General features: G+C 41.8%; 1 protein-coding gene across 1 annotated transcript; it reads left to right on the top strand.

Moving 5' to 3' along the window:
* Positions 1–25961: 25961 nt before the first annotated feature.
* On the top strand, positions 25962–51372 carry Gbp5 (guanylate binding protein 5). Its single transcript, NM_153564.2, has 11 exons — positions 25962–26023; positions 29581–29774; positions 30290–30417; positions 32044–32153; positions 32751–32950; positions 33280–33522; positions 34410–34690; positions 35733–35945; positions 36718–36820; positions 36943–37124; positions 50068–51372. The coding sequence occupies exons 2-11, from the start codon at positions 29585–29587 to the stop codon at positions 50188–50190; spliced, it is 1773 nt and encodes a 590-aa protein (NP_705792.2). The 5' UTR covers positions 25962–26023; positions 29581–29584; the 3' UTR covers positions 50191–51372.
* The last annotated feature ends 3349 nt before the right edge of the window (positions 51373–54721 follow it).

The following is a 54721-nucleotide window of genomic DNA, read 5'->3' on the forward strand; positions in this document are numbered from 1 at the left end:
CTGCTAAGACAGGCTACTAGGTCTGTCTCCCCAGTGTCTCTCAGTGATCACGGTGCCACCTCGCAGAACCTAAGGAGGAAATTCAGTACCATTTCTGAGTCATGATCGTCACCTGGGGCTTCATCAGAGCTCTGACGTGTAGTGTGACTGTACCCTAATAGCGTGTGTGCCACCTGGGAGTGGGGAACTCAGGGGAGGAGTCACAGCTTGACAGCTGAAGACATGGTCATGGAGAATGTCTCTCTGGTCACCCTTACAATAGCTCAAGGTAAGAGTTAGAAAAATTGGGTACTGCCTGGGAATGTTTGGACAGGCCTGTAATCCAGCACTCAGGAGGTTGGGACAGGGTGACCAGGAGTTCCAGGCTACATAGTAAGTCTGAGGCTGGCTCCAAGTCCTGTGTTAAAAGGAGCAAAGCGAAGCGAAGTGAAGCAAAACAAAACAAAACGAAAACAAACCAAAGACAGACTAAAACAAATAACAACAACAACAACAACAATTTCACAGTTTTTTGTTTTATTTGTTTTCTGGGAAGGCTTAAGATTTGGATGAAGATGAGCCAGACTTAAAGTGCTTTTCAAAAATATAATATTTCAATGTCCTAAGTCCATTCTCCAAGTTTCTTTCTCCTCCCAAGCCTATGGTTTCCACCCTTCTTTCCCTGTTAGTCTGGATCCTTGGCTCCCCTCTAACCAGCAGTATGGAGGGCTTTCTGGTGCATCTTGAGAACGTCATGTGTAGATTTCTACCCAGGACCAAGAGGCTGTGTTTTTGTCATGCACACTTGACTACACAGGGCAGGTGACTGTAGGCTCCGTCACACTGAACAGCCAATAAACGTCTCCCAGGCTCTAGTTCACAGGGGTATTTTCCCTAAGGCCAGCAATGGAGGTGGCTGTTTCCTCTTTAGTTTTTGAAAATCCAGAAAAATACCAGCTTTACTGTAAGCTGTAATCACTCCCCAGTGGCTACCCCCTTTGGTAGATCTCTTAATTTAAAAGCAAAAATGAAAATACATAGGTAAAATCATCATTGCGACCTTTAAAAGGGCAGTTGCCTCCTGATAAGACAAAGTATGGGGTCTTAGGCTCTGCATTGCCAAGGCCACTGTTCCTGGGAACAGTCTGACTCGGGACCACAGGACTTGAGGCTCCTGGTGAAAAAGTAAAGCCGAAAGGGACACAAGTTCAGCGAGTGTCACCAACCAGCACCTATGTGCTCAGCGAGTGTCACCAACCAGCACCTATGTGGCTTTTATACAACATGGAGAGAGTGTCTTGAAGATGTTTCATGAAGGAGAGGGTGTAACACACCTGTGAATAGGGTCTGTCACAGACAAGTGGGTGTGTAACTTCCTCTCACTAATGAGAGGATCTGAAGCATTAGGATAGGTGCCAGAGATGAGGGAAATGTGCTCATGTTTAGCAGAGACCATAAAAAGAGGTAGGAGAAAATACAGTAACTGTATAACCTGGTTGAAGTCTTTACCTTTGCTGTAAATCTGATTTTACTAAATTTGTGTTTTACAGACTCTGGAACTCCATAAACAGAAAGGATATAAAACGAGAGAAAGCTTGACACCCCATAATATTATTATTATTATTATTATTAATTATTACCACTTTTTGAGGTAGAGGCTCACACTCGGCTTATTCTGGAACTATATAGCTCTGGCTGGCTTTGAACTTATGGTAAATCTTTTTAACCTTAGCTCCCACCCAGGTAGGATGCTACATCCTTGCATAGCTTTCAGGGATTTGGCCTGACTGGGTGGGGAGAGGGAATAAAGACACATGCATTTTCTCTCTCTCTCTCTCTCTCTCTCTCTCTCTCTCTCACACACACACACACACACACACACACACACACACACACAGTGGGGTTGGGCGGTCTAGGGAAACCCTAGCCCCTTGGATTTCAACATGTTTATCATACAGAGTTGAATAGGGAGGTGGGTTATTGTATACAGCTGGACATGAAGGCAGGGTTATTGCATACATGTAAAACAAGGTAGCAGGGCTTAAGGCTATGGCTGGATCAAGGAGGTAGGTTTAGCTTCTCTCTTTAGGAGTAGTCTTTGTAGGCTCGAAGTCTTCAGGCTGTGCTGTGGAAGGAAGAGAGAAAGCTGTAGTGGATATTTTATGCACAAGCTATCAACATCTGCACATGGACCAAAGGAAGGCTCTGCCATCCCTCCAAGACTCATTCTGGGGTGGGGGAAGGCTTTGCCACTTCCCATGGGTCTGTGGCTAGGGTCATTGATGTAGTCCACACCAAACAATACACATTCACTCAGGACTTCATTAACACAGGGCTTCCTATAGTGGGATTTTAAGCGTGAGCCATCAGGCCTGGCTCTAAAGGCATCTTCTAATGACTGAAGTTTTTGGAAAATGAGTGAATGGTAGTGGGAAGTTAGAGAATGAATGAATGAATGAATGAGTGAGTGAGTGAATGAGTGAGTGAATGTTTGTATGAATGGATGGATGATTGAAATGTGACTAGATGGTCATCACTCATGACACAGTTTCCATACCTGGTCTGAATGGAACTCTATGTTCGGTACTTACAGAGCGGTAAGTCTTTATTTTCATCTCTCACTCACGTCTCGTGGGAAGGACTGGGATCTGTTTCTGGTTTTCACTTAGCATAGACCGATTGGCACTCGGTTGTGAACTTCTGTTTAGTTGCTGAACTGCACCTGCCAGTACAGCCCTTCTAGGAAGGAGCCTCCTGTGAATCAAAAGCAAAGGAGTATTTATTGCTCACAGGTCCTGAGCTCAGGGGCTGTCTTGCTTCTGCCTGGAGTACTTGTAATTAGTAACTCTTTGAGCAAGAAAAGTCATTAAGGATGGGTGTAGTCAGACGTTTAGATTCGGATCTTACTTTGTCACTTGCAAGCTCTGGACCTTGATTAGGTTCATCTGAGCCAGACTCCACGTCTAGAAAATTCATCTTTTCCGTGGTCTGAGCACCTGTGGTGGGGCAATGCTTAATACTCAGCAACAGACTGTGATCTAGGAACAAAGGCACTGCGGCTGGGGAGCTCCATAAACCTCCCACCAACAGCTCCGCCTTTCCGTATTTAGACAGCATCCTATGTGATCATGGTTATGAAGTTGAGCGGAGAACAAGGAGAAGATGGACTGGCAGTCAGGTATTCAATGGCTCTTGTTGTGTCTGGCTACAAAAGGAGCCCTTATCTTCTCCTCACACCTCTATAGCTCGGGGTTTATAGTTATGGAAATCCCCATGAGAAGTCACTTTTCAGTCTGGAAGAGTTTTGATTCTAGGGAAGGCAGAGGCGTCTATCTCGGAGATGGTAACTTTGAAGAACCCTTAATAGCTCTTAATGCACGGCGCGGTGATAATTAGTAACAGCATTGTCACAACAAACAAATGAACACACGTTCAGTGAGTTTTGAGTTACTCGTAAAAGTTTCCATAAACCCTCCATTGTAGGGAAAAAAAAAGAGTTTGAAAGTTAGTTTCCCGCTGTGGGTACTAAGATGTCTAGGCAGCGTTGTGACAACGTCTTTATGGAGTAGCACGCACTGGAACATGTTATTCCATAGGTGACTGCCACACGGAAGAATTCAAGTAGCCACAAAGAGGAAACCTGCACACACATTTGCACAGCTCGCGCCCTCTAGTGGTTTCTAGATGTAATAACATTGGCTCATAGGAAATGTAGTGAAATGCCTTTACTTACCTTCTGCAACTTCTGATATACCTCTTCAATTTTGTTTCCATGGCCTTTTGGCTCACTCCCTGTGTACTGGTCAGTTCATGTCAACTTGACACAAACTAGAGTCATCATAGAGGAGGGAGCCTCAGTTGAGAACATACCTGTAAGGCATTCTCTTAATTAGTGATTAAAAGGGAAGGAGCCAGCCCATTGTGGGTGGTGCCACCCCTGGGCTGTTGGTACTGCGTTTTTTGTTGTTGTTGTTGTTGTTGTTTTTTTATTACTTATTTTCCTCAATTACATTTCCAATGCTATCCCAAACGTCCCCCACACCCCCCCCCCCACTCCCCTACCCACCCATTCCCATTTTTTGGCCCTGGCATTCCCCTGTACTGGGGCATATAAAGTTTGCCTGTCCAATGGGCCTCTCTTTCCAGTGATGGCCGACTAGGCCATCTTTTGATACATTTGCAGCTAGAGTCAAGAGCTCCGGGGTACTGGTTAGTTCATAATGTTGTTCCACCGATAGGGTTGCAGATCTCTTTAGCTCCTTGGGTACTTTCTCTAGCTCCTCCATTGGGGGCCCTGTGATCCATCCAATAGCTGACTGTGAGCATCCACTTCTGTGTTTGCTAGGCCCCAGCCTAGTCTCACAAGAGACAGCTATTTTACGGTCCTTGCAACAAACGCTTGCTAGTGTATGCAATGGTGTCATCGTTTGGAGGCTAATTATGGGATGGATCCCTGGATATGGCAGTCTCTAGATGGGCCATCCTTTTGTCTCAGCTCCAAACTTTGTCTCTGTAACTCCTTCCATGGGTGATTGTTTCCAATTCTAAGAAGGGGCAAAGTGTCCACACTTTGGTCTTCGTTCTTCTTCAGTTTCATGTGTTTTGCAAATTGGTACTGCGTTTTATAAGCAGACTGAGCAAGTCACATGAGCAAGTCAGAAAGCAGCGCCTCTCCATGCTCTGTTTGAGTTCCTCTCCTGACTCCCTTCGATGGTGGGCTACTATGCAGAAGTGTAAGCTGAAATAACCCTTTCTTCTCTGATTCACTTTTGGTCACGGTGTTTCATCATAGCAATAGAAACCCTAACTAGGACAGGTTCAGAATTTTCATTCTTGCTCACTGAACAGGCATTCAAAACAAGAATGGACCTATGTATAGTATTGTTGTGTATAAATACATAAGTATTTTAATCTTGTCTTTAAAATGTGTTTTCTAGCTTTTATTATGTTAATCGTTCTTGAGGTCCAAAGTTGGCTTTTGCTGTAGAAAATTTCACTTTTTTTTGAAAAGATACTCAGTATTTGTTGATACATATATAAATTTTTAAACAGGTTCACATCTTTACTGGTTTGCACAGCTTCTTTCAGATGGAAGCCAGCTTTCTTTGGTTGTGTAGCGCCCTCTGCTGGACATCCACAAAACAGTTCTTTCAGTTTTGCAGGATGATTGTTTAATCAATTACCTCAATTAACAGACATCCACTCCACGCCAAGCACCAGGTTCTGACTGTCCCCGGTCTTGTGGACTGCTCTCTTATGGGGACAATTCCTTTTCTTTAAATAATTCCTAGTTATGTTTCAGGACTCACAGAAATAATAAGGACAAAGTCTTCCCTAAGCTGCCATCAGAGTTGCTCGGTTTCTTCCCAACTCTATCTGGAGTGTAGAGGACTTCAGTCTGAAGCTGAGGTTACACAGCAGCCCACCACAGAGGACGAATACCTGGAGAATGCCTGCCTTGAACCTGATTCTAGGTCCCCGAGCACTGTCTGGAAACAGTGAAAAGCACTTTGTATTTCTCATCATGTCTTGAAAAAACTCCACATTTGAGGGTAGAATGAAGTTCTTAGAAGTAGTTCCTGAGATTTAGATTATTAGACCTTCCTAAATCACACTAGGGCTAAGTCTACCTGGGAAGGGCATACCCTTAATGCACAGTTTCACGAACTTATACGCACTAGCCCTTAACTTTAGGCACCATTAAATCACAGGCATGAATATAGTTAGAAGAGGTTTTCAGGTGTTACCGAACCATTGTATAAAAAGAGAGAACTGTCAAATGGGGGTATTTCACTAGGAAAGAACCCGACCCCAGAACAGTGATTTGAGGAAAAAGAATGACTATTGGGTCAAACACACACATAAATACACACACACACACACACACACACACACACACACACACACACACAGGTGCAAATGCTAGCATATTTTTACAAGAAGATGCAGGGTGGCCATTGGTTTTATTAAACTTCAAGATGGAACTAAAGGAGCAGGCAGCAGTGGTCTGTCCTTGTGTTATTTAAGAGAGAAAGTAGGTGGGCTGTGGAAGTCCTGCTTCTGCCTATTCGATTATTCATTGATTGATTAATTCAAGGTTATTGATGTTATAGTGATCACGATCTATAGACACTTTTCAGAAACTTTTTACAGTATTAAAGGAAAGGATGTATGGAGAGTGCTTGCTGTCCGTTTATATTGCATTGCATGGAGCCAGAAAATAGAGTTAAAATGTGGTATAAGGAGTGTGTTCATCAGCTCTGAGGCCTGAGGTAAATGAAGGATGAGTGCAGGTTCAGTGCAGTTTCCACGGAGGGAGACGATGGGTCCGTGGGAGATGGTGGGTCCGTGGGAGACGATGGGCCCATGGGAGACGATGGGTCCGTGGGAGACGATGGAGAAGATGGATCCGTGGTGAGGTCAGATGTTTGAACAACACTCTCGGCAGCACAAGAACAAGGTCCTCGGGTAGTTAGGAGAGGTTCCTTACGGCAAAAGGAAGTAAACCTGAGTCACAAGATTTTCTCTGTCCAATTACATTAGGGCAGCAGGAGGCCTGTGATTGGAAAGGGAAAAGGGAGGCAGAATAAGAGTTGCAGAGACAGCGGGAAACTAACTTTCAAACTCTTTTTCCCACATTGGAGGGTTTATGGAAAGTATTACAAGTAACTCAAAACTCACTGAAACGTGTTCATTTGCTGTGACAATGCTGTTACCACCATGCCGTGCATTAAGAGCTATTAAGAGTTCTTCAAAGTTACCATCTCCGAGGGAGACGCCTCTGCCTTCCCTAGAATCAAAACTCTTCCAGACTGAAAAGTGACTTCTCATGAAGATTTTCATAACAATAACCAGCCGCAGGTAGTTATGATACCATAAGGTTAGAATAATTGGACTAAAGCTTTTATCATTTTCAATTGGTTCTGAAATTATTGTACTGGCATTTTGTAAATTGATCATTTATTGATACATAAATCTCATTGGCTAATTATAAGCTTCAAGAGTTTTGATTCAACCGGGTAAATGGATATTGTGATGGCCTGTCAGGGGTGGATGGTTGTAGCATGGACCTGGTCACAGAGATCCACCAAGAGAGCTCTGGCACAGAGAGATGGCCAAGTTGAGATCACCTGGCTGGAGCCATGTGGTCCACTGGTTGCTGGCGGTAGCACGGGAGGCCTGCCAGTTCTTTTTAAAATATTTCCTGCAATGAACCTGGACCTCCAGAGGTCACGCAGAAACAGGGTAGATGTGTTTGCAAATATAAACAAGTCTGGTGTGGCTAGAATTGAAGGAATCGGGAAAGCAGGAGATAAGATTGGTGAGACATGAGGATCTGGTGGGTACAAAACCAGTTTTCCCAGTGGAAAAGGAGCTGGGAGGGTTTGAGCAGAGGAGAGATGTAGTTTGTACTTTATACTTTAGAGGGTTCACTGTGCTGTCTTCCAAGTAACAGTGAAAGAGAAAATATTATACTGCAATAATGTATAAGAAAGGCAGTGGAAATGTTACTGTGTTCAATGGTGGAAGATCTTGATTCTGGGTATGTAGCAATAGGCTAGTCACACAGATTTGTCAAGAGTATAAGAGGAAAGGAGATGTTGAAATAAACTACCACTGTCATGTCCTGAGGAACAGGAAGAAATAAGTTAGCATTGAGATGTGAAGCGCTAGTGGAGGAGTACAGTGTGTGTGTGCCTTTGTGGTATGAATATTATAGTGTGTGTGTGTGTGTGTGTGTGTGTGTGTCTGTCTGTCTGTCTGTCTGTCTGTCTATAGGGACTGGAAAGAAAAGATCAGGGGCTCAGTTTGAGATAGCTGGGTGGAGTTGATTCTGTGCTGGATAGCCACAAATATAAAGTCATAAAGAATTAAATGTTTGCACCCCCAACACAATTTCTAAACATATTCAGCTTAATAATAAGTTGTTAAGATTTTGTATTGAATTTAACGTGGTGACAGAGAAAGAGGGAAAAGGTGACGGTGAAGATGGGGACAGTGTAGAGTTAGAAGGAATCCCTAGTCTTCCCTCTGTTTCTTCACTTTGACATTGCCACATTTCCCTTCAAAAGTTGTATATTTTGAATTATAAACTCAGTAAAGTAAGTAGGCAGGCATTGCAGTGAAAATGTAGAAGCAATTACATCAAGGGAGGGGTTTCTGGCCAGACAAACACATTATGTCATTGAGGGATCCCTCATATCACACATATCAGTTGCAGCTCGACCCCCAGGTATTCAGACACATCCAGCTTTACAAGTGAGATCTTAAACTCTGCCCAGAGATCCCAGCATACCAGGACCCCTCTGACCAGGGAAGCAGATTCCAGCCTAGCCAGAACCTGGGCATCTTCCGGCTTCCACCTGTGCCCACTCTGAGTAGAGACCTGATCCCACATAGCACAGTGGCAGCTGGACCCCACAGCTGGACTCCCCAGGATCACAGGATCACAGGAAAGGACAGGCCCCAGTCAGAGACAGGGAGGCCAGATAACACCAGAGATAACCAGATGGCAAGAGGCAAGCATAAGAACATAAGCAACAGAAACCAATTTGACTTGGCAACATCAGAACTCAGTTCTCCCACTACAGCACGTCCTGGATCCCCAAACACAACCTTAAAACAAGATTCAGAACTAAACTCTCATTTCATGAAGATGTTAGAGGACTTTAAGAAGGACATAAATAACTTCCTTAAAGAAAGGCAGAAGAACATAAATAAACAAGTAGAAGCCCTTAAAAAGGAAACACATAAATCCCTTAAAGAAGCACAGGAGAATACAATCAAACAGGTGAAGAAATTGAACAAAGCCCTCCAGGATCTAAAAATGGAAGTAGAAGCAATAAAGAAATCGCAAAGGGAGACGGTCCTGGAGATGGAAAGCCTAGGAAAGAGAACAGGAATCACAGATGTAAGCATCAGCAACAGAATACAAGAGATAGAAGAGAATCTCAGCGGCAGAAGATACAAGACATAGACACAACAGTCAAGGAAAATTCAAAAAGCAAAAAGCTCCTATCTCAAAACATTGAAGAAATCTAGGACACAATGAAAAGACCCAACCTGAGAATAATAGCTGTAGAAGAGAGTGAAGATTTCCAACTCAAAGGGCCAGCAAACATCTTCAACAAAATTATAGAAGAAAACTTTCCTAACGTAAAGAAAGAAATGCTCATAAACATACAAGAAGCCTACAGAACACCAAACAGATAGGACCAGAAAAGAAATTCCTCTCATCACATAATAATTAAAACACCAAAGGCACAAAGCAAAGAAAGAATATTGAAAGCAGTAAGGGAAGAAGGCCAAGTAACATATAAAGGCAGACTTGTCAGAATTACACAAGACTTCTCACCAGAGACTATAAAAGCCAGAAGAGCCTGAGCAGATGTCATACAGACCCTAAGAGATCAAAAATGCTAGCCCAGGCTACTATGCCCAAGAAGACTCACAATTATTATAGGTGGAGAAACCAAAGTTAAACAATATCTTTCTTCTAGTCCAGCCCTACAGAGGACAATAGAAGGAAAAGTCCAACACAAAGAGTGAAACAACACCCAAGAAAAAGCAAGAAATTAATCTTTTCACAACAAATGCAAAAGAAGAGAAACACACAAATGTAATTTCAGCTCTAACAACAGAAATAACAGGAAGCAACGATCATTGGTCCCTAATATCTCACAACATCAATGGACACAATTCCCCAATAAAAAGACATAGTCTAACTGACTGGATATGTAAACAGGATCTCACATTTTGTGGCATACAGGAAACACACCTCACAGTCAAAGATAGTCATTCCTTCAAAATAAAAGGATGGGAAAATTTTTTCCAAGAAAATGGTCCCAAGAAACAAGATGGAGTAGCTATCCTAATATCCAACAAAACAGATTTTCAACCAAAAATTATTAAAAAAAAATGGGAAAGGTTACTACATACTGATCAAAGGAAAAATCCACCAGGATGAGCTCTCAATTCTGCCCATCTATGCCCCAAATGCAAGGGCACCCACATATGTAAATGCTACTACAATTCAAAACACACATCGAACCTCACACAATAATAGTAGGAGATTTCAACACCCCACCCTCACAGATGGACAGATCATGGAAACAGAAACTAAACAGAGACACAGTGAAACTAAAAGAATTAATGAAACAAATGGATTTAACAGATATCTACAGAACCTTTCATCTTAGAATAAAAGAATATACCTTCTCTCAGCACCTCATGGTACCTTCTCAAAAATCAACCATATACTTGGACGCAAAGCAAACCTCAACAGATATGAGAACGTTGAATTAATCCCATGTATTCTATTGGACCACCACAGACTAAGGCTGGTGGTGTTCAATAGCAACAAAAACAAAGGGAGGCCCACATACATATGGAAACTGAATAACTATCTACTCAATGATAACTTGGTCAGGGAAAAAATAAATAAAGAAATTAAAGACTTTTTAGAATTCAATGAAAATGAAGGCACAACATATCCAAACTTATGGGACACAATGAAAGCAGTGCTAAGAGGAAAATGCATAGATCTGCCTGCCTCCAAAAAGAAACTGGATAGATCATCCACTAGCACTTAACAGCCCATATGAAAGCTCTAGAACAAAAAGAAACAAATACACCCAAGAGGAGTAGATGGCAGGAAATATCAAACTCAGGGCTGAAATCAACCAAGTAGAAACAAAAAGAACTATACAAAGACTCAACAAAACCAGGAGCTGGTTCTTTGAGAAAAATCAACAGGATAGACAAGTCCTTAGCCAGACTAACCACAGGGCACAGAGACAGTATCCAAATTAACAAAATCAGGAATGAAAAGGGAGACATAACAACAGAAACTGAGGAAATTAAAAAAAAAAACACATCAAATCCTACTACAAAAGTCTATATTCAACAAAACTAGAAAACCTGGGTGAAATGGATGATTTTTCTAGATACTAGGCACCAGAGTTAACTCAGGATCAGATAGATCATTTAAACAACTCCCATAACCCCAAAGGATACAGTCATTAAAATCTCCCTACCAAAAAGAGTCCAGGGCTAGATTTTTTTTTAAATTTAGACATTTTTTTTCTTTTTTGTTTTTAAACTTTTTATTATTTTCTTTATTTACATTTTAAATGTTATCCCCTTTCCTAGTTTCCCCTCTGAAAATCCCCTATTCCCTTCCCCTCCCCTCCCCCTGTTCCCCAACACACCCACTCACATTCCTGGCATTCCCCTATACTGGTGCATAGAGCCTTTACAAGACCAAGGGCCTCTCCTCCCACTGATGACCGACTAGGCCATCCTCTGCTACATATATAGCTAGAGCCACAAGTTCCATCATGAGTTTTCTTTGATTGGTGGTATAGTTCCAAGGAGCTCTGGGGGTACTCGTTAGTTCATATTGATGTTCCTCCTATGGGGCTTCAGACCCCTTCAGCTCCCTGGGTATTTCTCTAGCTCCTTCATTGGGGACCTTGTGCTCCATCCAATGGATGACTGTGAACATCCACTTCTGTATTTGCCAGGCACTGGCAAAGCCTCTCAGGAGACACCTATATCAGACTCCTGTCAGCAAGCTCTTGTTGACATCTGCCATAGTGCCTGGGTTTGGTGGTTGTTTATGGGATGGATCCCCAAGTGCGACAGTCTCTGGATGGTCCTTCATTCAGGCTCTGCTCTGAACTTTGTCTCTTTGAACTCCTTCCATGGGTATTTTGTTCCCCCTTCTAAGAAGGATTGTGAGCTTCTGGGCTAATATCCACTTACCAGTGAGTGCATATCATGTGTGTTCTTTTGTGATTAGGTTACCTCACTTAGGATGATATTCTCCAGATCCATCCATTTGTCTAAGAATTTCATAAATTCATTGTTTTTAACAGCTGCATAGTACTCTATTGTGTAAATGTGCCACATTTTCTGTATCCACTCCTCTGTTGAGGGACATCTGGGTTCTTTCCAGCTTCTGGTTATTATAAATAAGGCTGATATGAACATAATGGAACACGTGTCTTTATTAAAAGTTGGAGCATCTTCTGGGTATATGCCCAAGAGTCTGTGTATATGCCATTGCTGGATCTTCCAGTAGAACTATGTCCAATTTTCTGAGGAACTGCCAAACTGATTTCCAGAGTGGATATACCAGCATTCAGTCCCACCAGCAATGGAGGAATGTTCCTCTTTCTCTACATCCTCACCAGGATCTGCTGTCAACTGAGTTTTTTATCTTAGCCATTCTGACTGGTATAAGTTGGAATCTCAGGGTTGTTTTGATTTGCATTTCCCTGATGATTAAGGATGTTGAACATTTCTTTAGGTGCTTCTCAGCCATTCGGTATTCCTCAGTTGAGAATTCTTTGTTTAGTTCTATATCCCATTTTTTAATAGGGTTATTTGGTTTTCTGGAGTCCAACTTCTTGAGTTCTTTATATATACTGGATATTAGCCCCCTATTGGATTTAGGATTGAAAAAGATCTTTTCCCAATCTGTTGCTTGCAGTTTTGTCTTATTGACAGTTTCCTTTGCCTTACAGAAACTCAAACAAATCAGTGGCCTTTCTCTACACAAAGAATAAACAGTCTGAGAAAGAAATTAGTGAAACAACACCCTTCTCAATAGTCACAAATAATATAAAATACCTTGGCGTGACTCTTAACTAAGAAAGTGAAAGATCTGTATGATAAGAATTTCAAGTCTCTGAAGAAAGAAATCAAAGATCTCAGAAGATGGAAAGATCTCCCATGCTCATGGATTGGCAGGATTAATATAGTAAAAATGGCTATCCTGCCAAAAGCAATCTACAGATTCAATGCAATCCCCATCAAAATGTCAACTCAATTCTTCACAGAGTTAGAAAGGTCAATTTGCAAATACATCTGGAATAACAAAAAATCTAGGATAGCAAAAACTATTTTCAACAATAAAAGAACCTCTGGTGGAATTACCATGACTGACCTCGAGTTGTAATACAAAGCAATTGTGATAAAAAATAAAACTGCATGGTACTGGTACAGTGACAGACAGGTAGATCAATGAAATCGAATTGAAGACCAAGAAATGAACCCACACACCTATGGTCACTTGATCAAAGGAGCTAAAACCATCCAGTGGATAAAAGACAGCATTTTCAGCAAATGGTGCTGGATCAACTGGAGATTATCATGTAGAAGAATGCAAATTGATCCAGTTTTATCTCCTTGTCTAAGTGGATCAAGGAATTCCGCTTATGCTTTAAGATCAAGCATCGACAAATGGGACCTAATAAAACTGAAAAGCTTCTGTAAAGCTAGGGACACTATCAGTAGGGCAAAATGGCAACCCACAGATTGGGAAAAGATACTTACCAACCCTACATCTGATATAGGGCTAATGTCCAAAATTTACAAAGAACTCAAGAAGGCAGACTCCTGAGAACCAAATAACCCTATTACAAGTGTACAGAGGTAAATAGAGAATTCTCAACTGAGGATTCTCGAATGGCTGAGAAACACTTAAAGAACTGTTCAACATCCTTAGTCATCAGGAAAATGCAAATCAAAACAACCCTGAGATTTCACCTCATACCAGTCAGAATGGCTAAAATTGAAAACTCTGGAAATCAGTCTAGTGGTTCCTCAGAAAATTGGACATAGTATTACCTGAGGACCCAGCTATACCACTCCTGGGCATATACCCAAAAGATGCTCCAACCTATAACAAGAACACATACTCCACTATGTTAATAGCAGCCTTATTTATAATAGCCAGAAGCTAGAAAGAACCCAGGTGTCTCTCAACAGAAGAATGGATACAGTAAATGTGGTACATATACACAATGGAGCACTGTGCAGTAATTAAAAACAATGACTTCATGAAATTCACATGCAAATGGACACAACTAGAAAATATCATCCCGAGTGAGATAACCCAGACACAAAAGAACACACATGGTATGTACTCACTATTAAGTGGATACTAACCCAAAAGCTCACAATGGATATGATACAACCTGCAGACCATATGGAGTGTAGAAGGAAGGAAGATCAGTGAGTGGATGCTTCATTTCTGCATTGGAGGGTGGGGTGGGGGGACAGGACGATTGTGGGAAATGGAAGGAGAGGAGGACAATGGAGGCAGAAGGGAAGAATAGAAGGAAATAAGGGAGGCAGTATCAGAATCTGGAGCAGATGTGAGATACAGAGAGTCAGGAAATTGGATAAAAATAGGTAGCAGGAGGGATGAGGAACTGGGGGAAGTCACCGGAGTGTCCCAGACACCAGAGAAACGTGAGACTCCCAGGACACAATGGAAATGACTTTAGAGTAATGTGCAGAGCAGGGGAAGGTAGAACCAGTGGAGACCACCACCTGTAGATAGGCATGGCCCCTGGTCGAGGGGTGGAGCTACCCACCCATCTCAAAGGTTTTTGTTTTTTTTTTTTTCCCCCAGAAATGTTTCTGTCCAAAGGAAGAACGGGGAAAAAAATGCAACAGAGATTGAAGGAAGGGCCAACTGGGGAGCAGCCCCACCTGGGGATACATCATATCCGCAGATATCAATCCCAACACTGTTGCGGTGGTCAAGAGGTGCTTGTGGAGTGGAACCAAGTGTGGCAGTTCCTGGGAGGTCTGGCCAGCAACTGACCAATGCAGAGGCGGATGCTTGGAACCAACCATCAGGCTGAGCTCAGGGAACCTTGTGGGGGGGGGGTTGGGGGGGAGCTGGCAGAGGACTGGAGGAGCAGAGGGGGATTGCAACTCTGTTGGAAGAACACCATAGGCTGGCCTGACCACCCAGTTCTCCCAGAGACTAGACCACCAACCAAGGTGTGGACCTAAAGGGTTCCAGATACATATGTAGCAGAGGATGGCCTTGCTGGACAGCAATAAGAGAGGGACCCTTGGTGCCAGGGAGGTTTGATGCCCCAGAGTAGGGGGATGCTGGAGCAGTAGGGCAGGAGAGTATGGGTGAGTGGGGAGCAGTCTCATACAGGCAAAGCCGGGGGGCGGGTAGGGGAGGAGGGCAGATGTGAGATGGGTGGGTGGGTGGATGGCAGAGGGGTAACTAGGAAGTGGGATTTCATTTGAGATGTAAATGAATGGAATGATTAATAATAATAAAAGAAAATTAAAACAAAACCCGATATCTAGCCACAAATTCAGCCATATAGAAATTACTAGAAGAAAAACTCATCACAAGAAGGATAACTATACCCATGAAAACACAGGAAATAAATAATTTCATAGGAAAACCAAAAGAAAGGAACTAAGTGTTCATGTGTGCCTACTTGCACACCACACACACACACAGACATACACAGACACACAGACACACAGACACACACACACCACTACCACCACCACCACCACTTGGTCACCACTACCACCACCACCCACACCACTACTACTACCACCACCACCACCTCCACCAACACCAACAACAAAATCATAGGATCTAACAATCATTGGTCATTTTTGTCTCTCAACTCCACAATAAATGGACTCAACTCCACAATAGAAAGAAACAGGCTACCGGAATCCATATGAAAACAGGATCCATCTTTCTACTGCATACAGGAAATATACCTCAACATCAGTGATAGACATTATGTCAGAGTAAAGGGTTAGAAAAATATTTTCCAAGCAAATGGACACATGAAGCAAGCTAGTGTAGCCCAACCATATAGACTTCCAACCAAAATTAATCAAAAGAAATGGGAAAGGACACCTTATACTCTTCAAAGGAAAAATCCACCAAGATGAAGTCTCATTTCTTAACATCTGTGCCCCAAGTTCAAAGGAACTCAGAGTTGTGAAAGAAACACTACTACAATTTAAATAGCACATCAAATGCCAAAAATTAATGGTGGGAGACTTCAACACTCCACTCTCACCAATGGACAGGTCACTCACACAGACAAAAACTGAACTGAGAAATAATGGAGCTAACAGACATGATGAATCAAATAGTCCTAACAAATAGAACATTTTACCCAAACAAAATTAACCATATACTCATTCACAAACCAATTTCAACAGATATAAGACAATTGAAATAACATCTTGTATTCCATCAGACCAGTGCAGATTAAAACAATATCCACAGCAGGAAGCCTAAACACTCATGGAAACTGAACAACTCTCTACTTGATGGCTGTTTTGTCAAGAAAAAAATAAGAAAGAAATTAAAGACTTCCTAGACTTCAACAAAAATGAAAGCACAACATACCTAAACTTATAGGACACAATGAAAATGATGCTAAGAGGAAAGTTCATAGCACCAAGGGCCTTGATAAAGAAAATAGAAAGATCGCATACTAGGAAAGTAATAACATACCTGAAAGCTCTAGAACAAAAAGAAGCAAACACACTCAGGAGAAGTAGATGGCAGAAAGTAATCAAACTGGGGGCTGAAATCAATAAAATAGAAACAAAAAGAACACTATAAAGAGTCAATGAATGAAGAGTTTGTTCTTTGATAAAACCTTTACCCAAACTAACTAGCCAAATTAACAAAATCAGAAATGAAAAGTGAGACATAACCACAGACACTGAGGAAATTCAAGAAATCATTAGGTCTTATTTCAAAAGCCTGTCCTCCACAAAATTGGAAAATCTAAGTAAAATTGATGATTTTCTAAATAGATACCACTAACCAAAGTTAAACCAAGATCAGGTAAACTAAGTAGTTCTATAGCCCCTAAGGAAATAGAAACAGTCATTAAAAATATCCCCCACCCTCCCATCCCCATCCCAAAGCCCAGGGCCAGATGATTTAGCACAGAATTCTACCACACTTTCCAAGAAGAGCTAACACCAATATTAGATGTTAGCTAATTACTCCTCAAATTACTCCACAAAATAGAAACAGAAGGATCATTGGCATTGACAAATTCATTTTATAAGACCACAATCACCATGACACTCAAACCACACAAAGACTTAACAAAGAAATATAATTATAGAATATTTTTCCTTGTGAATATTGATGCAAATATACTCAGTAAAATATTTTCAAACCAAATCCAAGAACACATCAAAGAGATCCTCCCCCATGATCAAGTAACCTTTAACACAGATATGTAGGGATGCTTCAACACATGAAAATCTGTCAATGTAATCCATCACATAAACAAATCAAGATAAAGAAACCACATGAATATTTCATTAATTGCTGAAAAAGCCTTTGACAAAATTCAACATCCCTTCATGATAAAAGTCTTGGAGAAGTCAGGAATACAAAGGACATACCTAAAAATGATAGAGGCAATATGCAGCAAGCTGATAACCAAAATCAAATTAAATGGAGAGAAGTTCAAAACAATTTCATTAAAATCAGGGACAAGACAAGGCTGTCCACTCTCTCCATATCTATTAAATATAGTACTTGAAGTTTCAGCTAGAGTGATAAGATAACTTAAGGAAATCAAGGGAATATAAATTGGAAAGGAAAAAGCCAAAGTATCAATATTCCCAGATAATACGATATTACACATAAGTGACACCCAGACTTCTACCTTAGAACTCCTACAGCAGATAAGCACTTTCTCAAAGTAGATGGATACAAAATTAACTCAAAAAAAAATCAGTAGCCCTCCTTTATACAAACAATAAATGGGCCGAGAAAAAAAATCAGGAAACAATGCCCTTCACAATAGCCACAAAGAATGTAAAATATTTTGGTGTAACTTTAACCATGCAAGTGAAAAACCTATATGACAAGAATTTCACATCATTGAGGAGAGAAATTGGAGAATATATCAGAAGATGGAAAGATCTCCCATGCTCACAGACCAGTAGGATTGACAAAGTAAAATATGCCATCTTACCAGCAATCTACAATTGCTTTTCAATTCTTCAAGTTTTCACTGCAATTACCATTAAACGTCCAACACAATTCTTTACAAACCTTGAAAGAGCAATTATCAACTTCAAATGGAAAAACAAAAAGCTCAGGATAGTTAAAACAATCCTGTACAATAAAAGAAAGTCTGGAGGAATCACCATGCCTGATTTCAAGCTATACGATAGAGCAATAGTAATAAAAATTGCATGATGTTGATAATAAAAACAGATAGTGGAGCAGAGTAGAAGACCCAGAAATAAACCCACACACCATTTTGACAAAGAAGGCAAAACCATGTAATGGAAAAATGAAAGCATCAACAAACTGTGCTGGTATAACTGGATGTCTGCATGTAGAATAATGCAAATATCTATCTCCCTACACAAAACTGAACTCCAAGTGGATTAAAGACCTCAACATAAAACCAGATACACTAAAACTGACAGTCAAAGTGGGGAATTTCCTTGAACTCATTGGTACAGGAGCCAACTTCCTGAACAGAACATCAGTCACACAAGTACTAAGACTAATAATTAATAAATGGGACCTCATGGAACTGAAAAGCTTCTGTAAGGCAAAGGATATCATCAAAAGATCAAAAGGGCAGCCTACATACAGAATGGGAAAAGATCTTCACCAACCCCACATCTGACAGAGGGCTGATATCCAAAACATACAAAGAATTCAACAAACCAATAATCCAATTTAAAAATGAGGTATAGATCTAAAGAGAATTCTCAATAGAGACATCTCAAGTGGCTGAGAAGCATTTAGAGAAATGTTCAACATTCTTAGCCAGCAGGGAAATGCAAATCAAAATGTCTATGAGATTCTATCACCTGTCAGAACGACTAAGACCAAAACAGCAGTGCCAGCTCATGCTGACATGGATACAGAGCAAGGGGACACTTACCTCTCAAGTGAGTGTTAACTTGCATAGCCACATTGGAAATCAGTATTGTGCTTTCTCAGAAAATTGGGAATCAACCTACCTCAAGATCCAACTCCTGGGCATATATCCAAAAGACGTTCCATCTTACCACAAAGACACTTGCTCAACTATGTTTAAAGGAACATTATTTTTAATAGCCAGAAACTGGAAACAACTCATCTTACCACACAAAGACACTTGCTCAATATGTTTAAAGCAGCATTAATTGTAATAGCTAGAAACTGGAAACAACCTAGATGTTCATCAACCAAAGAATGGAGAAAGAAAATGTGATACATTGACACAATGGAGGATTACTCAGCTGTCAAAAAAAAAAATAACATCATAAAATTTGCAGGCAAATGGATGGAACTAGGGAAAAAAAGTTATCCTGAATGAGGTAACCCAGACCCAGAAAGACAAACATTATATATACTCACTTATAAGAGAGTATATTTTAAAGGATAATCCTGCTACAATACACAGACCCAGAGAGATTAAGTAAGAAGGAGGGTTAAGGGGAGGATGCATGACTCTCCCTGGGAAGGGGAAATAGAATAGATATTGTGGGAGGACTGGAGGCAGGTGGGGATGGAAACAGGAGAGATCAGGTCAGGGGAGAATGGAGGGAGAGACTAATGGGGGAGACATCTAAAATTGGGGGGGGGGGCAATTTGAGGGCAAGGTAGAAATCCACTACAATAGAAACTCCCAGGAATCTATTAGGGCTTACCCTAGCTAAGACTCCTAGTCATGGGGAGTACAGAGCCTGAACTGACCATCTCCTGTAACCAGGCAAGACTCACAGAGGAGGGATTGGGGCACAAACCCAGCCACAAAACCTTCAACCTACAATTTGTCCTCCCTGCAAGATGTGCTGGGGTAAAGGTGGCACAATACTTGTGGCAGTGGCCAACCAATGACTGGTTCAGCTTGAGACCCATGCCACTAGAGGGAGCCAATGCCTAACACTGCTTGGATAGCCAGTAACCAAAGACTAGATTGTCCAGGGACCCAAGATAGAAACCAACAGGACTGAGGAGGGAAAGAAGTCAATGAAATGATCCTTAATGATATTCCGCTATACTCATGGATGGAAGCCTAGCATAATCTTTATCAGAGAGGCTTCATCCAGCAACTGATAGAAACAGATGCAGAGACCCACAGCTAAAAACTAGGGCGCTTAGGACATCCTGTGAAAGAGAGGAAGGATTGAAGGAAGCCAAGGGTCAAAGAAAACCCACAGAATCAACTTGCCTAAGCTCATAAAGGCGTAGAGAGACTGAACCGACAGTCAAGGAGCCTCTCTGGGTTTAGCCTAGGTCCTTCTATGATTGTGTAGATTGGTCTTCCTGCTGGACTCCTAACAGTGGCAATGGGATCTGCCTTTGACTCTTTTTGACTGCTTTTGGGAACCTTCCACACTCTTACTGGGTCACCTCATCTAGCCTTGATAGGCTGGGGTCTTACTGCAACTTGGTATGCCATGTTTGGTTAATATCCATGGGAGGCCTGCCATTTTCTGAAGAGAAATGGAAAAGGAGTGGATTGGGAGGAGGGGAAACTGCACTTAGGATGTAATATATGAGAGAATAAATGAAGACAAATAATTAAATGAAAGGGGTTGGATGGCTTTGGTATCTGGTATTGGAGGGAGGTGACAGCAATGGGTAGAAAATAGTGTTTCTGGAAACTGAGTTTCCACTCGGTCACAGGAAAGCTTATAATGGGACTTGAGGTGGCATATCTGTGTCCCAGTTCAAAGGTCAGAGTGTAAGCAGATGTTCCTTAAACCTGACAGCAATGATATCTCAGATGTGCTCTGAATACCCCACCAGTGGGACACAGTGTCTGCTTTTGCCCCTAGTTATTTGCATGATGGCCATTTTCCCCCTACCTTTATAAAAACAGTTTTTTTTCTATAGAATACACAGAACTTATAAATACACTAGGAGTCAAGTGACTTGACCATATATAGATGGTGTAATACCTCTTTTGTGATGTTCAGCATCATTCTTTGTCATTTCTCCCCCCCCCACCCTGATCATTCCTCACCTTTGTTGCAAAATAACCCCCACTCTATTCTCTTAGCTGCGATCACAAACTTCATCTATAAAACGTCTTGAAGAAAATAATTTGTGTTTTGTGGTACATGCAATGTTTATTGCTCTGATCAACTCTGTTCTTGTGTCATAATATCAGCCATGGAGGCAGTTGTGTTTAAATAAAACTTTATTTACCAAACAGCCGACAGAGAAGTTTGGTTTACAAGTCAGAGTCTGTAGATTTCACGACAGTAGATCATGACTCACTTTCTACTTTAAACTGTCTAATTAAGTTTCCGTTTATTCTATCTCAAGTACCTAAGGACCTGCTATGCTGTCTGCTCCCTTAGTTCCATCGTGACCTTTTACTGCAGTTCCCATTGAGCATTTCAAACGGCTTGAAAATACTACCTGATCTGGGCATATCCTCCCTCCCCTTTTTTTGGTTGAGAAGACAAAATAAACAATTAATAATAATAATGAAAAAAAACACAAGAAAGAAAATTAGGAATGAAAAAAGGAAAAGAAACCATAGAGGAATTTTAATCCAGTCACATCGGTGCTCAGGCGAGGGATCGCATCCAAAGACCTGGGTCTGTGTGATCTAGCCTGAATGCAGACACACCTATAGTATACACCTCTAATCCCAAACAATGTAGGTAATGTTAGTTTATAGAAGGAAGCAGCTATGTTTGAAAGTGACATCTAATTGAGGGGCAGACAAAGTGAGAAAACGGAGGAAGATGTGACAGAATGAATCCGAGATAGAATAAGCCCAACTCTCAGAAAACAGATAGGAAAAATAGGCAGTTTAAGAGCAGTGCGGAGCGAGTCATGGAGGCACCTCAGAGAGTCCAGTTCAGTTCTAGCTCAGACAATGCAGTTTGAAATGGGATTGGTGTATTTTGTTTGTGGGAAGGACACAGCCTTCAGGAAACACAAGAGGAGCATGGTCCTCAGCTAAAGGAGCCCTAGTAAGCTGATACACTGTGGTAAAAATGCTCACCTTAATTATTTTCATTGTCATCTGCTTAGTAATTTTTCTTGCTTTCCGGATTAAAAAATCAACAGTATCAGAAGTCTCACAATAATTTTCATTTTCTGTTTAAAGCATTAAATAATTAGTATTAGATTAAAATGCTACAAGATTGTTATAATTGTAAAACTAGAATAAGTAAAGCTCCAAGCTTACTCTTTTTACAAGGTACATATCCTTTTTGGGTCATGGATTTCTTTTGGGTTGGAGAACCCCTGGACCAAAATCTCACATAGTAGGAAGATGTTGTATCCTGCTGAGGACCACAGCAAGGGAACACATGTCATGATGATGAGATCTTCCATCCCACACGTCGTGCCTCCAGAACTGTGGGAGGGAACTTGTATTCAGATTTCAGATGCAAAAAGTAAAATTCCTGTGTGAAAAGAGACAGTAGAGTATCCCTTTCCAACATGATTGCTCTCGTCTGCTCATTCAGTGACTATGTACTGGGCACTGACATGGACTGGGCGTGAGTGAAGGCAGTCGGGATGTAGCCACAGTCAGAAGTCATGATTCTTGTGCTGCTTTGTTTTGTATTTTACAAAGAAGACATTAAACAGTCGTGCAGAATATTTCAATTTCCGCTAAGCACTGTAAGGGAGCAGGCGATAATTTTTCTTGCTTGTAGGTATGGAGAAGAGACCCTCTATTCTCAGACAGAAATACTTTCCTGAGGGACATAGAATTAAGATAAATTAATTTTTTAAGGAGTACAATGTACTCAGATAAAACATGATAAAAAGGAGTTCTAGGCAGAAGGATTTTGTGTGAAACTCTTGGTTGAGGTTGTGTATGGGATTCTGTGGTCAACTGGAGATAGACTGAGGCTACAAAAGGACAGCAGGGGGCAGACTATGTAAGAAACTGCAGACTGGCTATGCTGAGCAATAGGAAGTGTTTATAAATGTTGAGCAAGTGATATAATTATTCAGTGTGCATGTGTGTGCGTGTGCCTGTGCGTGTGTGTGTGTGTGTGTGTGTGTGTGTGTGTTAGAAGTCACTGTGTCTCTCACTGAGAGCACAATGAAAACAGATCAAACGGTGATTAGCATTATGACATGCCCTGGCAGCGGGCCTATCTACATTCTACAGGTAGTCTAGTCCTACAAAGATGTTAAACAAACAAGCGCTGCATGATAAGAGAGGGTGGTTCTGGAATCCAACCCAGGAGGAAGTTTGCTCTCCAAACTGAGCACACTTCCAGGTGTTGTGTTTTCAAACAGCTTGGCAGGAGTGTTCTCCCCACAGGAAAGTGAGCGCTGAAGCCAAAGCACAGCTCTTTGCAACGGCACTTCCTGAAATCTAAGTCTGGAATCTGAAAGCAACTGGACCTCTGAGGTAACTTGGGCATTTCTAAGAATTCAGCTGCTTTTCTCAAATAGCAAAAACAGGAATGTGATTTAAACACACACACACACACACACACACACACACACACACACACACAGGGACAGCCAACTACAAAATTCAAGTTCAAGGGCAATTAAACCACTTACCCCTGTGGTGTTTCTATCTTGTACATGCGTTTGATCTCCCAGTCTCTCTGTCTCTCTCTCTCCTCCTCTCCCCAGTGTGTATATGCATGCTCAGGTGTCTAAGATGCTCTCACACATGGGCCATAATTAGATGAGGCAGGTTGCTTTTCACTTTGCTTAAGACAACTCCTCTTTCATTGTTTTCTATTGCATAATATATGCCAGTGGCCCCACAAGTTTCCGAGGATGGCCCTATCTGCTTCCTAGTTTTGCTTAAAAGAGAGCTGGGGTTACAGATGCATACTACAGCAGGTAGCTTTTATGTGGGATCTGGGGATTCGAACTCAGGTCCTCATGATTACATGGCAAACACTTCACTTACTGAGCCAAGACTCCAGACTCCAAGGGTACTCTTGAAGACTATTTTTAGACACATATATCCACTGGGAACTTCTGTAGTTCATAGTTCAGAAACGCCTCATGGCATGAATACTGTTGCTGGCTGTGCATTTGGTCAAAGCCTTGGAACCATTGCCGTATCAGCTGTACCCCTGTCCTCCACGGGGCTTCCAAAGTCAGGGTACTATTTTCAATGATTGCTATTGTCATGCAGCATCCCACTGCCTGACCTGGAATAGCTGCTGCAAAGGCAGCATAGAAAGACAAAAGCACTAGCTCCTTATTTTAAAAACATGACCCAACAATTCCTGATAAACATACCTGTAGGCACATGGGAAGGGTGACAGAAGATTATAAATACTGGAAGAAATGTAAACAGCGGTAAAATGACACCAAAGTCTTACTAGAGAGTGTTTTCTTGCTCTGCAAAGCACAGGAAGGCAAAGAAGGGTGGTAGAATAGGGCAAAGGGGGGAGTGTAGCAAGGCAAAGGGGGGAAAGCCAAGGACCAAGAGCCCATGGGGTCCCTCAGAGGGGACAGTGAAGATCTTAAGAAGAAGCTGCCTTCCAGAGTGTCAGTGGAACCCTGCGCTCACTCGCAATGTAAGTTTTGGAGTCTTCTGTATGGAAGTACTGGTTCCATGCAGTGCTCTACCAACTGTGTCTCAAGTTGAGTCACTGTCCCCCAGCCCATGACCACACTCATGGGGACAGAGACAGGCCTAGTGCTCTAGAAATCAGCCTGCACTCAGGTCTGACAGCTTCTGAGTCTGCCTCTGCATTCAACTCAAGACACAGGAAAATGAGACCAGTCATCCACGTGCCTTTCCTTCTGAGGCCAGGTACTCCGAGGCTGCATGCTCAAGTCAGTCAGAGATTAGCCTGTCTGGAGAAGTGATCGAGTCCATGGAAAGGAAGTCTGGTAAAGGAATCCCACAGAAAAAACAATATTTTTTGAAAAACTGATATAATAAAAACAAAACCAACCAACCAACCAACCAACGAACCAAAGAAGACACTGGAGTGGAAGGCCATCCAATGCGCATGGATCAATACAGTTGTTATTGTGATAACGGTTAGGTTATTTTACCCAAAGTCACCAGTATAGGCGGTACCCACCATAAAGTCAAATGCTATTTCTGTCAAGCTTACAGGCAAGTGCAGTCTAAAGCGAGTATGCTTCCTTTTAGGAGAGTTAGACTCCAGAGAGCGTCAGAACAAAGTCCGCAAATATCCATGTACAACATTCAGCTTCTATATAACTGATCTTTATTGGCTACATATGACCAGACATTTCCTGAGTTTCCTTGTCCCAGTAGTGACAGCGTCATCTCCAGGACTTGTTAACATATTATTTTGGCTTGAATTCTAGACAAGTGAGATAGAAGATCTTTCTTGAAGCTCCGTTAAGGGAAGGCTATTTCTTCTTGGTAAAGCATAGCTATTTTATTGACCTATTTTAAAAAATTAGTTTAACCCACTCAGTGGCTTGAGTTTTGCTCAGAAGAATCGGACTTGGGTCACATCATCAGCAGATGTTCCAAACGGCACCAAACAGTATAAGATTAAAGCAGCTGCTTACAGCCTTTCTGTGACTGAGTCAGCTTGCTGGTGCAGTCTCTAACCCAGCAAGCGTGATTAGCTTTCTTTTCCTTTGCAATCTCTCCTTTCTGGTTTCCTGTACGGTTTGTCTGCTCTGCTAATTTTTTCCTCTCTCCAACTCCAAAAAAGTTATCCTCAGTTTTCCTAATTCTGTTCTTTATTTCTTTTATATATGGGATTCAAGAGTCCACAACATGACACCCTGAGTTCCTTGTTTAACCTACTACCAATGAAAACAACTTTTATCCTAAGTGGATGCAGAGACAATTGTAAGAAATGAGTCTTCAAATAGTACGTGAGGTTTCCCTTCAAAACAATTGTGATTCAAAACCATAAAAATTATCACCCTCGTTCAAAGGAATAAAATAAACAGCGCTTGAAACAATGACAAACGATGTCAACGTTCTCTTTCAGATTGTGGGCAACTTCTGGGAAATTAGTTCAGTGACATTCAAGCCTTCTGCTTTTGAAAATCCCCTTCAACTATACAGTCTGAACTTGTGTAGTTTCAATTTCAGTTTAGAGAACCCTTTTGCAGATTCCTGTTCTTGCGTTTCATAATCAAGTTCTCTCCCAGCTCTCTGGGAGAGGAAAGGAAATTCCCAGGGCTGGCCGTTATTTCTCAGAACCAAGCACAGATAAATAAGGGTGCAACGAGTTTGTCCTCTTGCAGAGTCCCGTTTGAAGCAGTGTTCTTACTGGCCCCTGCTCCCGCTCTTCAGTTTTTCTTAAGGTAAGACCTGGAGCAGGGGTGGGAAGAGACTGTTAGGAATTATTTTTTAGACTACTTTATCCAGGATGGGATGCATCCTAGCCTGGATGCTGGCTCAGCCCCATTAGAGATTAAACAGCAGTGTTCTCAGAGAAGCAGAATTCCTTGTCCAGCAGTCCGAGTGTTTATTCAGTGCCGTTATTGTTTCCTGTTAATGAGAGGGCAGAGTGTGAAGAGATTAAACTGAAAGGTAGAAATGACTTCCAACTGTTTATCTCCGCTTGTTCTAACTTCTTGGCATCCCTAGTTGCTGTTTAGAACAGAATCACCTCCAGAATAGCAGGCAACCATACTGTTTGCATGAACAATATAGCAGAGCATGAGCTGCGCAGTAAAAGGTCTGAGACTGGGGCTCTAACCAGCGCTCCCATTGTCGGGAAGTGAATTCCCAGACAGCAAGGCTCTATATGTGGGCCGATGCTTGTCCTCATTGGAGCTTGGGACAAATTCACAGCCAGAGCTGCGAGAGAGAGAGAGAGAGAGAGAGAGAGAGAGAGAGAGAGAGAGAGAGAGAGAGAGAGAGAGAACTCCAAGGCACACAGGAAGAGGTTTGCTGACAGCAGTGAGCATTTTCGCTGCACTGCCATCTCTTAAAGGTTCCGTGTTTGCTTTTCCTGGGCAGTCACTCACTTTTAAACCCCATTTGTGTTGGATTCTGTCTCTGCTACAATATTGTCTCTACCTTTATATGTTGACGAATCAAAAAATGACCTATTTGGCCGGTATGGTCTGGCTATGCGGATCGCTCCTGGGAACTCTTTTGACTTCTTGCTGTGTCCCGTGCCTCATGCATATCATACTTAAAGAACAGATAAGAATATAAACGCAAAAACTGAGCAAACACCAGAAGTTCATCTCCAGCACCTTTCAGTACTTTCAGATTTCTTGGTGACCTTCTTCCCTACAGTCCTCCCCTTGTGTGAACATTTCTCTTCTTCTCTTCTCTTCTCTTCTCTTCTCTTCTCTTCTCTTCTCTTCTCTTCTCTTCTCTTCTCTTCTCTTCTCTTCTTTTTTTTTATAATTATTTTATTTATGTGTGTGCCTGAGTGTATTTTAGTCCCCCAGGACTGGTGTTATAGGTAGTTGTGAGCCACCTGGTATGGGTTAAGGGAACAAAATCCAGGTCTACAAGAGCCTCAAGTGCTCTTAGTCACTGAGCCAATATCTCTAGCCCAACCCTCTACTGATATAAATGCATATTGATTTGGTTACGTCTGGCTTGTAGGAAGCAGAATTGTAGGGAAGACTTGAATGACATCATAATGCTACTCAGTTGCAAGGATGAGACTGGAAATCAATATTAAGTGGAACTTACAAATAAAAACCCGATTTTATCTAGTTTTATGTATATATATGTATATTTATGTATATATGTATATATACATATATATGCATATGTGTGTGTGTGTGTGTGTGTGTGTGTGTATGTATGGGTGTTTGCCTGTTTGTATGTCTATGTAACATATGTGTGTCTGGAGCCCACAGAGGTCCATGAGGGCATTGGATCCCTTGGCAATGGAGTTACAGATAATTGTGATCTAACATGTAGGTTTTTGGAATCATATCTGGGTCCTCTGGGAGAGTGGTGGGTGCTCTTAACAGCTGAGTCATCACTCCAGCCCCCTGAAAGTTGTGAGACTTTGACAGAGAGAATGTATTCCTGAATCACAGGCCAAGCTACACAAGACAGAATAATGAATTTAAAAACATGGCTGGAGAACATTCACTATGTGATGACATCAGAGGTTTGGCTCCGATAAAAGCATTAAGGATTTCATCCAGATACCATTTGGTGCCAATGTTTAAATACTAGGAATGCTAGAGATACACAGTACTACTGTTCTTCACAAAGGCTGAGAACCCATTTAAATTAGTTTCTTCTTCTGTTACTGACATCATCCAAAAACACAAGGGTCTATAAGCCCCCCCCCCCCACCTTTCTTGTGGTTGGTACCATTCTTGTTCTAGCCTTGTAGATCATCAGTGCAAGCTTCCCACACCAATATACTCCGCAAGAGCCATTCTCACTCCTGCTGTGTACAAATAAGGCAAGCAGAATTCTATTGACACAGGGTAGCAATATTGTGCCAGGAATGGACTGGAATGGAAGGCCCTTGGCACCGGAGATTCTCAATTCTCTGCTGCTTTCTGGCAAGGGCTCGTGCTAGGCACTTCCTAATGTCCACGCTTTAATGTAGCTCCATCTGTGATTCATCTTCCCCTGCCTGCTCCCATTCAAACAGCTTCTGTTTCAATTTCTTGCTCAAGGGCTTGAGTCATGATTTGCCCTGCCCCGCCTGAGGATGAAGAGAGAATCTGTCTTTATGATCATAAATACAACAATAAAGAAACACATACTTTACGCAAGTCGGGCGTGGTGGCGTACACCTTTAATCCCAGCATTTGGGAGGCAGAGGCAGGTGGATTTCTGAGTTCGAGGCCAGCCTGGTCTACAAAGTGAGTTAGTTCCAGGACAGCCAGAGTTATACAGAGAAACCCTGTCTCGAAAATCAAAAAAAAAAAAAAAAAAAAAAAAAAGAAACACATACTTTTTATGTCTGCTAGTGAAACAGGCACAAGTCTTTTTGTGCTAATATTGAAATGAAAAATAAACTTGATGGAGATCGTGGCTTTTTAGCTTCTACAATAAATAATCAGTACTAAAATGAAAGATAGCTGTCTCCACAATAAAAAAAGTAAAAAAAAAGCAAGTGTTACTTATATCATTCAGCGTGCACTGTTTTATTAGATAACTGTCAGGGTGGAGGGATGATGTCATTTTAATAACTTTGCTAGTCTCAAAAATGATCAGACTTTGAAATTTGAGGCTAATAAAGGACATTCACAGCTGTATAAAAGATGCTTTCTTTGGAAAAAAAAGAGTACAGCTTTAAAAAGTAAACATGTGCAATTTTAAAAAATGATGTGTGTTGGCATTATTGCTTGGGGAATAATAAATAGTAAAGTAGTCAGTTTGGTCATACAGTGACAGCCACTTTCTCCAGGGAAATCAGCAGGTATAAACCAAGGAATAGTGGCAAGCCAGAAGCCAGTGGAATGAGCTAGACACAAACTGTCAATAGAGAGGCCAAGGATATGGATTTCCTGTGTGTATCAAGTATTTAAGAGGCTGTGGGGAATGCTATTGCAGGTCTGTGCAGGGAATTATTGTGTTTTGCTATTTCTTTTTAGGTTTTATTTTTCTTTTTTTTAATACTTTTTTTTTTTTTTTTTTTTTTTTTTTTTGGTTTTTCGAGACAGGGTTTCTCTGTGTAGCCCTGGCTGTCCTGAAACTCACTCTGTAGACCAGGCTGGCCTCGAACTCAGAAATCCGCCTGCCTCTGCCTCCCGAGTGCTGGGATTAAAGGCGTGTGCCACCACGCCCGGCCTAGGTTTTATTTTTCAATTTCTCAGAAACTTGGGCAAACCTAATGGGTCATTTGTTCTAAGGTTTAGTGGGTAAGATGTTTTTCCTTAAACACTAGAAATTTCAGGTCACCCTATTTCTTCCCCTGCAGAGACATGGCCCCAGAGATTCACATGCCAGAACCCTTGTGCCTCATTGGGAGCACCGAGGGACACCTAGTAACTAACCAGGAAGCCCTGAAGATTCTGTCTGCCATCACACAGCCAGTGGTGGTGGTAGCCATTGTGGGTCTTTATCGCACAGGCAAATCCTACCTGATGAACAAGCTGGCTGGGAAGGAGAAGGGTGAGTACCTACAGTGCTTGCTGAGTCTTCTCCAGCCACACAGGCTGAGCACATCCAGCCTAGGGTGTGAGGAGAGAAAGTCGGGGACCTTGCTGGCTACAGAAAGCTTGTGTTTGTGCCACAGCTGCTGTTGGCATCAGATGGGAGATAAAGGGAAGCTCTCTCTCTCTCTCTCTCTCTCTCTGTGACTTAGCATGTGTTTATTCCTCAATACGTTTCTGGAAAAAAGGGTAAAACATGTTCCTTTTTTAGGAAGTAAGACATCAGTGGAATAAATTCAATGAAATAAATTCAAACTACCAAATTTTTAGAAGCACGAAATGATGTTTTAAAAAAAACATCAGATCCCAACTTTCAGTCCTTAGTATTATTTTCCCATTCCTCTGCGTCCATTCCCACCATCACTGGCCATGTGCACTGTCTTGTCATCTTCTCTCGCTTACATCTTAGCTTAAATTCTCAAGGGAATACATGAATTCCAGACCTCTCTTCCATCTCTCCTGCTTGCTTTCCAGGCTTTTCTGTTGGATCCACTGTACAGTCTCACACCAAGGGGATCTGGATGTGGTGTGTGCCTCACCCCCAAAAGCCAGACCACACTTTGGTTCTGCTTGACACTGAAGGCCTGGGAGATGTGGAGAAGGTAAGGAGAGAGGATTCTGTTTGGATGGGATTCATCTCCTGATAACTTGAAATATTCATAAAGCAGGAATTTCCCTTCTCACCACCAGTTGAATTGGTATTTTCAGTTGACCTCCGCATGCTGTGTTTTATAAAAATAAAGAAGGAAGAAACATGCTTGGTGGAGGTGTGATAAGGTGTGGGGGGAAGGGGGTGCCTCCGTGGGTCCATGCTGAGGCATCCCTTTCTCTGAAGTACCAGGCACACGATGTATAGTATAGACTAGAGTTTATTCAGAACATGGCGAGGGGAGTTGAGGGTCTGAGAGAGAGAGAAAGAGAGAGAGAGAGAGAGAGAGAGAGAGAGAGAGAGAGAGAGAGAGAGAGAGAGAGAAGAGGAGTAGAGGCTGACCATGAGCATGTGGAAAGAGGAGGGAAGTGAATGGGAAGAGAGAGGATAAGGAGTGAGAGCAAGAGAACAAGAGAGCAAGAGAGAGAGGAGGGAGGGGGAAGCAGCCCCCTTTATAGTGAGTCAGGCACACCTGGCTGTTGCCAGGTAACTGTGGGGCAGAGCCTAGACTAAATGCCAACACCTCATATTTTTCTCCCCACTTTTAAATAGAGCTTGGATTCAAGGAGTGGAAAAATATCTTCCCAAGGCAGAATCAGCACTGGGGTTACTAAGTATTTCCAAGGGACTTAAACATGATGGGAGTAAAGTCACTGTTGCAAACCTAGCCCTGGAGAGATTATGGACTAATAGTTGGTGACTGCTTAGATCGAGTTGCCTAAATCATGCTTATAGTACTTGTAGCTCCATGATTTTGGCAAAAGGAGAAAGTCTTCCCAAATGTTTTTTCTGTTTCTCTTTTCTGACTCATTGTGCAAACAGTGGACAGCATGGGCATTTTCTCATTGAATGCTGGTAAGTGTTGAACACACCCCTCAGCACAAATACAGCACTTCAGTGTGCAGCACTTGACTTTTTCCTAAATGTTTCCATCACCACCGACTTCAAGCTTCCATGTAGACTCCTCCTTGGATTTGGGAAGATGTGCGTTTCATGAACCAGCTTGACCTGGTTCTGGGACATAGCTAGATCCTTCTCTTGGATGTCCATTGTGAAAGAGTTTTTGTTTGTTTACTTGTTTGTTTGTTTGTTTGTTCTTTTTAAATTTTTCTGATTTGGTAAGATTCAAAGATGACAAGCCATAATTTGAACTTGACTTACTCATCTGCACCATGGGAAAAATAGTTATAAACTCATTTCACAGCATTGTCTTTGGAGTCAGCAACTTGCTTGTGGGGAATATATATACATGCATATGCATATATATCACGTGTAAGTTCTGTCTGCCCCTGTAAAACTTTAGTTTTAACTATTTTAAGTATTAAATATAAATATAAACACTTAGATAGACATTAACTCTATTATTCATTTTGCAACTACCTAGGAATCATTAGAAGAAAGACTAGTGAGTTTGCAAGGAACAGATCATCATAAAATTACTGATGACAAGAGCATGCAAAATGCCTCCCTGCAAATACTCTTGTTTCTTTTGTTAGTGTTTGCACATCAACATCTGATTTTTAGTGGTACTCCCTCGAGAATGACCTGAGACATGCTTCACATTTGTTCTCATTTCCAGGATGATAAAAAGAATGATACTCAGATCTTTGCACTAGCAATCCTCCTCAGTAGCACCTTTGTATACAACACTATGAACAAAATTGACCAGGGGGCTATCGACCTATTGCAGTATCCTTTTGTGGTCCAGGACATCACTGGGATGGAAAGAGCCTGCCACCTGTGCACCTATGAGACCTGGTAGACTAGTAACTACTAAATACAGGAGCTAAGGAGATGGCTCAGTCAGTGAAATTCTCATGTGACAAAGGTCTCAGTCTTTGTCACAGAGAAACAAGGACATGAGTTTGGATCCATAGCATCCACACAAAAAGCAAGGCATGGCAGTGTGTACCTATAACCCCAGGCTGAGTGTGGGTGTGGACAGGCACCAAGGGCTTATTACACCAATCAGACAGTTTCACAGTCAGCAAGAGACTCTGTCCTAAAAATCAAGGTGGAGAGTACTAAAAGAAGATATCCAGTACCAATGTCTGGCCTCAACAGATTCATACATCTGCACACATAGAAGTGCACACACACAAAGGCAAACTCTTGTGTACAACACACACATGTGCACACATGTTAAAACATGATGTAGAGTAGAAACAAAGAAAAGAACCCTCATGCATGTCACTGATGTGTGGTTGATTCAGTTAGTGTAGAAGAGGTTTAAGGCAGCCTTAGATGCAGCCCCGCTTCTGGCAGCTTTCCTCAATTGTGTCTCAGCAATGTGACAGAACTGACAGACTTGCTCCGGACAAGAAACTCCTCTGATTCTAATCAAACTGAGGGTGAGGGACCTGCTGACATGAGCTTCTTCCCAGACTTGGTGTGGACTCTGAGAGATTTCTTCCTGGACCTGCAAGCCAATGGGCATGCCATCACATCAGATGAATATCTGGAGAATTCACTGAAGCTGAAGCAAGGTAACAGAGCTTCCTTTTGGGAAAAAGAAAGAAAAGTACCCAGGATTATTTTGTTTTTAATAATGCAGCTAAGTATATCATTTTCCATATTTCCCCTCCAAGCACTTCTACAAAATAATAGTGATTATTTAATTGAGAATGAACTAACAGGTTCAATATTAAATTCCATTAGTCTCAGTTATTGAACAAATTTCTCTCTTTTATTGTTTCCTTTGCTAGTTAGGTTTAAATCTTTATGCAGTATCAGGGGAAAGGACATTTATATAAAGCATATAGATTAAAGTGGATATAAATTGTATTATAGACAAATCTTGTATTTCCTTCTCTAGGTAGCGATGAAAGAACTCAAACATTCAATCTACCGCGGCTGTGCATACAGAAGTTCTTCCCAGTAAAGAAATGCTTTGTTTTTGACGCTCCTGCGCTTGGAAGTAAGCTTTCCCAGCTTCCAACACTCAGCAACGAGGAGCTGAACTCAGATTTTGTGCAGGACCTTTCAGAATTCTGTTCACACATCTTCACCCAATCTAAGACCAAGACTCTTCCAGGAGGCATCCAGGTCAACGGACCTCGTGAGTACTTTTTAAAAAATTTTATTCCAACTCATCATAGAGAGTAATGGACACACAGAGAATCTTTGTTGATGAATTGACAAATGGGTTAGTATTAGCTATGATGGATATTCAGTGTACTGTGTTCAGAAATCAATACACTTCTAGTATTTGTTTAGTAAAACCTCAGAGGTACATCAAGTTTAATAAGAACAAAGATGTGAAGTTTAGAGAAGCTTTTACTCTTGAAACACATTAACTCACATGGGTTGACCACATCTACACAAGGGGATTTTTATTATGTGACACAGTATTTGATGATTGCATCTTAATGCAGAACCCCATGATTTAGAACGTGGCAAATGCTTACTCTAACATGAATGGAATCTGCGTTACCTTCATTAAGAAGCTGGCAAGGAAGAAAAACGAGGCAGTTCTGGTGAAGAATAAGATCTAGGTCACTGAATCCTATTTACAGAGGAAATTAACTCATGCCACCTTGATTGTGATAAAACAAAACAAAAAGGGGAAACGGTGAATGAAATAGAAAACTGAGAGGAAAAAAAGGGAAAGGAAACTTAAAGCAAACATTTTAATCAAATTAAAACCACAACTTTTATATGATCATCTTATTTCTTTATGTAGGAGGATAAAATGTAGGCCATCACATAGATCTTGAGAATTCTATTTTTCTTCTTTCAACAAAGACTAGCTTATGATTTATTGTTGTTTTTGTATGTTTTTCCTCAAAGAAAGAACAACTTGTCTTCTTAATCACATAGCTCCTCGGGGCCATTTGAATATTGTCCAGAAGACTGAAAGACTTCAGGCAATACATAGTTAGCATGGTCAGAGTGAACTCGTGTAGACTCCTGGACATGATACAGGCATCTTTTCCTTTTCTGAAGGTCTAGAAAGCCTGGTGCTGACTTATGTCGATGCCATCAACAGCGGGGCTCTGCCTTCCATAGAGAACACAGTAGTAACCTTGGCCCGGAGGGAGAACTCTGCAGCAGTTCAAAAGGCCATTGGTCACTACGATCAGCTGATGAGCGAGAAGGTGCAGCTGCCCACAGAGACCCTCCAGGAGCTGCTGGACCTGCACCGGACCTGTGAGCGAGAGGCCATAGAAATCTTCAGGAAGCATTCGTTCAAGGATGAGGGTGAATTTTTCCAGAAAGAATTGGAGGTCATTATTTTCTGTATTTGTTATAGACATCAGGGTCACAGAAGGCAAGAATACTCCTGCAAGATATGCAATAAAACTAATAAAAACAATCAGTTACCACTAGTCTGCAAAGAGATGACAGTCACTTATGTGGGCTTGGTCTGAGTTTATTTAAGGATCTTGACATTCACACACACACACACACAAATACACACACACACACACACACACACACACACACACACACATATCCTCCCACCTGTCCTATGTTCTCCCCATGGGAAAAAATTATTTTACTTTATTAAAGATCTTCATTAAGAAAGTATTTACACTTTATTGATCAAGTAGATAGAATTGCCTTCACATCTACTAAGATACAATGAATGTAGAATAAGCAGGTGAAGACAGTGATTCAATTTCACACTCATCTTGAGGTAGAAAATCTGAAAAAAAAATGTTGTTATAAAGTTGATTGCATTTAAAGTTATGGTGCCCATTAGAGCTCTGCAATCATAAAATCACATCTAAGGTAGAAGTAATCTCTTGATAAAAGAGTTTCAACTAATCTAACTAAATTCAGTGGGACACACACACACACACACACACACACACACACACGGAGAGTGACTTCTTGGCACTAAGAAGGGTTTCTATGGATAATGGAGAAAAGGTGAGAGGAGGTTACAATGGAAACCAGGAGCGAGCCTCAGCTGTATAAATGCAGCAAAATGTCAAGCTATGAAGGAATAAAAAGAACATGACAGGGTGTCCCTACTCACACAAGTTCTTTCTCACTTTCCCTTAATAAAACAGCGTAGTTAATCTGCTGTTTAAAAATGAAGAAACTTCTAGTGCCAAATAAAAATAACTTTGTTCACAGACTATTACTCTTACAACTTTCCCAGCTTCGATAAGGATATAATCTTATATACATTCCCTAGGTTTCTAAGAAAATAAAATGTAGATTCTTTTGAAAAAACAATTCTCAGAAATGCTGAAGTGCATCTAACGTCTCCATGTTTGTGTTTGTTTGTATTTTTGTTTTGTTTTGGTCCATTTACAGAGCCTACTAAGTGCAAAGCAGGATGAGATTTGTAAGAAGAACGCGGATGCTTCTGCAGCCCTCTGCTCAACCCTACTTGGGAGTATTTTTAAGCCTCTGGAACAAGAAGTGGCGCAGGAGTTCTATCATAAACCAGGAGGCCACAAGCTCTTCCTTCAGAGGATGGAACAGCTGAAGGCAAATTACCGTCAGCAGCCAGGGAAGGGAACACAGGTATCCTTCATCCCCAGTACAGGTGAAGTGATGTGCTCTATGTCTCTGCCTGTGAGTTTCTCTTCTGCTGCCTGAACATGCGCCTGGCACAGATGTTATGGTGGAGAGCTTCAGTGGCTGCTGTAGATAAACGCAACCCATCGTTGTGATCACTAGACTTCCGTGGCAGCCATCGAGGTCAAAGGGACTAATTGGGATGATACAAGGAAGAATCTCTGTTATTGAAGCCAGTTTAAGGAAATCAAATAACTGATTGGCTTAAAAGGCTTTTTAGTCCATGTGTAGATACATTCCAGGGTTCAAATGATGTAATTCATTCTCCTTACTTGATTATTTATTTCCAACCTGTACTTCATTTTTATGCTTTGTTTTCCTGATTGTTGGCTTGATTTCCAAGCAGCTCCCCAACCTGCTGCCAAAGCAAACTAAAACAAAAACAAAAGTCTCAGACGTCCCAAGTTTAGCTTGCCCATAGAGATGTACACCTCAGCGGAAGCCAGTGTATCTGCTCCAGCACCCATATTAGTTTTTTAAAACACCCAAATGTTCATATTTATATACCCATAAATAAGACTGGTTCCTGTAGCATTCCTGAGTGCTGTGACTAGCCTGGCTAGTATCGTTCCCATGCATGAGGACTGATGGACAGTCCCATCATGTACTGGCTGAGCATCCCTCAGGAAGGAGAGATAGCGAGAGAAGAAATAAAGACATTTCCCAGGTTGCAAATTAGCATTTCCTAATTATAACAGCATCTTTTTGGGAGTTCCAGGCTGAGGAAGTGCTGCAGACCTATTTGAACGCCAAAGAAACAGTGAGCCGTACAATTCTACAAACAGACCAGGTTCTCACAGACAAGGAGATCCAGAGTAAAGGTGAGCAGGAAATGGAGCCAGTATTACATGATGCACAGGAAAGCTAACACTAGCACAGCCTGCTTTTGCAAGCAGAGAGCACTGTACTCTTCCTCGTGTCTTATTGTTTTGCTTTTCTTCAGCGGAACAAGAAAGAGCAGAGGCTGCCCGGCTCGAAGCACAGAGGTTGGAGGCTATTCGCATCCAGGAAGAGCAAAGGAAAGCAGAGATGGAGAGACAGCATCAAGAGCAATTGAGGCAAATAGCATTGGAGAAGGCAAGAGTTGCACAAGAGCAACAGTGGATCCTGAAGCAGAGAGCCCAGGTACTTGTGAACTATTTCCTCTCATGTGTTACTTAGCTACTCATCTCTCTCCCATCTGTCAAGGTGACAATCTGATGGCTCATGAGGAGAGACGGGCTCAGGTGATAGCTCAGGGCAGGGATGCTAGAGCCAGACTGTGGGGCGTCAACCCCAGGTACCACCTTTTACCAAACATGTTTATGCAAGTTGTCCCCTCTCTCTGTACTTTGGTGTGAGAGACCAAATCTTTTGGGTTCAGATTCCATCTTAGAGAACTTGACCTGAGGTTGAACTCATGTTAACTAACATTCTAGCACCAGTTTCCAGGCTACCTCCCACAACAACAAAACCTACATCTAGCATCACTTTCTAGGCTAACCCCCCCCCCAACAAAACCTGCATCTAGCATCTCTTTCCAGGTTATTCTCCAACAAATCTACACCCCAAGGTTACAGAAGTTAAGTTTATGGCTCCCAGCACCAGCCAATTATGTTAAGGGCCATAATGCCCCCCACCTCCCAATCAGATGTGTATTAGGCTAGATCCTCTCTTTTTGCCTCTATAAATACTCACCTAAAACTGGGCTCAGAGCTCCTGCTTTGCCAGGGTTGATGGGGAGCCCAAACTTGAGGCTAGATCCTAATTTGATTGCCTCAGAATCGGGTCCTTGGTGGTCTTTTCGGGGTTCACGAATGTTTTCTGGCACAACATATTGGTGTGTTAGCCAGGAACTCCAAGGTCTCCAGGATTCAACCCTGAAGGTCTCAATGTCTGTCTGAGTCTGTGAGTCTGTCCATGTGTTTACGTATGGTAATTCTTGTCTGTGTATTTGTCTGTTTGTAAACTCTGAGTGGTGCCAAGTCTGTAATTCTGTTTTGAAATGAGGCCTTAAATCTGTATCTGTAGGCAGAGGCAGTTAAAGCAGGCATGCCAGGGGACCTTGGCCACATGGGACCAGAAGGCATTCTGAGTTCTGGTCTGGGGTGGGTGTGGCCTTGGAGAGCCAAGAACACCCACTGATCTGGTTACTTTTGTTCCTTCCTGAAGGGAAGGGACAAGTTAAAAGACAATTTTTTCTTATGTTTTATGTTTATTGTCTCTGTTATGCGGCTATTTTGATAGATGTTTAATATAGGACAGGTGCCTTCAACTCCATTAAGTTAAAACTAGGGGACAAAATCTTTCTGTCATCATTAGGAAAACTTTTCCTCTCCAGACAACAGGCAGCCCCACCTTATTCAGTCCCTCAGGTGGGATAGCAGCTGTGCCACAGGGCAGCCAGCCCCTCTGATGCCACAGGGGGCTGCCTTCCGAGCCCGAGTCTTTCATCCTGCCCTTGTGCACTGAAAGGCTGGTTGGAAATCAAGAAAACCAACCTCATCACTATTGGCCCATTGCCACTAGTGACTTTATAACTAGAGAACTCAGAACTCCTCCTTTACAGTAATTAATCCCTTGGAAATAGTCCTCTTCACCTCCACCCCCCCTGCCCCCAGCCCACTTGGCCTGATTGCCAACAGCTCTTGCAGGTTCTTTTCATCACAGACAGAGGCTAGGAAACTGGTTCTTGGCCCTACTGGAGAACCCACCAGCAACCAGGCAGCTATTGAGGCTGGCTTTCCCTTCAACCCACCCAGATTAGAACTTCAACACTGCTAAAGCTAAGGAGAGACTCTAAGTCTCACTGCCAGGCTGATTGGCAGATCTCGAAGTGGCTGTAAGACAGCCCACCAGTTTGGCCAAAGATGAATAAGGTATTAGTCAGAGAAATGAGGAGTGGTCTGCAGCTTTCTTAGAAACGTTCATAGGGACGTCCAAAGCAACAGCAGCTGTAGCTTTTATCAATCACACAGCACTGGGTACTAAGAAAAAGCTCCAGAGCGTTGAGAGGTTAAGGGAAAAAAAAAGTCTGAGTGGCAGAGAAAATGCTTAATAATAATAATACTAGAGTGCAGAGGAAAAGCAGTTGAAGGAAGAGAAACAGAGAAAAGACAGTAGAAAAGAGCAGAAGCAACAAATTCAAGATCTGGCAAAGATCCTGTTGGCTGCCACAGCTGAACCAGAGGACCATAGGAGATGTCTGAAACACATGGCTTCTAGAAAAAGTGATAAGCGGGGCCTTAAATGCCCTCGCTTAGAAGAGAAAAGAGAAAACCCGCTCACTTCCTTGTTGGTAATAGAGCTCAACATTCTGTCTTGCTGAAATCTGAAGATTTCTCTTCAACAGTTTACAAATGACCTCCTGGGGTCCGCAGAAACCAAACAAAAATGCCTAGAAAGGCCTCCTAGCAACCCTGGGAAATTTAGACTATCTCGAAGGCCCTACTCTGCCAACCACAAGTAGCTTCCCTAGATCTGGGGGAAACATATTAAGAGAAGGTCAGAGATGGCTCTCCGAGGCCAGAAAGCAATCTCTACACCAGCTTTGGGGTTGCCAGAAGAGATTAAGCCCTTCCATCTCTTTATGGATGAGAGAGCTGAGTCCCAGTTGACAGAGATTGTCCTCCTCCCTCTTTTGTGCATTACGACACCTACAGCCCTCCTGGATAAGGATGCTGACAAGCTGCCACTGGGCCAAATCCTGACTATCACCAATGCCAGAACGACTCGTTACCCGTCCCTCCTCTTAAATCCCCCTAAGATAAACTTTCAGGTCCAGCTGCCCTAAGCCCATCTACCCTGCTGCCTGACTCAGGCCTTGATGGGCCTCTGTATTACTGTTTAGACATTTTGACCCATATCCATGGGACCAGACCAGATCTTCAGGATATCCCCTTGACGAATGTATGGTTCACCATTGGCAACAGCTCCATTAAGAAGGGACAGGAGTACACAGTGTCAGTGGTTGTCTCAAACACCGAGATCATATGGGCAGAGCCACTCCTGGCAGGAATGTCAGTCCAGAAAGTTGAACTGATAGCTCTAACCAAGGTGTTAGAGCTGGGAAGGCACAATGCTTTTGCTACCGCTCATGTCCATTGGCCTATTTATATAGAGAGACCTGACGGCAGAAGAAAAGACTATCAAATATAAAGAAAAAAAATCCTCTCCCTACTAATGGCTCTATGGGTGCCTAAAAAGCTGGCCATCACCCACTGCTTGGGACACCAGAAAGGAAAAGACCCAGTTTCAAAGAACAACAATCTCTCTTGCCTTTGACTTCCCTGGAGCCAGGGGACCCTATACTCCTTGACCACCCTAAGTATTCAAAAGATGGCATAACCTGGACTAGAAATTTGCCCATGACACAGCATTATGATGGATGGTAGAGAACAGCATATTACAAACTCCTTGAGCCAGAAGATATGGGACTACACACACTCAGAAGATCCACAGCTCTTCCCACATGGGCGTCTATATAATATAGGATTTGCTAATATCAGGATTGCGGGTGCCAACTCAAAGATAGCTGAGATGGTCAAAAATGGTAAAGCCTGCCAGCTAACTAATATAGTGGATAATGAGAAGAACCCTGACAGTTGGTTCAGAGGCACAAAGCCTAGACTCTACTGGGAGACAGACTTCACAGAGATAAAAACCAAGAATATGTAGATGTAAATATTTACTGATGTTTATAGATGCCTTTTCAGTTTGGACTGAGGATTTCCTCAGCAAGCATAAAACTACATCCACGGTGACAAAGAAGCTCTTAGAGGACATACTACCAAGGTACGAACTTCCTCAGATGATAGGTCAGACAGTGGACCAGTGTTTTGTCCCACGTAAGTCAGAGACTAGTCAATATTCTGTAGATTTATTGGGAACTTTATTGTGCATATGGACCCTGGAGTTCAGGACAGGTAGAGAGAATGAGCAAAACTCTAAAAGAGACCTTAACTAAGACACTGGCAATGACTGAGTTAACTCTACTTCCCTTCTCTCTCTACTGGGTGTAAAATTCCTCCACCACCCCTTCCCCTTACCAGATGGGACTCACCCCTTTTAAAATCATGTTTGCGTTACCACCCTGCATTATTCTTGACGTACAGGCAAAGGTCATCCCTGGGTTCAATGATTGCCAATTGCTAGATGTTCTCAAAGGTGTCCAATGGGCTCATAAACTTGTTTGGCCTACACTTCATGTTCTTTATGAAACAGGTCCCCCTCCAGCCAGGGGTCATTAAAATCTCATTTAAATGCTTCTGTGTTATCATCTTTTTTTTTTAAAATATGTAATTTATAACAAAAATTCAAATTAAAATTCAAAGTATATTTTACCCTTTAATCTTTTTTTTTAATTAGGTATTTTCCTCCTTTACATTTTCAATGCTATCCCAAAGGTCCCCCATACCCACCCCCACAATCCCCTACCCACCCACTCCCCCTTTTTGGCCCTGGCGTTCCCCTGTACTGGGGCATATAAAGTTTGCAAGTCCAATGGGCCTCTCTTTGCAGTGATGGCCGACTAGGCCATCTTTTGATACATATGCAGCTAAAGACAAGAGCTCCCAGGTACTGGTTAGTTCATATTGTTGTTCCACCTATAGGGTTGCAGTTCCCTATTGCTCCTTGGGTATTTTCTCTAGCTCCTCCATTAGGGGCCGTGTGACCCATCCAATAGCTGACTGTGAGCGTCTACTTCTGTGTTTGCTAGGCCCCGGCATAGTCTCACAAGAGAGAGCTATATCTGGGTCCTTTCAGCGAAATCTTGCTAGTGTATGCAATGGTGTCAGCATTTGGAAGCTGATTATGGAATGGATCCCTGCATATGGCAATCACTAGATGGTCCATCCTTTCGTCACAGCTCCAAATTTTGTCTCTGTAACTCCTTCTATGGGTGTTTTGTTCCCATTTCTAAGAAAGGGTAAAGTGTCCACACTTTGGTCTTCGTTCTTCTTGAATTTCATGCGTTTGGGAAGTTGTATCTTATATCTTGGGTATCCTAAGTTTCTGGGCTAATATCCACTTATCAGTGAGTACATATTGTGCGAGTTCCTTTGTGATTGGGTTACTTCACTCAGGATGATACCCTCCAGGTCCATCCATTTGCCTAGGAATTTCATAAATTCATTTTTTTAATAGCTGAGTAGTATTCCATTGTGTAAATGTACCACATTTTCTGTATCCATTCCTCTGTTGAGGGGCATGTGGGTTCTTTCCAGCTTCTGGCTATTATAAACAAGGCTGCTATGAACATAGTGTAGCATGTGTTCTTCTTACCGGTTGGGACATCTTCTGGATATATGCCCAGGAGAGGTATTGCGGGATCCTCCGGTAGTACAATGTCCAATTTTCTGAGGAACCGCCAGACTGATTTCCAGAGTGGTTGTATAAGCTTGAAATCCCACCAACAATGAGGAGTGTTTCCCTTTCTCCACATCCTCGCCAGCATCTACTGTCACCTGAATTTTTGATCTTTGCCATTCTGACTGGAGTGAAGTGGAATCTCAGTGTTGTTTTGATTTGCATTTCCCTGATGATTAAGGATGTTGAACATTTTTTCAGGTGCTTCTCTGCCATTTGGTATTCCTCAGGTGAGAATTCTTTGTTCAGCTCTGAGCCTCATTTTTTAATGGGGTTATTTGATTTTCTGGAGTCCACCTTCTTGAGTTCTTTATATATATTGGATATTAGTCCCCTATCCGATTTGGGATAGGTAAAGATCCTTTCCCAATCTGTTGGTGGCCTTTTTGTCTTATTGACGGTGTCTTTTGCTTTGCAGAAGCTTTGCAATTTTATGAGGTCCCATTTATCGATTCTTTATCTTACAGCACAAGCCATTGCTGTTCTATTCAGGAATTTTTCCCCTGTACCCATATCTTCAAGGCTTTTCCCTACTTTCTCCTCTATAAGTTTCAGTGTCTCTGGTTTTATGTGGAGTTCCTTAATCCACTTATATTTGACCTTAGTACAAGGAGATAGAAATAGATCAATTCGCATTCTTCTACATGATAACCGCCAGTTGTGCCAGCACCATTTGTTGAAAATGCTGTCTTTTTCCACTGGATGGTTTTTGCTCCCTTGTCAAAGATCAAGTGACCATAGGTGTGTGGGTTCATCTCTGGGTCTTCAATTCTGTTCCATTGGTCTACTTGTCTGTCACTATACCAGTACCATGCAGTTTTGATCACAATTGCTCTGTAGTACAGTTTTAGGTCCGGCATGGTGATTCCACCAGAGGTTCTTTTATCCTTGAGAAGAGTTTTTGCTATCCTCGGGTTTTTGTTATTCCAGATGAATCTGCCGATTGCCCTTTCTAATTCGTTGAAGAATTGAGTTCGAATTTTGATGGGGATTGCATTGAATCTGTAGATTGCTTTTGGCAAGATAGCCATTTTTACAATGTTGATCCTGCCAATCCATGAGCATGGGAGATCTTTCCATCTTCTGAGATCTTCTTTAATTTCTTTCTTGAGAGACTTGAAGTTCTTATCATACAGATCTTTCACTTCCTTAGTTAGAGTCACGCCAAGGTATTTTATATTATTTGTGACTATTGAGAAGGGTGTTGTTTCCCTAATTTCTTTCTCAGCCTGTTTATCCTTTGTGTACAGAAAGGCCATTGACTTGTTTGAGTTTATTTTATATCCAGCTACTTCATTGAAGCTGTTTATCAGGCTTAGGAGTTCTCTGGTGGAATTTTTAGGGTCACTTATATATACTATCATATCATCTGCAAAAAGTGATATTTTGACTTCTTCCTTTCCACTTTGTATCCCCTTGATCTCCTTTTGTTGTCTAATTGCTCTGGCTAGGACTTCAAGTACAATGTTGAATAGGCGAGAGTGGACAGCCTTGTCTAGTCCCTGATTTTAGTGGGATTGCTTCCAGCTTCTCACCATTTACTTTGATGTTGGCTATTGGTTTGCTGTAGATTGCTTTTATCGTGTTTATGTATGGGCCTTGAATTCCTGATCTTTCCAAGACTTTTATCATGAATGGGTGTTGGATTTTGTCAAATGCTTTCTCAGCATCTAACGAGATGATCATGTGGTTTTTGTCTTTGAGTTTGTTTATATACTGGATTACATTGATGGATTTCCGTATATTAAACCATCCCTGCATCCCTGGGATGAAACCTACTTGGTCAGGATGGATGATTGTTTTGATGTGTTCTTGGATTCGGTTAGCAAGAACTTTATTGAGGATTTTTGCATCGATATTCATAAGGGAAATTGGTCTGAAGTTCTCTATCTTTGTTGGGTCTTTTTGTGTTTTAGGTATCAGAGTAATTGTGGCTTCGTAGAATGAGTTGGGTAGAATACCTTCCGTTTCTATTTTGTGGAATAGTTTGTGAAGAACTGGAATTAGGTCTTCTTTGAAGGTCTGATAGAACTCTGCACTAAACCCGTCTGGTCCTGGACTTTTTTTGGCTGGGAGACTATTAATAACTGCTTCTATTTCTTTAGGGGATATGGGACTGTTTAGATGGTCAACTTGATCCTGTTTCAACTTTGGTACCTGGTATCTGTCCAGAAATTTGTCCATTTCGTCCAGGTTTTCCAGTTTTGTTGAGTATAGCCTTTTGTAGAAGGATCTGATGGTGTTTTGGATTTCTTCAGGATCTGTTGTTATGTCTCCCTTTTCATTTCTGATTTTGTTAATTAGGATTTTGTCTCTGTGCCCTCTAGTGAGTCTAGCTAAGGGTTTATCTATCTTGTTGATTTTCTCAAAGAACCAACTCCTTGTTTGGTTAATTCTTTGAATAGTTCTTCTTGTTTCCACTTGGTTGATTTCACCCCTGAGTTTGATTATTTCTTGCCGTCTACTCCTCTTGGGTGAATTTGCTTCCTTTTCTTCTAGACCTTTTAGGTGTGTTGTCAAGCTGCTAATGTGTGCTCTCTCTAGTTTCTTTTTGGAGGCACTCAGAGCTATGAGTTTTCCTCTTAGGAATGCTTTCATTGTGTCCCATCAGTTTGGGTATGTTGTGGCTTCATTTTCATTAAACTCCAAAAAGTCCTTAATTTCTTTCTTTATTCCTTCCTTGACCAAGGTATCATTGAGAAGACTGTTGTTCAGTTTCCACGTGAATGTTGGCTTTCTATTATTTATTTTTTTATTGAAGATCAGCCTTAGTCCATGGTGGTCTGATAGGATGCATGGGACAATTTCAATATTTTTGTATCTGTTGAGGCTTGTTTTGTGACCAATTATGTGGTCAGTTTTAGAGACGGTACCATGAGGTGCTGAGAAGAAGGTATATCCTTTTGTTTTAGGATAAAATGTTCTGTAGATATCTATTAAGTCCATTTGTTTCATCACTTCTGTTAGTTTCACTGTGTCCCCGTTTAGTTTCTGTTTCCATGATCTGTCCATTGGTGAAAGTGGTGTGTTGAAGTCTCCCACTATTATTGTGTGAGGTGCAATGTGTGCTTTGAGCTTTACTAAAGTTTCTTTAATGAATGTGGCTGCCCTTGTATTTGGAGCATAGATATTCAGAATTGAGAGTTCCTTTTGGAGGATTTTACCTTTGATGAGTATGAAGTGCCCCTCCTTGTCTTTTTTGATGACTTTGGGTTGGAAGTCAATCTTATCAGATATTAGGATGGCTACTCCAGCTTGTTTCTTCATACCATTTGCTTGGAAAATTGTTTTCCAGCCTTTCATTCTGAGGTAGTGTCTATCTTTTCTCTGAGATGAGTTTCCTGTAAGCAGCAAAATGTTGGGTCTTGCTTGTGTAGCCAGTTTCTTAGTCTATGTCTTTTTATTGGGGAGTTGAGACCATTGATATTAAGAGATATTAAGGAAAAGTAATTGTTGCTTCCTGTTATTTTTGTTGTTAAAGTTGGCATTCTGTTCTTGTGGCTGTCTTCTTTTCGTTTTGTTGAGGGATTATCTTCTTGTTTTTTCTAGGGAGTGGTTCCCGTCCTTGTATTGGTTTTTTTCTGTTATTATCCTTTGAAGGACTGGATTCGTGGAGAGATAATGGGTGAATTTAGTTTTGTCGTGGAATACTTTGGTTTCTCCATCTATGGTAATTGAGAGTTTGGCTGGGTATAGTAGCCTGGGCTGGATTTTGTGTTCTCTTAGTGTCTGTATAACATCTGTCCAGGCTCTTCTGGCTTTCATAGTCTCTGGTGAAAAATCTGGTGTAATTCTGATAGGCTTGCCTTTATATGTTACTTGACCTTTTTCTTTTACTGCTTTTAGTATTCTATCTTTATTTAGTGCATTTGATGTTCTGATTATTATGTGTCAGGAGGAATTTCTTTTCTGGTCCAGTCTATTTGGAGTTCTGTAGGCTTCTTGTATGTTCATGGGCATCTCTTTCTTTAGATTTGGGAAGTTTTCTTCAATAATTTTGTTGAAGATGTTTGCTGGTCCTTTGAGTTGAAAATCTTCATTCTCATCCACTCCTATTATCCGTAGGTTTGGTCTTCTCATTGTGTCCTGGATTTCCTGGATGTTTTGAGTTAGGATCTTTTTGCATTTTCCATTTTCTTTGATTGTTGTGCCGACGTTCTCTATGGAATCTTCTGTACCTGAGATTCTCTCTTCTATCTCTGTATTCTGTTACTGATGCTGGCATCTATGGTTCCAGATTTCTTTCCTAGGGTTTCTATCTCCAGGGTTGCCTCACTTTGGGTTTTCTTTATTGTGTCTACTTCCCTTTTTAGGTCTAGTATGGTTTTGTTCATTTCCATCACCTGTTTGGATGTGTTTTCCTGTTTTTCTATAAGGACTTCTACCTGTTTGGTTGTGTTTTCCTGTTTTTCTTTAAGGACTTGTAACTCTTTAGCAGTGTTCTCCTGTAGTTCTTTAAGAGATTTATTAAATTCCTTCTTTTTGTCCTCTACCATCATCAAGAGATATGCTTTTAAATCCAGATCTACCTTTTCAGGTGTGTTAGGGTGCCCTGGACTGGGCAAAGTGGGCGTTCTGGGTTCTGATGATGGTGAGTGGCCCTGGTTACTGTTAGTAGGATTCTTACGTTTACCTTTCGCCATCTGGCAATCTCTGGAGTTAGTTGTTATAGTTGTCTTTGTTTAGAGATTGTTCCTCTGGTGATTTTGTTACCTTCTATCAGCAGATGTGGGAGACTAGCTCTCTCCTCTGAGTTTCAGTGGTCAGAGCAGTCTCTGCAGGCAAGCTCTCCTCTTTCAGGGAAGGTGCCCAGTTATCTGGTGTTTGGACCTCCTCCTGGCTGAAGATGAAGGCCCAAAACAGGATCTTTCCCAGAAGCTGTGTTGCTTTGGCCAGGAAGGTGGCCGGTTGTCTGGAGCAGAAGATGGCGCCGCCTCAGAAGCTCTGTGGATCTCGCCTTTCCCAGAAACGGCTGGCCTCTGTATTCCACACTGTCACCCGTCCAACCTGCCCTCAGTGGAGTCCCGGAGCCAAGGAGGCTCCCGCCGGGGCCTGAGGCACAAACCTCTCAGGCCGGGCGGACCCCTGTGCACTCACCAGGAAGGTGCCCGGTTGTCTGGAGCCGAAGATGGCACCGCCTCAGAAGCTCTGTGGCTCTCGCCTGTCCTAGAAACTGTTGGCCTCTTTATTCCACACCCTCACCCGTGCAGCCTGCCCTCCACAGACTCCCGGAGCGAAGGAGGCTCCCGCCGGGGCCTGAGGCAGAAACCTCTCGGGCTGGTGGACCCCTGTGCACTCACCAGGAAGGTGGCTGGTTGTCTGTAGCCAAAGATGGTGCCGCCTCAGAAGCTCTGTGGCTCTTGCCTGTCCCAGAAATGGCTGGCCTCTGTATTCCACACCGTCACCCGTGCAGCCTGCCCTCCGCGGAGTCCCGGAGCCAAGGAGGCTCCCGCCGGGGCCTGAGGCAGAAACTTCTCGGGCCGGGCGGACCCCTGTGCTCTCACCAGGAAGGTGGCGGTTGTCTGGAGCGGAAGATGGCGCTGCCTCAGAAGCTCTGTCCTGTGTTATCATCTTGACACCATCCATTGCCCTGAAGTTTGACAGGATTACAGTGGTGGATCTATCACGCATCCATTTGCAGTTGAAGATGACCTGACCAGCAAGAGGAAACTCAGCCTCAGGACTCTTCCTGTCTCCCATTGATGGATGACACAAACTGCAGGGCCATCATAAAAACTGGGTAATGACAACCCTGATCCCCTCTAAGACATGGCTAGTTATGTTATGAGATAACATGTCCCACCTCCAAGAGTCTCTAGGCTCCATACAGAGATAGTCAGAAAATCAATGGCCGAAATTTGAGAAGGCCTTACTAAACATTAGAGAGACATAAACATATTCAGCATATGGTTATAGTCACTATCAGTCCCTCCAAAACCTAGACAACAAAGCCTATGAGCTCCAGGAAATGCCATGTTTGGGCCTTCTAGTTACCCGAGAATGGGAGGAATGAGAGACCCAAGTCTTTTGGGTTTAGACCCTATCTTACAGAACCTGACCTAAAGTTGAACTCAAGTTAATTAACAAACTGACACCTAGCACCGATTTCTAGGCTACCCCAGCCCCCAACAAAACCTGCATCCAGCACCAGTTTCCAGGTTATTCTTCAACAAATCTATACCTCAAGGTTATAATTCTTCCCCTGGCACTTCACTTCCTAACAACCACCAATCAGGAAAAAGAAAGAAAGAAAGAAAGAAAGAAAGAAAGAAAGAAAGAAAGAAGAAAAAAAAGAAAGGAAAAGTTGATTATGTTTTGGTTCCCAGCACCAGCCGATTATGTTAAAGGCAATAATGATGTCCCCCTAATCAGATGTGTTTTAGGCTAGATACCCTATTCTTGCCTCTATAAATGCTTGCTTAAAACTAGGCTTAGAGATCCACCTTCCTGCTGGGTCAGAGTTGTCAGGGAGCCCAAGCTTGGGCTTGAATAGAGACCCCAATGTGATTGCCTTGGGATCGGCTCCTTGGTGGTCTTTTGGGGGTTCAGGAATGTTTCCTGGTGCAGCAGGTGCAGTGTAGAGGCAGCAACAACATGTGTTTTTACAAGATTATTATAGTAAATGCTCAAATATTTGGGTTTAGAATGATGTTTGGCACAGAGTGGGCATAATCAATTATTAAATAAGAATGGAGGCGTTTCTTGATCACATTAACTACCTCTGCTCTAGACAATCATGTGTCTTAGTCATGGTGGGTTTTTGTTGTTGTTGTTGTTGTTGGTTTTTTTTTTTTTTTACAGGAAGTTTATGGTCTGTGTCTTCATTCCTGTTTTGTCTTACCCATTGCTGTTTCTCATGGTCTACACCTTTGTTTCTTTAGTCCTTCATTACCTAGGAAGCAGTATGCATGGTTTATCAGGTACAAAGCCCTTTGAATGCATTCACTGATCTAACCATCATGAAGCAGAACTCTTGTGTCCCTAGCACTCAGGTGAATTCTGTGACTTCCCACAAAAATAAGCCAAATGCAGGCATCACACACCACACAAGCTTGCAGGTGGGAACTTCAGTATTGCTGCTTCTGCAGAGTTGATGTGAAATTCTTAGCTATCAATCCTAAAAAACTGTCCCTATTCATTCTCTGACTTGCGAATATGTCTACAGGCAGTAGCTCTCTTAGGGGCTACTCTAACATATTTTTGATATCCCATGCTTTCCTGAAAAGCAAAGTGGACAATCACTTGCTGCCAATCAAAATGTGGCAAACCCACCCTAATCTTCAGCCCGGACTCAGAGGGCTGCACTTGACACTCTGGGTGGCAGGTTGTCACCTCAGTGCTCTGTATACAGTCTCATGTAGAAAAATATCCGCCACTATTCCATGTGTAGGTAAGAAGTGAAGTGAATATGTCACTGAGATTACCAAGGAGATTTCTCCATCTAAGGAAGAAGGCTGCGTTGGGATGGAATTCTAAAGACACTAACAGCTCAGAGATTGAAATATGCTATGTCTGAAACTGGAGAAAAAGGATGGAATGTGATAGAATGTTTGTAGGCGACATATACTGATGGAAGTGAGCTTTTCAGGGGTTGTCTTCCTTACAATAGATTGACTTAAGTATGGAAATGACAATGGTTTAGGAATAAGACCAGAGTTTGATCTTAGGGTTTTGTTGTTGTTGTTGTTAAGCTTCTTTGTTTCTGTTTATTGCTTTTTAGGAAGAGGCTGATAGAATCAAGGCAGAGCAGGAAGCTCAACTCAGAGCACTTCAACAGCAGCTCCAACACATGAGGGAAATGAACCACCACCGTAGACATCATCATGACTGTGTTATAAGCTAATACGCCAAAACCTGAGCCCTCCATTTCTTCTTGCTTCTCATTGAAGACACAAAGGAACAAGAGACTGAAGGACTTCAGACAATCAAAAGTTAAGAAGCCTCAGTGCCCCCTGTCGAACTGCCATATTTGTCTCAAGATATTTTATGTTACTCGGGGGGTGTTAGTGGAGTAGAACTTGGCCACATCTACAACTCAAATGGTATCTCTTCTTCTGGTGGACATAGGAAGAAGGCACCAATGAGAAATCAGAAAAGATTCATATTTCTCAACAGGGTGGAGTTCCCTAGTCCGTGGCAGTGGGCTGGCTCCTCAGTACAGTCCGCTGCCCATCTGCATGTTCTTCTTCCTTTCTGTTTCTTTCTTAGGAGCCCAAACACATTGTCACTTGTCACATGGATAACTGTCATGTCACTCACACATGGAGGGAGGTTTGTTCCTCTAGAATTCTGCTGTGTCCACATTCTATCTCTTGTTGTGTCATTAGTGGTAAAGAAAGTCTCTTTAATTTTGATACACAAAAATCACCATTTGTCTGTTTCCATTTTTCTTCCTTAAAGTCTATACTTGCCCAGGTATATTGCTCACTTTCTACCACAGGAATTCTTAACCACAGTAATTACACTGATTTTAAATCATTTTGATGATTTAAAATGTAAAGTTTAAAAATGATTTCTCACTATTCTAAGCCTGTCTCTGTTTCTGGGTCGATTTGCTTTATTTCTTTAAACAAAAACAAAAACAAAAAATAACCCCTGTTCTTGTTTTTTCTGTGTGTCTTAAAATTCTTTTAATTGCATGCTGTACATTGTTGGTAACATAATTAAGATTGATAGATTTATGTTTGGAATGTGCATTTCCCTTTTATATTGAGATGTATCTGGCAAGCATTGTCTCAGTGTAGTTGTTCACCTGGAAATAGCCTTAGTTTGTTCTAATAAAGTAAGTAGCCCTTGCCTTTATCTATCCAGAAGGCAATGGGGAGAGGGAGAGGGAGAGGGGGAGGGCGAGGGCGAGGGCGAGGGCGAGGGCGAGGGCGAGGGAGAGGGAGAGGGAGAGGGAGAGGGAGAGGGAGAGGGAGAGGGAGAGGGAGAGGGAGAGGGAGAGGGAGAGAATTGCCTGTTTATGTTAGTCTCATTCTGTGTTCAATAAAATGGAATAAAAATATAAAATTCACTAAATTGATTCACCTGTATGGCTCAACTTTATATACTACAATTCTTGCTCACACTGAAATTCACATGTCATAGGACAGAAGCACCTGAGCAGAAGCAAAAAGTGAAAACTTAGATAAAATGTAGCATTTTTAGCACTTATAACTACATTGATTAACATTTATTTTCTCATTTCAAATAAATAAATAAATAAATAAATATTTTGGAGCTTGAATAGTTACTATTTAATTTAGAATAGAAATCAAGTTAAATTAGCTTCATGATGTTACAGTCCAGATAGACAGCTCAGAGCAAGTAGGAAACATAATCTGCAAGAACAATCAACAAAATAATAGTGATTTCTTCTGAATGCCAGCATTAGGGAATTTTACATACAAACTCACATCTATCTATCTATCTATCTATCTATCTATCTATCTATCTATCTATCTATCTATGTATCTATCTATGTATCTATCTATCTATCTATCTATCTATCTATCTATCTATCTATCCTACTTCTATGAATGGAAGAATTGTGTTAATAACATGAATACATTTTAAGGAATGGTGAAGGTGGAAAGAAAAGAGAAGAAATAAACACAAACCATGACTTCTATACTTGCTATTGGGTAATAGGAGGAGCCAGCTGGGGTGGCAAAATGATGGCATGTGGTCAGATGTTGCTTGTTTATGCCCATCCTTCAGCCTCTGCATTTGCTCCCTGCACACCCTGAGTCCCAAGACACAGGGGTCTTCTTTGGGCATTCACTAGGGGCTGAAGCAAAGAGTACAGGTACGCAACCCATTGTTTTCTTCCTAAAGTGGCCTTACAGAGTGAAAGACCAAGTCCTAGGACCTCTGCAGAGATACCGCAGTGTGATTGTTTCCTCTTAGATGCTTCTTGGCATTTTCTGTCAGGCTTTGAAAAAATAAAAATGATGCTCATTTTACAGATGGCTTAGCTGCCAAAATGTGTACTTTGTATGTTTTGGTATATAGCTATACTTAATATGTTCCATAGATCTCACAATGCTATGAAATATCCAATCCCTTTGTACTAACTATCCATGAAAATAACTATAAGGTTTGATCTTATCTCTTTATCTTGTACATTTAAACAAAATGTATTATTCATGCATACATCAACATAATATTCTAGGATTTATCTCATTCTAGTTAAATTCGGAGTTGTAATCTCTTTGGTTTCACAATCTCAGCCCTCTGCAGTAAGAACAAAACCCTATGTTGGCAAACAAAACCCTCATGCCTTTTAACTTTGTAAACTCATATATTCCTTTCCTTGGAACTCAGAAGTAGACATATGTAAACAACACTTACACCTAAGGCTGAGAAAAGAAATGTGAAGAAGGGCAGAAAGCTTGTAAGACACAGAAGACAGAGCTCCTGCTGCCAGACAGTGTGCCCTCGCCAGAACACAGAAAATGCACCCAAGAAATCTCAACTGTATTCCTGATGAAAACTGGTATAATGGCAACATCAGAAGCAATGCTAATGTGGACAGGAGAGATTCCACTCAATTGCACTCCTACAGCTACAGGAAGTCATTGGGAGCTTTGAAGGAGAACTGGTTTCTTCCAGAGAAAAATTCCCAAATACGTAGCCCAACCTCAAATGGGCACATGTATAGATGCATATATGAACAATGTTAAATGGACTCAGTAGTGTGTGTGTGTGTGTAATTATGCATCCATTTTGTATACTACTGGATCCAAAGCAAGAAAACCAAGCTTTGTTCCTCCCAACAATGATGGCTTTGAATCAAATTTCAAATTTCCAGCTTCAGCCCTATCTGTCCACTGTCTTTCTGACTCTTAAGTTTCTGAGCACTGTTTGCCTTATCTAAATGACTCATTTTACTTTACACAGTCATATGCTCTTGTAATCCTGCCAGAGAAGATCATAATATTTACACCATGCAACAAAGAGCATGACCCTGTAAGCCTCGGAGATTATGACATTGAACATACTCTACACATTTCTATTTCAGTATTAATTGTATTAACTTGACTTGGTCTACTATTGAGTCACAACTTTCCTTGATGATTTGAAATCCCAGCCACTGGAGACTTTCAGATAGTTAACAACCCACAGGAACCAAGTCCCAGTCCCCAGTATCCTGGGCATTAATCACGTCCAAAACTTGATGGCAATGACAAATAATAGAGATTAGAAGACCCTGCTGTCAGAGCCTTTCTATGTCCAGGTCTTGCTCTAATGCCTGGGTTCAAGTTTAAGGTCTTCTCTCGATTGTCATCTTCACTGATGAACCATTTATCTGATATCAGCTATGGAACGAAGTCCTGACTAGTTCAAACAAGATCCGGAAAGAAACATGTAGACTCATCTGAATCCTGAATCCACCCCCTTCTCTCTCTCTCTCTCTCTCTCTCTCTGGCTCAATTACATAGATGGGTCACAGAAAAATGCCCTATTGAGTAGGTTTGACCTTCATGCAGGACAACTAATTCACAATAAAGAAGAAAGTCTCAGATGCTGTTACTCAAAGGTCAATGAAACATGGTGGTTTGGACCTTGGAAGTGTTCTGCAGCTGCTCTAAGGCCTGGAGGTTGATGGCTCTGCAGCTGACATATAGATGATGGTGATGTGCTGTTGTAGACAACTACTGATCAAAAGCACAGCAAGGGTGAAGATGCATGAGTCATTATTAAGGTCATCCTGGAAGGCACATGAGGGCAAAGGGAGGTGGGAGGATGCTACATCCACTCCAGTGAAGTCTGCTTGACAGGTTTAGAAACCTGGAAGCAGTCCTGAGGCAAAGAGTTTCATGGAAACTTAGCCTTCTGGAACCTTAGCATCCCCATAGCCTGTATACTCAAACCCTGTCCCCACTTTAGTTTGGTGTATGGATCCATGTGCTCTCTTTCAGTATTGTTTTATTATAAGTGCCTTTAAGGATTGATTTTTGACATAGAGTTAAGCCTTTGCCAGTGTTCCAATGTCCTAGATAGACCTTGAAGCTGACCCTGAGCTTGGAATTCAGTAAGAATGTTACCTATTCAGTAACATTCAAATTTACTTCTAGTAGAGACAGTGAAAATTATCAGGCATTACAATTTACTTGAATAGAGCTAGAAAGCTCAGGGCTAGTCTACATAGTAATTACTTAGGACAATAGTAGAGTCACACCCAAACACAGGAATATGCAATGTCCTAGGAAATAGGTGGGTTGTAGTATTATTCATGAAAGGGTTAGTAGAACGGAATTCCCCTGGTGCAGGTTTTTCACTAGGCCCAAAGGAATAGCATAATCAGGTATTTACTAAAGGACACCTGGTGGTGGGTTTAACAATAGACTAGCATTGCATCAGAGCATTCTCCTGGCTCCTATGTTTAG

The sequence above is a fragment of the Mus musculus genome, chromosome 3 (assembly GCF_000001635.26).
Source record: "Mus musculus strain C57BL/6J chromosome 3, GRCm38.p6 C57BL/6J".
In the NCBI taxonomy this organism is placed as follows: Eukaryota; Metazoa; Chordata; class Mammalia; order Rodentia; family Muridae; genus Mus; species Mus musculus.

What these genes read in the sequence shown, in the direction of transcription:
- Gbp5 (NM_153564.2), top strand. Translation starts at nt 29,585, where the DNA reads ATGGCCCCAGAGATTCACATGCCAGAACCCTTGTGCCTCATTGGGAGC. An exon ending in AGCCAGGGAAGGGAACACAG is followed by an intron (nt 35,946 to 36,717) that starts GTATCCTTCATC and finishes TGGGAGTTCCAG; the next exon opens with GCTGAGGAAGTGCTGCAGAC. An exon ending in CAAGGAGATCCAGAGTAAAG is followed by an intron (nt 36,821 to 36,942) that starts GTGAGCAGGAAA and finishes GCTTTTCTTCAG; the next exon opens with CGGAACAAGAAAGAGCAGAG.